Source organism: Streptopelia decaocto, assembly GCF_964273445.1.
Source record: "Streptopelia decaocto genome assembly, chromosome: 2".
NCBI classification, from domain to species: domain Eukaryota; kingdom Metazoa; phylum Chordata; class Aves; order Columbiformes; family Columbidae; genus Streptopelia; species Streptopelia decaocto.
In genome coordinates, this window is record NC_138655.1 from 162,302,016 (window position 1) to 162,374,104 (window position 72,089).

Here is a 72,089-nt window from a genome sequence, read left to right on the forward strand (position 1 = left end):
ACCTTGATATTTCATAAATTCACCAGCTTGATCTTTAACCTAGGTTTTATTAACGCTACATCTCTCAAAGCGGGCTTATAGTAGGAGAGCTTTGATCAGGCAGCTTCACCACGGTGCACAGACTACACCAATTAAGAATAAGCAATCTTGCTGGTGTAATTATCCTCAAGCCTTCTGAGGCAGAGCTGCATCAGACAGCGCTCACACCTTTTCATGCTATCGAAAAACACATATAAAGGGAAAAACAAGCATAAACACAGCTCACTGCATCAACTTGTGTTTTGAACCAGTTCCCTTTAGACCGGTGGTCACACTTATTCTGGAGGGTAAAATTATCATTATATCACCTGTAGCAAGTGCAGAAATCAATCCCACCGCTGTCTGCAGGGTACTCAAACCCAACTGTTTCTGGTCCCTAAGGGACAGCATTCCTAAGGGATGGGATCAGAGAGCTTTAGAGCAGGGCAGTTGTCCTCTGGGAATGCCTATAAACAGGGACTTTGAGCATGTAGTTGGAGATGATGCAGTTTCCAGCCTTTTGTGGCAAAGTTAGACACACACAAGTCGATAGGACTGGATGGGATCTACTCAAGACTACTGAGGGAGGTGGCAGAGGCGCTCACCAAGCAACTGTCAGTTATTTATCAGCAGTCCAGGCTAACTGGGGAGGTCCTAGTTGAGTGGAAGCTGGCAAATTTCCCGAATCCTCTTTCTGGCGCTTCTTGCAGATGGGTATCTATAGGTCTGATAGTCTGACCTCGGTGCCAGGGAAGATCGTGGAAGAGATCATCTTGAGTGCCATCACATGGCATATAGAGGAGAGAAAAGTGATCAGGCCCATTCAGCACGGGGTTATGAAAGGCAGGTCCTGTTTGACCAACCTGATCACCTTCCATGACAAGGTTTGCCCAGGAGAAACTGGCGGCTCATGGCTTAGATAGGCGTACTCTGCTGGGTAAAAAACTGATTGGATGGCCAGAACCAAAGAGTTGTGGTGAATGGAGTCAAACCTAGTTGAAGGCTAATCATGAGTGGTGTTCCACATAGCTAAGCATTTGGGCCAGTTCTCTTTAATATCTATCAGTGATCTGGACAAGGGGATCAAGTTTGCAGATGACGCTGAGTTGGGTTGCAGTGTTGATCTGCTGGAGGGTGGGAAGCTCTACAGACAGATCTGGAGAGGCTGGATCCATGGGCTGAGGCCAATTGTATGAGGTTCAACAAGGTCCTGCACTTTCATCACAACCACCCCATGTAACACTACAGGCTCGGGGAAGAGTGGCTGGAAAGCTGCCTGGCAGAGAGCATCTGGGGGTGTTAGTGACAGCGGCTGAACGCGGACCAGTGTGTGCCCGGGTTACCAAAAAGGCCACCAGCATCCTGGATTGTACCAGCACTGGTGTGGCCAGCAGGCCCCAGGCACTGACCGTCCCTGTGCTGGGACCTGGGGAGGCCAAACCTCAAATCCTGGGGTCAGTTTTGGGCCAATTCAAGACAAGAAAGGCCTTGAGGTGCTGGTGCCTGTTCAGAGAAGGGAACGGAGCTGGTGAGGGGCTGGAGCACAAGTGTGATGGGAGCGGCTGAGGGACCTGGGGGGTTCAGCTGGAGAACAGGAGCTGAGGGGAGACAGGAACACAAAGAAACGGCTTCAAGTTGCACCAAGGGAGGTTGAGGTTGGATGTGGGGAACAATTTCTTCCCCAAAGGGCTGTGGGGCATTGGAACAGGCTGCCCAGGGCAGTGCTGGAGTCACTGTCCCTGAAGATATTTAAAAGATGTGTACATAAGGTTCTTAGGCATGTGGTTTAGAGGTGGACATGGCAATGTGAGGTTAACAGTTGGACTTGATGATCTTAAAGATTTTTTCCTACCCAAATAATTCTATGATTCTGTGATCTTCAGGTGATGAAATACTCACACAGCCAACAGGCCTACACTTTGCTGCCGAGCGTGACGTAACAATGTGAGTCAGTTGTTATGTGAGTGCAGGAGAGGTGCAAAGAAAAGTGTCAGAAAGAAAAACTCCAGCTTGTGGGGGTGTTGACAACTTTTCTCAGACTAGAATTAATCCTCATTCTCCCAAACAGAAATATGAAATTAGTCTGCTACTTTTCATTTATAGTTTCACCCCAGAAAGTCGTGAAAATTCTGGCTTTGCTTTGAAGAATTTTCTTCTGTCATTTTTCATCCAGTGCCTGCACATTTTAATGTTGCTTAAAAGTGTGGTTTTTTTCAGTTGCTCCTTTCCTGTTTGATGAATCACTATTCAATCATCATAAATATGCATTTTTATGAAAACAATGGTTTTAAAAGAAACTAGACTGTAGATGGCACAGCAAAGCAATTGTCTCTTTGTTCTGTTTTGCTCTAGCATCAAGCACAGCACAGTCCCAGTCAATGGCTGTAATTCTTGGCAAGATAAACGATTAGTAGCGATTTAGAAAATAATAGCAATTAATGATGAGTAGTGGTTTCTAATAATTCCTCTCTTCATTCAGGGCTCATCGTGCTGGTGATACTGGAATGTACTAATATTTTGCACTGGCCAGCTGCCTCCCACATCCATGCATCAGCCTTCTCTCTCCGCTTTCTTTTTTTTTCAAAATGTGTGAGAGTTCATTTCTTGGACAGTAAAAGAGGGTCCCTCCTGGAACCTGCTGGGGAAATCTTTCGTTGCTGACCCAGACAAAAGAAATTAATATTTTAAGATGCTGAAGGGAGTGGAGCATCTCCCGTGTGAGGAAAGGCTGAGGGAGCTGGGGCTCTGGAGCTGGAGAAGAGGAGACTGAGGGGTGACCTCATTAATGTTTACAGATATATAAAGGGTGAGTGTCGGGAGGATGGAGCCAGGCTCTTCTCGGTGACAACCAATGATAGAACAAGGGGTAATGGGTACAAACTGGACCATGAAAGGTTCCACTTAAATTTGAGAAGAAACTTCTTCTCAGTGAGGGTGACAGAACACTGAAACAGGCTGCCCAGGGAGGTTATGGAGTCTCCTTCTCTGCAGACATTCAAACCCGCCTGGACACCTTCCTGTGTAACCTCATCCGGGTGTTCCTGCTCCAGCAGGGGGTTTGGACTAGATGATCTTTCGAGGTCCCTTCCAATCCCTGACATTCTGTGATTCTGTGATTCTAAGAGGACTTAGCTGAAGCAGAGATCTCTGCAGTCCACTGACAGTGGTGTTTCTGCTACCTCATGTCTTTCCATTCTAATCTGCAGCCTTTGGTATAGGTTTTGGCATGAGTGTCCCAAATGACACAAACTGAAGGAAATGTTGAGAACATCCATAGTCCAGGATTACAGTGGCTTCAGTGAGATAGGGACTTGCAGACAAATTAACCTGCAGGTGGTCAGATGGTTTATTAATATGGTATTATTACTATGGACGCTTCGGAAATACCCACAAGCAACAAGTACAATTCAATCCCATGGAGTTGTCCCATGGTCTACTCAGTTTATCCAAAGATACACTTTTACGTAAATAATTACATCACTATTGTAAAATTTGCCTTTTAAAATCTGGGACATGTGCAACCTCCACAAGGTCCGGTCTCCACTCTGCAGAAAACACCTCACCGGACTCGACCCTTGCATATCAAACAAGCATGTATTCTATTCAAAATGCAAAAAAAAATCAGCAGAACCTCTTAAAAAGCTCCAGAAGGTTGAGGCTTTTTTGTTTTGCTTGGTGGTTTTTGAGTGTTTGTTTGTTTTTTAGTAAAGATGTTATGTGTCTGTAACCTTGGAGAGGTTCTTCATAAAATTTACGGCAGGTCTGCCTCTGGGCAGAAGTTTGCTTTGGATTGCTCCACTATCAAGACAATAAATCAGTTGTACAGAATAAACCTGCATTTGGCTTCCAAATATAGTTACTTGGAATTCCTCTCCGTCCATTTTCATTTATTGTACTACAGGGTTGGAGAAATGTAAGTCAGAGCAAACACTTATCCCAGGCAGCTTCAGATATGACATGAAGCTTCAGGTATTCAGCTCAGCAAAACAAAACAAAAACAGTATGGTGAACACATACCATGTTTTCAAGGACCTGTCCTTTCGGATCAAGGTAGCAGAGTGAAAACCCCATCAAACACAGGCATCTAGAGAAGAGTTGCCCACCCAAGCTTTCCTCATTGGTAGTTTAAATACAGATAATATATTCAATGGAGTTCTGAACATGAGATGTTTTATTCTAATGTTTAAAATGGAAGAGCTGAATCATGACACAGAACTGAATATTTGTCAACTATGGTGGGTGCACCGATCTGCATATCTGTACTGTAGATATTTAAATTATGTGAGATTTCTGTCTGATTTGCAAACTGATGCTGTAACTGTCTTGAGGGGGATTTAGCATCCAAAGTTATTTTGTGCTTTAGAAACATAATTTTACATATTTCCCCAGGAGAAGAGAGAGAACTGACTCCACTACTATTAAAATCATCAGTGATATTTCAGGCTTGGGTACCCTGTGAGAATAAATAAATGCTACTAACAGCACAGAGACATGAGATGGACTGAGACAACTGCAAATATATTGTTTTCTGCACACTAAAAGCACTTCAAAAACATTTGCCTTCAATAAATACTTGATTCTCGAAGACAGGCTTTGCATGGATTTATTCTGTGACTGTTTATGGTTTCTTGAAACATCCTGGCACATTCCAAACATCTTTGTTCCCATTGTTTACCAACTTCAAGGATTTAAAAACTGCAATAGAGAGGTATTAGTCATGGGTTCAGCACCTTCTGGAAGGACTTTTTTCTGCAGTTCCATTGACTGGGATAAAGGTCTTTTTTTTTTTCTCCTTTGTTTTTTTAAAGATTTATTTAGTGGGTGATGTGCTAAAATACAGGCAGGCTGGCAGGAGTAAGACATGACTAAGTATCACCAGACAATGAGCTCCTCAAAACTAAGACAATCAGCAGAAGCATCACTCTCTAAGCTTTCAGGTTGCTCAGATCAGCTGAGGTAAAACCTTTTCTCTACCACAGCTGTGATTTTTCATGCTCTGGTGGGAGCAGGGATGAATTGAGGATGAGTCTGCCTAGATCAGGACAGAAATCCCCAAAGATGTTTGTTTACTTCAGCCAGAAAAGCACTGCATGGCAGGTTTATGTCCTCTTCTTCTGGACTTGCAGCACATACATTTTTCACTTTTTCTACAATGGGAATCTTTTTTGCTCCTGCCTGGTGCTCCAGTGATAGCTGATCTGCCACCATTAAAACAGAATTGGGTCCATTCTGTGGAAAAGTGCATACTCATGCAGCTAGAAAGTTTGAAATACGGGACAAATGGGAAGTGACAACTCACATAAAAGGTGCCTTCTGGAATGGCAGTTGCCAAAGGATTTTCACGTAATGTCTTTCATATGTCTGTGCATTTAAGTTTGTCTGTGAGTACATCTGGAAGGGGCTGAATTTCTGCAGAAATTTGTTCAGATTTGACCAGCCCTGAATGTGTGACTGTGATATTGTCTGGTGTAAACAATACAGAGCATGTGCTGAATTTCTACTTCTTTACAGAAGCTACAGGAAGATGCTACTGAGGTTTTATTTCTGTCAAGCCAGGATGAAGTTAAAGTAGCAGATGAAGGTAATGCCACATAAGCCTACCCAAACCAAGTGAAGTTCTTCAGAAGTTTTGAGCTGGTTTGAAAACACACACCAAGTTTAAACTGGAGAAGTACTTCAGCTTCAAATGCTAGTGCTGTCCCAATGACACACAGTTGCTTTGGTTCTGTATAGGTCTGCCTACACACATATATACCCTTCTTTCTTCATTTCTCCTGTCTTTTATCTTTGGCATACATCATAACTCTCCCGTGGCACTTTTATTACAGAAAAGTGAAGGAATCCACAGAACAGATAAGTCAGAAATGCAGGCACTTCTGGATTTATAAATGAAAACATTCATTTTGCTGTTCTGTTGGGCTTCTGACATATTTAGGCAACTTCACCAGGTAAATGGGAGAAGAAGAATAGATGGACATAAGCTACATAGGAAACTTTAGGGAATTCAAAGAATATTCTATGTTAAATAAAACTGGGAAAAAATAACCCCACTGTATAACAAGGCATTTGCTGAATTCATAGCTCATGTTGTCTACACGGTGCAGTGGGGTTATATCTCTGAATAAACACTCATATATATATTTAAGATCAGTATCTGCAACCAGATATTAATTATACCAGTACATGTAGATTCATAGGTATTTTCACATCATTATTCCTCCAAAACACTGCTGCTACAATCAGACAAAAACAACCTCTCTTACCTTGAAGAGGGCATTATCTTGGTGGGGAAAGGAGAGGGTAAAATAGTATGTAGCAAGGTCCATGAAGCAACAGTCTCTGTGAGCAGTTTGGTCAAGCTTATGAGTTGAATAGGATGAGGCTTATCCATAAAAACTCAAAACAGGACTTGCAGCAGACTTGCCACCAAACTGAGTTCAAAAAGCCTATTTCTGAAACATTTCTTCAGGGTCATTATATTCTCAGTGGAGGGAGAACAAAAGTGTTTCTAAGGGCAAATTAATCTCATCATAAGAGCAAAAGTTATGAAAAATCAGAAGGATCGGCTGAGAAAAATTAATCTTAAAACCAGTTCTGAGAAAAAAAATACAGATTCTCTGGTGAATGACATTATAGAGGAAATTCATGCTTAAAACCAGGCGCAATTTTGAGAACAGGTCTGATTGAATAAAAATTCTGGTCATATAGGAAAATGTTGAAAACTTAAAAATGTTTCATTTCAAAATAATGCAGATGGATACATTTTTATTTTTCACTCCAAATAGTAATTAATTATGCCAGGTTAAAAAATAGCTTTTAGAGTGATTAATAATTTAAAAAATGAGCTGAACATATCACTAGGGGGGAAAGTATTTTTAATTGACCCCCCCAGATTAAATTATTGCTGTATTTATTTCCCTGTGGACATTACTGAAAAATTATTACAGTATTCACTTTCCCTCTGGCTTCCGGACCAAAAAGCCCCACATTTACCCCCTGCATTAATCCAGGCTTGGGTGTGTTTAAGGAGAGGGCAATGAAACACCAGCCAATATCCTTGCTCTGTCTGAAACCCCTTCTGCATGACTGGGTGTCGCAATGCAAGTTACTGCTGGAATGTACTATGTAATTCTGGCAAGAAGTCAATAGGCTCGAACTCCTCAAATAACCAAAGCGTGGTACTAAGAAATCAGCGGAGCAGGCAGCAGCCCAGACAGCCAGTCCATTAGCAGCTTAACCACAGCAGATGTCAAGTCACCAACAAAACTCCCTACGGAGTCTCCCAAAGAGCCAGATGCTACTGCTATAAAAAGATCTTCTAGAAACTTGGCATGGCTCCTGCCCACATTCTTTTTTAAAGAAACATTCTCTAGATAGGAGGTTATTTTTTAAAAATAATTGGGGTAAGGGGTAAGGGAGAAAAGGAGGGGGAAGGAAGGGGGAGATATTGCTTATTTATTCCGGTTTGCTTGCATGTGAATCTTGTGGTCATGAAAATAAAATTCAGCGATAGCACGTCCTGAGACATGGAAGGCAATAGGCACATTTCCAGCCTTCTCCCACACAGAGCTTTGCTTATGCACCTTGGACTGACCTGGGGATCCTTCCTCAAAAAGCCCTGCCAATGTGTTTGGGGTGAAACACCAGCTGTTATTTTACTCTGTTCTGCTTCACTGGGTGACCAGTAACTCCAGTTTGCCCCATGTGCTGTACTTGCACTCTTAGCTGGTCCACATCAACTCGAGTGGTTGTGCTTGGCCTGTTGGTCTTTGCCTCTTATGCTGCTCCATCAAAGGACTTCCTCGCTCACTTGCAGCACTCCTTGAAATGTTCTTGAAATAGCTATGAGTCTCATGTAAGTCCCAGATGCTGGACTCACGGGATAATGGTGTTTCAACTGTGATTTTAGTAACAACAGAAACAGTAAAAATAACCCTAACAATGTGTAATTCTATGGTACAGATGCCAACTGTACCAATAAGACAAGCATTGAAGCCTAGGAGAGGTGGAGACTCCAGCTCTCCAGATATCTGTACCTAGATGGGTGAATGCCACTCGTATGTCCAGATGAGAGGCTCACCTGCATCTGTGGATGAGGACAGATGTTGTTCGGGGAACATATGGTGAAATATTCTGCAAGATTTAGGAGTCTGAGTAGCAGCAGGGTGGTGGCTTTATGTTTGGCAGTTGAGGAAGAATGTAGCTGGTGGCCCAGTGGAGGAGAGATTAAGATTTCTCTACCACCTGAGATGCACCTTATGTTATAATTAAAGCTCTCTGAAAAGAATCATAGAATAGTTTAGATTGGAAGGGACTATCAAAGCTCATCTAGTCCAACCCCCTGCCATGAACAGGGACATCTTCACCAGCTCAGGTTGCTCAGAACCCCATCAAGCCTGGCCTGGGATGTCTCCAGGCATGGGGCATCCACCACCTCTTTGGGAAACCTGAGCCAGTGTTTTACTACCCTTATTTTACTAAGTCAGAACAAATAACCATGCTTTGATTTTCATGGAGATTTTGATAGATCTGACCCTAGGCTAGGCCATGTAGGGCTCATTGTGTGATGGTAATAGCTGAAGTTCAAGATTAGTTTTAGTGACAGAGTAACACGGGATGGAGGACAAAGAGAAGATAGTTAGATGGTTGCTGCTGGCAGAATGTTTCTGTACTCAGCCTTCACAGTGTCCCTCAGCTGTATGAGTCCTAGAGCTCAAGGAGACTTTAAACTAGAGATACCCTTGTAAGAGTATCACAGAAGATAGGAGACATTCCCAAGTGACTGATTGCACCATCAGGAAAGGGAGAAAAAGCTGCATTTTCCAACTACAGTACACCTTTGATTCAAAACAATATTAAGTTATCATTAGAGTCTAAATATGGATTTACAAGACAGTGAAGGCAAGATACCTATGAAATGTTGCTTGGCCAAGACAAAGTAGGCCCTAGAAAACCACAGGAGCCAATGCTGCAAATGGAAATGGATGACCACAAAGAGAGCTGTGAGGAGGAGATGGACCACTGGTCACTATCTCTCGTGTCCAACTCTGAAGCACTAGAGCAGACCTAGTTGTTAATCTCATGGCCTTATCAATGGCCTCTTTAACACGCAGCTCTGTTCAGGACCGCTGCTTCAGATGGTGGTTTCTTCAAAACCAGTGATTCATGATGATGATATTTTTTTGCTTCTTACTTGCATCTTTGTGTAAAGTTGACCCAGGCTGGATATAAGACATTCTTGTAATTATTAGCATGTTTCTACTCCTCCTTTTGCACTAGCTTTTTGAATTTCCTTTAGCATTTTATTGTTATTGCCATCAGCTTGATACTTCATTAGCTCTCTAGCTGCTGATTTTCTATTATGGCTGTTCAATGGTTCATTCTGTTATGGCTCATATATTCATGTAATTTGATAGTTTGTGTTCTCTTGTTCACAGCAAATCTTCTCTGTGGGGAAGACCTATTCAGTCATTGCTGTGCAGTTTGTAACCCAGCATTCCAATGTTCCACTGATTATCTTTCCTCTACTGAGTTTCCGAGTTGTTTGTTTTAATAATGCCTCTTGCTTAAATGGAGTGTTACATATTCAGATTTTTGGTATTGCCTAATAAAGTGTACCAGCCTCTAACTTCTCCCTTTTCCACCTCCAAAAGATTTTTTTTTCTCTTTTCTTTACTTTTAAAATTATTATTCCCCAGAAAATAAGCCAACTTACCCCATGTGCTTTTTCATGCTTCTCAGCTTTCCTTTGCCTCTACTGAGGTTTTTCCCATCATTTATTTCTCATTTCCCCTTCCCTCACACAGACACAGAAACAATGATACAACCAGGTGACAAAGAATCCCATGTTTTACTGCAAAAAGCTACAGGACCAAGATACATATATCAGAACAATTTCCAGTTTGCATTGGGAAAGACTTTTTACTTGTTTCATAGTTCAAACTGTTGGAGTGGGAAGTAATCCTTGTGGAGAAGAGAGGCATTTTGGCAAACATTGTGTACACTTCTGTTTTGCCTTGTTTTTTTCTTTTTCATCTTCAATGTTAGGGGTTGTATCTTCCAAAGCTGAGAAACATGTGAACAAGGTTGTGTTTGTTGCTGATTGCCAGGCATTTTACTTTTACTGTTTTCCTCTAAAGACTAAGAGTATTCCTTGCATACGTGAGATTTATACAACTTATTTGGTTTCTTTTCTCCCTTACTCTCTTATAGCTATTTTTTTACAAATTTAATAAACACAAAGAGAAAGGTCCAGTTGTTTTGGAAGGAAGAAGGGAGAGAAGGATACAGCTAAATGACAAATACATTTTTGATTGAATTAGTCATGAAAAAAATTACTTCCTTTTTCTCCCCTCTCTCTTAATAATTTCATATTGCTTGTTTACATTCTGTATGAAAAAGGAAAAAAAGGCAATGCCCAGGTATTCATAGTTCAGATTCCAGTTTCTTCAGTTTCCTGTGTGTATTGAATCTCCACAGAGGCCACCCTCTTCTCATGAAGGAACAAGACAAAACAAACAAAAAACCATTTCTCCAAATAACTTCAGGGACAGCACATTTTGTAGCTCTGTAATGGGAATCTGGGCTGAAAAATGAGAAGACATTCCATTACAGTGAAATCCAAGGCCAGCATCTGGGGTTCTCTATCTTGTCCTGAAAAATAAAGTTATTTTTAATCATTAGAGGAAGAAAGAAAAAACAAACAATGCCACCAGGAATCAGCCTCAGTTGTCCTAATGTATCTGTAAGCAGCTTATTGGCAGCGAGGGCCGCAGCTGAGTGTCTCTGTACTATGTAGATGCCAACTGACATCAAAGAGCAATCGCACAACACAACAAAATATCCTTAGTCAGTCCCAGTCCCACAATCTTACACTCAAAGTGTAAATGATGGACAAAACATGGGAAGCAGTGATATGGAGAGGCATCATAGCCATGACAGATGAAAAGCCAGGGTAAAGACTCAGCTTTTCAGAAAAACAGACTAGTTCCTTGCCAGTAGACAGTTTCTCCTACTTCTGTTATTTTCTGCAGTCAGTCTCCCATCAGCAACATGTGAGCACAGGGAATTCTCTCTAGCTAATGTCTAGATTTCAAGCAGGATTCAGTTCCCAACCCATAAACATCTGATGCAATTTGAGATCCCCCAGGTGTTCAGAACATTCCCACACAGATGTCAAATATGACATAGTGTACACGGGAGATTTGTCCTTCTCAACACTGGCAGCTGGACTCCCTGCATCTGTGTCCCTTCTTCAGATGAAGTAAATCACTCTTCATGTTCCTTCTAACTGGACCTCCTTTAGGTTTGGAAACAGAGATACCCCACTTTCATGTAGACACCTACCTGTAGTCACTTTGATATAATGTGAGCCAAGGATGACTATGTCATCTGGTCAAATACTGATGGCATATTCTAGGATTTCACTTCAAGATAAAGGGCTGAATTCACTTCCCCATACCTCAACACCTAGAGCCCGCTTGGCTGCCAGCTGCCACAAGTCTACCATGGGCTCTGCAAACCATCTGTGAGTCCATGAATATCTGACACATGTGGAGCATCTCAAACAACACCAAGAACCTACATGTGGAACACTGAATCAAGCCTCATGTACACACTATGGACAACCCCTCCAGCTGTACTGCTCTACTACTTGAGCTTACAGGATTAAATAGGGTAGTTTTGTAACACGAGATTTATAGTGAAGAAATAGGTATCTGAACAATTCAGACAACATTCAGCTTGATCCCAAAAGTGTTCCATCCCGGCATTTTGGGCTGTTTGATGAGCTCCCATGAATGGATATGCATCCAAGAGATAGGCCATGAGATAATGTTGACCACAAGTAAGGTACAGTGCTTTCTAGCTATGTGAGAAAGCTTAATGTCTCCTGATGCCCATGTGTTTCCCAGTGAATAGTGCAAGTAGTAGATGTGTAGCCAAACTGGAAGTGTTTTCTACAGCAATGTCTACTGTGAAGGAAGAATAGTTGGTTATAATTCTGCAGAGCACTTGACCTGGGGGGCAGCGGAGGCAAAAAAAAATCACCTGGAAGAGTCACTAATTGAAGATGTAATTGATTATTTTGTGTTATAAATAGTACACAACACCGGGGGACAAGCTAGTGGAGAGGCTATATATAAGAAAAGTCAATACAGAGTAGTCACAACAACTATACTCAGAAAATAAAGGAAGGGAAAGTGAAAGGGAAAGACACAGTTCAGTTCTTATGTTGGGATACAACTCTAGCTTTCCTCCAGCATACAGGAATGGCCAAGAAACATGAGCCATTGCTTTATTTTTTGATTCAAATCCAGATTCCCACTGAGTTCAAATCCAATGTTTTGGGATTCTTTTGTTATATCCTCTATGGCAAAGGGCCATCACCCTTTAAAGGGCAATGACCACAATTGTCTTTCCCTAAAGGTGCCAACAGCAACACAGCAGGGAGTGGAAGATGCCACCCCCAAATTATGACCATCATGGCTCATTGGCAAATCAGTGGCACATTGGTTCTCTGTGAGTCAGGAGCAATCAGCTCCCTTTCCAAACCCACATCATAAGCAAAGATACACTTGCTGGCCCCTATGCTACATCTCCCAGCCCTGTGCCAGCTTTACCAATGCTTGTTTGTCTTCCTTGGTGGCTGGCATTTCGTTAGGTAACTAGAAAGACCTTTGGCATTAGAATAGGAATTTCCCATGACAGTGGGTTTAAGATGGGATTAAGGATTGAAAACATCTCTAAACAACATGTAAGGATCACCCTAACTGCTGGATTACCCACTATAGCTGTGGGCCAGTCCAGATCTTTGAAACTAAAAACTGAGAGCTGGTGCTGAAAAACTGAGTGCATGTTCAGAGAAGATAAATGCCTTTAAGAAAGAAATCTGGACCGCAATAAGAAAAAAGCAGTCATCTTTTTTAGCTTGTTTACATTCTGGTCAGTTATGTCTTGGGACAGAAGTCCCAAAGACCTGGATGTGACTCCTGCTTAATTCTCTCCCTGGGGTGCCAGTGAACACAATCAAAAGTCACCACACAGCAGACAGGTCCTGGTGGGCTGGGATAATGTCAACTCCAAAACCAAAACAAAGCCAGACCTGGTCAGGACAGAGTAGAAAAATAAACCAAAGGAGAAGAAAGAAAACCCAAACAAATTAAAAGCAAAAAAATCAGAACCGATCTGAAGGAAGCCACTCTGTTTCCCAGTCTATCAGATACTTTGCAGAATAGATGGAGTTGGTTAACTCTCAGATCAGATCTTCCTCAAGACTTGAATGGAGATAAATGATGGTGAACGCCAGTTGAAAACAGTGGCTGCCTTTTCCAGGAATACAAACATAAATGATGACCAGGAAATACTGGAAATGGAGTTCAGCTCATTTGCAATGGTGGGACAGAGATACCCTTAATGGTGCTGTGGTTTGGACAACACTACTGAATAAAGCCAGAAGTTGCGCTGGACAAAGCTCTTGTGTTTTTCTGGAAAACCAACCCATTTGCAGGAGATTTTAGGAGCCAGATTTATGGAAGGCAAATAATAACCATCCAAGTGTAGGTTCAGTGACATAGGCGTTCATTACTCCTTCTTATCTACTTTTCCATGTACTTTTAGCCCCGTTTTTCTCTAGTCATCTCATTTCTATCTCCTCACATTTTTAAGAGAAGTCTAGGAGCAGAGACTTGTAAGTGGACATGAAAAATGTGCATCCTTTGAAGTTTCCACTCAATCATAAAGGAATGACCTCTTCCTCTTTGGAAATCAAATCCTTTTAGGATATATTACATTGGACTTCTAAAATAAATATGTCCAGATTTACCAGACAATTGCAGAAAGGTCATTGATTTTCTGTGCACTTGAAAGGATGAAGAAAACATTTTACTCCTCCTTGTTCTACCTGCTTGTACAGCATCCTGAAAATATTCAGTCTCTTTGATTAGTCACTTATAGATTGTTCAAGCCTATCTCAGATGCCAAAAGCACAACAATAGGATATGCAAGGAGGACAGAAGAGACTCACCTGGTGTTCAGTTAGCCATGATATGTTTCACAAAAGCTGGAAACAAGAGAAAGAGAAGGGTCATTTATCAACATCCTTTCATTGAACTCAATAACGGCCTGGGTATCTCAGCCTGTTCTTTATTTAAATTCACTCTTCTTCCTTCCTCTGATGCAATGAAGACTACGCCATTTTGTAAATAAGACTCAAGATACGGGGTGTTAAACTCTTTGTAAGTCCTTATGATAACATATACATACAGTGCAGTGTAGCCAGCAGTCTAGGTAGCCAGTGGAAATGAAAGCTTACATCAGTCAATCTATAGTTTTCTTAATTCCTTACCCCTGGCAGCCATATGGAACTGGCTTTCCTAAGTATACAGCCATGAGAAACTATGGGTCCTCATCTCGCAAGGCTTTCAAGAATTCATCACATTTGTACTAAGGCAGGGGACACTGAAGATGCCTTGAGTTAACCTCCAGATTCCACAGCAGGTCACTAGGTCCAGTATGGTGACCTTATCTCTCCAGTGAACCCAGGTTTAGTAAAAAAACAAGGTATTTTAAAGTCAAATTAAGCATCTGTTTCAAAAAATTTAGAGTTCATTTTTTCTCCATTAAAAAAAACCAAAACCAAATAAAACACCCCACACACTCATTTTGTACAATTTTGAAATTCAAATGGAAAAGGAAAAATACGTTTTGAAGTTAGGAAATATTTTTTTCCTTCCCAGTTATCTCCCCATGCTCTGAATTTCTCTGAATTCAGCATAAGTTCATGAGTCATTTAGATAGGCTAAATCTACAGATTTCTAGCAACAAAATACTCATAAGAAATGTTTCCCTGAGCTCAGACCACTGGTATTTTTAAATAGAAGGAGATTACCAACCCAAATACTCATAAAAGGCTCAGATAATACGACAGATGAGCTAAATCACCAAGATGATCAATGGTCAGCCACCAGTCAACCTGAAGGACTCAGCTGTGTACAAAAAAACATGTTCATGATCCCTACTAAAATATTGTTGCTTTATTGAATGGTTTGAAGCACGTAGGCTTGCAAGACACAGAAGAAAACCATGATCCACATGTTCATGAGCAATGAAATTAAATGGGAGGTCTTTGGAAGGTCTTGTAGGAGTCTTAAGACACCAAACAGGATGCTAAGGATACCATTTTTTACTGGGCTTTTGAAGGAAAACTTAGCAACTTTTTTTTAAAGAAGTCTCAAAAGGAATGTGTATCGCTTTTTAAAAGGACAAGGAACTGTGGGAGCAGGTAGAAAAAATAATGCAATTTTTTTTTTTTTTAAAGGTAAAGAAAATAATAATATATAGTCCCTCGTCCTGAGAGGGCCACAGCCATTCAGCTATAGAAAATACAAGTAAGCTTCAATAGATAGAGTGCATCAGGTGAATTATAGAAACTGAATTGTTCTAAAATTTGGAAAAGCACACATCCTGATCTTTGGAAGTCAGATCTTCCACAGGTTTGAAATTTCTCAGGATAATTGCAACAAAGCCTTCAAGCACATGGCCACGGCTCAGACCAGAGTGATCATACCTACCCTCATAGTTGATACAGCCATTGGCATCTTCTTGACCAGCCATTAGCTTGTCAACTTCCTCTTCAGTCAACCTCTCACCTGGGTGGAAAGTAAAATGCCTGTTCAGTACCGTGGCCCTTTTTAAAGAATTTACAGAGCACAGTTCAAAGAATAAAGAAGAAAGTGAGAGAGAAGGGGTGGAGGTTTTCTCTTCACTTTAATTTGTGGTGCTGACTGCTAGGAAAGCTAATTTTGTACTTACAAGCTGAGCAAATTTGATCTGGAAACCAAAAAGACAGAATAAATAAGGAAACCCACATGACATCATGTTCACATACTCATTCTTCTAAGAATAAACTTTCTCTAAGTGCCAAATTCTGAAGGTTTCAGTCACTTTTTAACCAAGCCCTCACTAAACAAACTCTCCGTAGAGTCACCATCTAATTTGCCTCTGAGTTTGAGGTTCAGCAAGATTCCAAGGTCAAACATAGGATCTCTGATTTGGATCAGTGATTCACTCAATTTCATTTTCTAAATATTAGGTGCCTATTTGCCTGCAAGGCTTCATTCTGGTTCAGCAGAGATCAGCCTGATCCCTTCCCTTATTCTAATATTAGGTACTGATTTTAGGATAAGGTCAAATGAGTCCCTGAAAAGTAAATGAGAAATTTGAGGTTGATTTCAGCTGAAATAATAGAAAATATAAACCAAACCAAAATAAAATAAAATAAAATAAAATAAAATAAAATAAAATAAAATAAAATAAAATAAAATAAAATAAAATAAAATAAAATAAAATAAAATAATAAAATAAAAATAAAGTGCATTGGGTGTGCCCTGCTACTCATATTGTTCTGGTTTTCCATCCCTGAGTCCTGGTACATGAAAACAAGACTTCAGTTGATGTGAACATGTGAAAATTCAACCAATTTATTGAAAATGGAACAGAAAAGCATGCTAATTTAAAGAATATTTGGATGTGACCAATATTTAGCGATGCCAATCTAAACAGGATGGTTAATTCTGAAGATTAAAATGCTTCCTATCAGTGCTTGAAAATTAGAAATTTCCATGTTGTTGTGAGTCACTGGAAATAGAAGGGTAAGTACAGAAGTATTTCTTGTAGTACTGAAAAACTCACAAAACTGCCCAGAGTGGTTTCTTTGTCCCAGGTAAGTTTAGATGGGGCATCAGTCCTGACTGTGGGGTTTTTTGTCATCACTGAATTTGATAAAAAAAGAAAGTAGCATGCTTTCTTTTCTTATTCCCTGTGTCATTACCAGAGATGGATATGTCATGGAATGAAAACTCCTGGGCATAAAAGGGTTGGCTTTTTGAATTGACAGCCCAGGTCAAACCCCATCCTTGGAATCCTTTCTCCAAATCAAAGCTCTTTTGTAAAGGCTCATCCTTTCTGAAAATAGTACAAAAACACTAGTAGAAAAGGGTGATCTTGAGAAATGCTTACTGGATTCAGCTGACAACATGTCAGTGCCTTCTAATCCAAATTGGAAACCTGTCATTAAGTTACAGCCAAATTTTCTGTCCTTCACTCATTCTGTTGTCATCACTCTCTGTGAAAAACTAAACTTCTGAAGTCAAAATTTGACAGGACAGAGAAATATTGATCCCTATTTTAAAAACAGGAGCTTTCCACTTCAGAGACACTTCTGTTAAACATGACACCTGATAAAAAAATGCTTAATCTTAAAACTCTTCTTGAAAGTGCAGAAAAAAATGAGGAAAATATTGAAGAAATAGATGGGGTTTCCAATGTTTGAATAATTTTATTATGATAGAAATGTAATATTTTTTTTGAAAAATGAAATACTAGAGGAAGGAAGGAAGTTGGGAGGGAGGAAAGAAGGAGGAAGGAAGGAAGGAAGGAAGGAAGGAAGGAAGGAAGGAAGGAAGGAAGGAAGGAAGGAAGGAAGGAAGGAAGGAAGGAAGGAAGGAAGGAAGGAAGGAAGGAAGGAAGGAAGGAAGGAAGGAAGGAAGGAAGGAAGGAAGGAAGGAAGGAGTTCATCCAACTAAAATCATCTGCATACACAGGCACATATATGGATGAACACGTATATACACATATGTATGTAGGTACATATTTCTGAGAATCTAAGGACATATGCTGGTCCCCTTGCAGACACATAATCTCTATTTATCTGTCTATATATGTATACAACCTTATTTGTCTACAGATACACACATAGATTTATTATTATTTTCTTCCTATGGAAATAAAAAGAATTGATTTTAAAAAGGTTCAGTAGTATAACATAACCGAAATTTTTAATGATAAAATTGTGCTTTTCATGAAATTTTCCTATAACACAATTTCCTGCCCTCATTCAGTTATAGTTATTAAAAAAAATAAATTGAACTTTAATTCTTATATTTCTGATGTTTTCACAAAGCTGACAATGTAAACATCTCTTACTCATAGTCAAATCTGCCTTATATCTCTCATGCGCTGAGTGGATTTTAATGGATGTTTCAGTTACTAGAATCACAAGTGACATAAGGTGCCTCGGAATAAACTTATTGCTTCCAGTTGCAAGGAAGGAAGGGAGGAAGGGAGGGAGGGAGGGAGGGAGGGAAGGAAGGAAGGAAGGAAGGAAGGAAGGAAGGAAGGAAGGAAGGAAGGAAGGAAGGAAGGAAGGAAGGAAGGAAGGAAGGAAGGAAGGAAGGAAGGAAGGAAGGAAGGAAGGAAGGAAGGAAGGACAAATATTTGAGATATAGGTCCATGATTTTCAGCTTCATTATTAAAGAACTATTTTTGGTCATTATAACTGAGGACAATGTGATGGCTGAAGTCTTGCCCAGTCATTTTCTCCATAAAGGTTACCCAGTATTGTACAAGTTATATAGGAAAGATCTCAGTGATGAAACTGCATGAAGAAAGGTTCACCTTACCCAGCGTAGCCAAAACATGACGGAGTTCAGCCCCCATCACTGTTCCATTTCCCTCCTTGTCAAACACACGCAGACCCTCCACAAAGTCCTCGTAGGTGCCTGTGTCTTTCGTCTTGGCAATATGCTGGAGCATGGGTAGGAAGGTCTCAAAGTCAATCATCTTGGAGTTCATGTCTACAATAACACAGATGGAAATGAAAGGTTTGGTGGATTCTGGGAGAGCTGAGGACTAATCATGGGGCATCCACCATGGGTAGGTTGTATGGGTAGAAAAACTGTGGCAATAAATGCCAGCTAAATGGAAGAAAAGTGTGTAGGAATATCATAAGTACAATTGGACAAATGGATAGTGTAGGAAGGAGGTCTGGCAAAGAGAGGAATATGAGTTTTAGATAGATAGATAGATAGATAGAAAGACAGACAGACAGACAGATGTGTCCAAGTATCTGACATATGCAAACATCAAGGAAAGAAAATCCTCCCAAGAAAAGTCTCCCAAGACTGTTTCACGCAGCATAAAAGTATGAAACTAAACAGAAGAGAGTAAGAGAAGCTCATTCCCAACCCAAAATCAGCTTTGTTTTGCAGCCCTGTAACACAGCTGTATAAAATCATACTGGGAGAGAAGATTCAAAGCAAATAGGCAGGACCAGGACTGTGTATCTCATTTTCCTGATTCTCTGCCTTTCAAGAACATCAGGGGACATTTTGTTTCCATACAACTCCTTGTATGACCTGCCACTGTGTCACTGCTATATCGTGACATACTATAGCTGTTGGGTGAGGACCTAATTGTCTGTTCCACCTCAGCAGAAGGAAAGGACAGAGAACTCATCTAGAAAATGCCTGAATGTGGATATGGTCTGAGGGAGATTTCCTTTGTTCTGAAGAGTTATCTAGACTATGGTGGATGTTGAAGGGAGATATTACTGGAATCATTACAGACCTTCTGACACATACTTTTGTGGAACAAGTTGTGTCCTCACAATCAGTCTATCCCTTTGCTTCTTTGGATGTCTTCAAAATGTCTGTGTTTTTAGTAAACACAAGTGAGTGTCTGTCATCAACGCAATTTATACAGACAAAACTTGTCATCGTAAAACACACTGACGCACAAGGACATTAAATTAATACATTGTCCTAAATTTGTGACAATTATATTGACTGCAAGATAATTTTTCCCTGTTTACTTTTCTGCTAGTGATTTGCAGAGGCTGTTCCATATATTTTGTTATTTCAAAATTAATCTTTCCATCAGAAAACGGAGACCTCGTCTGCTTCGCAACTAATTCTTGGAGTGATCTTTTTCAAAACAAACACAGAGGAGGACACCAACCTTCTGGTTTGGGTCTGCCAAGAACTTTCATGACCTCAGCCTGGGTTGGATTTTGCCCCAAAGCTCTCAAGACATCTCCACATTGTGCATATGTGATTTTCATCTCAGATTTAGGAGTCCGGTCGAAGAGTGAGAACGCTTCCTTAAATTCTGGAAGACAAAAAGATAAAAAGAAATGCATGCCATGCTCCTTCAGATAAAGTCAAAGGAAGACTAATCCTTCCCCCTAACTAACTCTTCCTGACCCTTTTATTTTGCAGTTTAGGAACAAGTCTGATGAGCTTTATTGTTGTTCTTATCTGCAATGTTTGTGTTCCTCCTCCCCTGCATTTTCCATTTCAATCAGGGAATGGAATCAGAGAGGTCAAAATGCTCTTCTCATGGTATTTCCGTCTCAGCTAACATTGGGAAGTGCAGAAAACCTTATAGAAATGGTTGGCCTTGAAAGCTTTCCAGCTCATCAGGAGCACTCAGGATGACACAGAATTCAATAGCAATTCTGCTCATTAGCTAACTGGATATCGTATTCAGCGTTATACACTTAGAGAGCACTGATGCAGCCCACTGAGCTAAAGCAGCACTTCTATTAGCAGGTAACAAGATATAACATGATAAGCGACTGGAATTATCACACAACAGTCTATTGGTGAGGGAGGGTGAAGGTAAATGGAAAACCCTATAATTGATCAGTTGTTGTATTTAACAGGAACAGAACTAGAAGAATCCTCTGATTTTTCTTTTTTCTACCACCTAGTCCAATTGCATTGTAAGAAGTAAGGTTTGGTATGCCATCATCTACCGATGCCAGGCCAGATCCAATGTATGGAGATGCAGTCGTTCCCTCCAGTGGTTTCACATCTGCCTGCTCTCCCCTGTGCACCCATGCAGAGTCACCTCCCTTGCAAGACAACCAGCTCTCCTCCACTACATCCTCTTGAACATATCCTCACATCTTCTCTTTACTTCTGGCCAAATAGGGAGTCGCTTACCACTGCAAGCAGTATTTTGACATTCCCATGGAAGAAGGTCCCTGTTCTACCACAAATTAATGGAGTCAGTGCAGGATCCAAGGGGAGACTTCCCAGATGGTAGTTACTCAGGTTACATCTCTATCCTTGGGTTGCAGAGACAGAGGAGCATCTCTGGACACAAGTAACCGTAATAGGTTGTTATCCTTTACTGAACACACTACACAGAGCAATGTCTATAAGTGATCACAAATATGCCTTTGTCTGTAAAGCTGTGAATCCGTGAATCTGCCCCTTGCCCTGCTGTTACTCTTCTGTACGTGTTTCTCTCCTGCTCTCCAAACACAGAAAGGCTATATCTTTTTGCCTAGATCCTGACTCATTCAACCATTCAGCCATGCATTCTGCATGCCAGATTTTCTCCATCTTTCCCTTCTCAGTTCCTTGTCCTCTTCATTATTCCCCCTCCATCTTTATTCTTTTTCTCCTTTGTTTATTTTCCTCTCTCCTTCCTTCTTCCCATGTTGTTGTGTTTGCCTGTCCTTCTTTCTCCCTCCCTTTTAATTTTTATCATTCCACTTTTATCTTACTCATTTCCTTCCTCATCTAACACTTTCAAACAGTGATGTAGTTTCTCATTTTGGACTAATTAACTCTCCTCTTGTTTTCTTCTTTGCATTCTCCTCTTTGTTTCTTCTTTCTTTCTCTCCCTCCATTTTTCTCTTGTATGTTTGTCACCAGCCAGAGCCCAGGTCTCATTGGCCGCCCTCACTCCAGCAGAGGGCAATAGTGGATTTTCACGGATCCTTGCTGAGAGTGGAAGGGGGTCAGAGCTCTACTCCCAGCTCTGTCCTTCCATGGGGGTCTCAGCAGCTAAAGTAGATGAGAAGTATTATACACACACCTCCCTGAGCTCATCTGCCTGCAGCTTACCTACTCCCTAAGGCCAATTGCTTGAGCACCCTTTGCTTTGGATCCTAAAGCTTCACAATTTATCATAGTTACTGTCAGTGCTCATTTGTCTTTTTTTTTTTTTTTTTTTTTAAATATATATAAAATTAAAGTCAGATGTAACCGCCTCTCACCAGCGCATTGCCCTGTGGGTTTGGAAACCCCATTTTGTCAATATACAGAAGCAGTCTTTTTTTCATTTGTATTTGCATATTCTGGCTTAATGTAAGTTTCCATCAAAGCAATGAAATCAGCATGGCTATGGTCTCCTTTGTCCTCCAGCTAGCCATTAAACCACTGGCAGGAGCACTCTATATTTTCATATGCCTAATTGCTGCCTATCTTCTCATCTTGAATATCTCATATTATTCCCTTTTCAGCAATTTAGGGGGTTCAAGATACCAGGAATCCAGTTTTATAAATACACATTGCCACAACCAATGAATTTCTCTCACAGTTGAGGCAGGAGGACATGTGAAGATGGAGTGTTACACACAGGTCCACCCACAAACCACTCTTTTTCTGAGAGGAACATTTTGGGGATTAACATAATAATGAATCCTTGCAGGGAAGTAAGACTGGTGCAACAAAGTCATTGCATTAGCAAAAGGAAGAGGTTTAGAGTATCCTAGAAGATAGGACTGGAAAAGCCCTTGAGCTGCTGTACTGCCTCTTCCTCCTCCACCACCTCAATTCAGAATCAGCTGCCAAAGAAAATCAGTTGGGTCAATGTTGAGAGACTAACACTGTATAACATCAAACACATAGGATGGACTTGTTATTGATCTAGTTTCTGTTGACATATGGGAAAGCATCGTCTCACTGAGACACCTATGTCCTCATCTGGTCAGTAGAAAGAGATATTATTATTATATATTAAAGCTATAGTTTAAAAAAAAACCCACATACAAAGGTATGACAGGTGACCTTGACAACCTGATGACTCCCTGAAAGAGGAAATTTGACAAAATTAACAGCACAGCACAGAGCTGAAAATGATCCCAGAACAAAACAAGTGCAACTGAAATCCAGAAGAAAGGGAGAGCTGGCAATCTGGAAAGCCTGAGAGAGTGAGGAGGTAATGGGAAAGGGAAAACAAAACAAAATTAACGTATTAATCTAGAGCTCCTGTGAGTCCCAACTCACAAGTCATGCCAACAGTCAGTATAACAAGTGGTGTTTGCTTCCTAACCTGTGCTTTTAATACAAAATAAAACAGTCTCAGGCACTGGAATACTGATTGTCCACTTTCTTAAACTGGTGACAGATTTCTTGGCAAGGTTTTGACATGTGCAAACTAGTACAGAGGACAGGCCAGGAACAATCCAGGGACAACAGTGGACTGTGCTGTAGACATAATTCTATATCTGCAATATCTAATGAGGGAAGGGAAGGGAAGGGAAGGGAAGGGAAGGGAAGGGAAGGGAAGGGAAGGGAAGGGAAGGGAAGGGAAGGGAAGGGAAGGGAAGGGAAGGGAAGGGAAGGGAAGGGAAGGGAAGGGAAGGGAAGGGAAGGGAAGGGAAGGGAAGGGAAGGGAAGGGAAGGGAAGGGAAGGGAAGGGAAGGGAAGGGAAGGGAAGGGAAGGGAAGGGAAAAAATAGAGGAGGAGAGGAGAGGAGAGGAGAGGAGAGGAGAGGAGAGGAGAGGAGAGGAGAGGAGAGGAGAGGAGAGGAGAGGAGAGGAGAGGAGAGGAGAGGAGAGGAGAGGAGAGGAGAGGAGAGGAGAGGAGAGGAGAGGAGAACAAAAAAAAATGAAAAAAAAAACGAAAAAAAATAAAACAGAAGAGGGCAGGAGGAAAGGAACGGAGGAGCTGACTGATGAGCAGTACTTTTCTGCTTAGTCCCCGGGTGATGTTCAGGCCTTTAGGGACTCCTTCCAACAACCTGTGACTCAAGTGTGAGTTTAACCTTGAGTGGATTTAGCATTTCTCCCAGAGCTATCACATAGTATAACTGTCATGCTGTTGTAGCTGACGTGGAGTTCTCATAGCCTTTCTCACAGAGATGATATCTGCTTCCTGCCCCATTGCTTTCCCTTGGATATTTCAAGGACAGCCTATTTCACTAGTCTTGGATTCCCAGCTTTGTGTGTGTGGTGAGTGCAGCTAGACCAGAAGGCAGCCGTAAGGAGAAAAGAAAGAAGATGCAACTTCTCTTTCTGGAGACTGCCAACAACTCCTCTTGACCTTTTATGGCAGGACTAGGATTGCTCCCATGTTTGCCATTTCCTAACCATTCCAATGGGCTTATGGACAGACAAGCATCCTTTTTTTGTTTGTTTGTTTGTTTATTTGTTTGTTTTCTGAACAGGTCTTTTATTTTTCCATTCTCTGACATAGTCTCTAGAGCTAGTTCTACTCATGGAGAGAGAAAACTAGGCATGGAAACTAGGTGGGTCCTAACCAATCCACAAAACATTAGCTGATGAAACACCCAGCTGCTGTGTGCTGCTGGGATAGTTCAAAGGTTTATGGCTCAGCATTTTGCCTCTCCTAAGGTTTCTGGGACTGGAAAAGGGGCAGGTTCCCAGAAATTAACAGTTGTCTCCAATCATGAGTTACTTTTGACCTGTTGTTAGAAAATAGAAACTAAAGCCAGTAAGGGGGGCTTGAAAATGCCAAGGTAATGCTGGAAGTCTGTGGCAGAGCTTTGGTCTCTAAGATAGTGTGGGACTTGATTCCAGTTCAGAAAATTCTTCTTTCTGTATCTCTCCTCTCTGAATCAGCCTGACTGGATAGCCTGTGATTTTGTTTTCCATCTGTTCTAATTAACCCATTTTCTGATACCCTATTTCATAGGCTCTACCAAGTTTTCTAAAGTGTTTAAAAGACCAAAGCATAATTCTGCCAGATGTTTGACTCAATCTATCAATTATCCCTTTAAGTAAAAAGCAGGCTAGTAGTTGAGGAAAAAGGGGACAGCTGCAGAGGTAGTGTTCCCAGGACTTCAGGCATGAGATTTCAGTATCAGTTTCTTGGGCTGAAATAAGGGGTTCAGAAACTAATCATGATGTTTTGCTTTGAAACAAACAAAAAAAAAAGCCATTGCTGTCACTATTTGCTGATTTCTGTAGATCTGTGACAAAACTGTAACACATTGAATTCTGATCGAATACAGGGAAAAGTTATCAAAAGCAGAGCTGTGAGACTTTCTCTTGAAAGTCTGATATTTTGTTAATGGGTTTTCTTCAAGAAAGATCGTATATTTGGACTGAGGTTTTCAGGGGGTTGGGTTTTCTTCTTTTTTTGTTTTTTGCCTCACTGGTAGTGGAGCTGATGTTTTCTTTAATGAAGTAAGTACCTAATCTGCATGGTGCATGACTTTCCCCCTTTTCTCTTGACCAACTCAACAGAAGATTTGGAGGAGGGACAGAGCAGGAGTAAAGCCATGAATTAATGCATGGGAGCCAACACCCTTCCCAAGGGAGATCTAATACCACACCTGTGTCTACCCCAGCCCTCGCCTATACTTCCCAGTGATGATATTTACTGTGCACAGAAGAGAAACACATCTTGCTTACCTTCAATCTGATCAGGGGTAAATTCAACCTAGAAGAGAAAAAGAATAGAAGTCAGATAAAAACAGAGAACTGAAGCAAATAAGAAGAGCTTTAGGTTCCTCCCTGTGTTATGGTTCTGTGTGCTCGTGAGGTCCATGACAAATACTGACTCATAAATCCATGAAAATAATTTTATAGATCTGGTATATTGTTCTTTTTTCATCCTGCACATTCCGCACGCAACAGCCTCATCTTTAGGACCTCTGTCCCCAACATAAGGCTGCAGATTCCCTTCTGCTGCTCCTGTGTTCCTGCTGTAGTTCTCTTTCACCTACCCCAAGTGTCTCCCCACCACTGATGCCCTCTCCAGAGATGATTATGGTAACAACATGGTAAGTCCTAAGCTACTTCACTGAAAAAGTTTTATTGGTTGACATATGGGGATCTGCTATCCATAGTCTTTTCCAGCAGAAGAACTGGGGGGTATCAAGTGAAGCTGTCATGAATCAGGCTCAAAGGAAAGTGAAGAAACTGGTTCTTTGCTCTTAGAGCTGAACTGGGGAAAGCTGGTCATGGGATACTGTGGATGTTCACAGCCTACATGTGTGTAAAAGCTCACAGAACCACTTCCTGGAAAAGAATTCTATTTCTGTACATTACCAAATGTATAAAAATATTACCTTAGGAAGTCTCTGCTTGATGTTTAAGAGAGTGTTTTGGAGGTTTTTTGCTGTTCTTGTACCTTTTCCCTAAGCATCCTCTAACCACCACTTCTGCACTCTATTGGACTACTCTCTGGACCTTGCTCTGATTCTGCCACCTGTCTCTTGTTTACTCATCACTTCATATTTCCTTCCATTTCCTAAGTTTTAAGGTTGTTCCACTCCCTATTTTTACACAGCACTGCACTCTTACAGCTCTACACTTCAAAAGTGCTCTGAGATGCCAACAGGCTGCTGCTGAGCTCAAATGGAAAAGAAGGAAACACAATGTCAGAACATGAGGCCCAAGCCTCTGAATGAACAGGCGCAGGTCAGCAATGTGAATTTACACCAGAATTTACATCTGCCTCCAGCAAAAACCAACAGGGTGGGTATCTCTTCTGACAGGAGCTTTCCTACACTGCAAGAAGACTGGCAGATTGCTCTTACATGCAAACGTATATATGCAAAGCAGGCACTTAGGACAGACCTAACTGTACATGAATATACACCCTTGAACACATTATTTTGTGGACATACATGGCCTTTCATCGTTCCCCAACATATATGCAACCCCACATATTTTGGGTCAGATTTTCCTCATGAAGCTGGCCACCTCTCATTGCTTAACATCTTATCTCATTCCTCAGTAGCAAAACAGTCAAGTGGAACAGAGGCATAGGGAGAACCCTAATTTCCTTGATTCAAGGTGAAATGCAACATGAAACGTCCCTTCATCATCTACTTGGGGTTTTCATAATATTAAAGGGTAGACCTGTTGTAACTCCCCAGCTCTCCAGCCAGGATGGCTGTGACATGTCAGAGCATGACACCACCAACCTCTATTCCACCCAGGGCTCAGTGGTCAGTTCCCAGATGCTTTCATATCTCCAGGTACCTTGAGCAGCACAAGGAGCTCCACCATTCACAGGACACGATGAGGACCTACAGGGCAGATACAGACAGTCCAAACCTCATATTTCCTACCACTGCTCTGCCTGTCTCTCCCTCTTACAGTGTTTTTGAGCATCTTCTGGCTTGGAAGGAAGAACCAGAAAATATCTGGTGTACTTGGAAGGCAAGACTCAACACTAGTCCTGCAATTGCTGAAAATCAGGGCACTATTTTTGTGTCTGCCCTGTTCAGTCCTTATCTGAACTTGTTCATTCATGGAATTACCACTTTGTTTACAATTCTCAGTCATGATTTACCTTGAATGAAGACCAGTTAATAAAATAGCTTTATAAGTGGTAGCCAGGAGGCTGTGTGGAAGGAAGTATTTAAAGAATGCAAGAAAGGAGTCCCCAAAAGAACAGCAATGCTCTTCCCTTTCCTAACATATGGAGGGATCCAAATACATCTTTCTCATTAAGAGTAAATCATCTACATTGCGCCTTATTCCAAATCCACATACCTTTGTTGAAATAGAAATAAATACACACAGGGAACACATTTATGTAGGTGCATTGTCAGCAGCAACCTTATGCCCAGTGTCTCTAATTATCTCAAGCTTTGAGAATTTGACTGAAGCTAATTGCATATTGAGTTTATGCAGTCATCAATAACTCGTGTGGGTAAAATAAGAGCAGAGCTGCCAGCAAATTGTATTTGAATCACTGTGATGGGTGGCTCTTGAGAAATAATTAATCTTGGCTACACTTTGATGTAGATATCCACATGTGTCAGCAACCCCACATTTGCTTTATACCAGCAGAAGGGAATGGGCACTTCTAGGCTGTGATTTGATTTGTTTTAAGTCTGTACTTGAGGAGAAGATGAATTATGCTCTACTTTTCATGGAGTGCATAAATCATTTCTACAAGGATGATAAAAAGAGTGTGGGCGACTAGGACAGATGTAGATGTCCTTTTCTGGTGAGACCCACCCAGAAAGCATGTGCTGGCCCTTTTGCAGACTGCAGGCCAGAAGAAACTGTAAGAAACTGTGGCAAAACAAAAAAGGATGACTGCAGATTCCCACGGTTGGATCAAAAGGAAGATTTGAGCTGAAGGGCTGACCGTGCCCCAACTCCAATCATGGCCCCCATAAAAACACCACCCAGAGGTGGAGGACCACGTGTGACAGCTTGCAAGGCAGAGACAGATGGTTTGACCAGATCTACCACCCAGGCATGGCTTCCTCTTAGGAAAGCTACAGAGACGTGTGGGTGGTGGCTGCTGCAATTTTCTCCCCTCTCAGCACATACCACCATGGAGTTGTAGGGAAAGGCAAGTCATCACTTACCCAGCCACAAGGTATCATTGAAGATGGATGGAATGAACTTGAAGCTATGTTTAGACAGAAGATGGCTGAGGTTTTGTTCTCCCGCCACTCTCCCACAGGATGGTGTGGAGGACACAAAACGAAAACCATTTCCATGGAGCAAGAGCAAGGGTGGAGCTACCTTGGAGACACCGTGCAGGAGGGATCCAGAGGACAGGCTCTAAAAATGGGGTCAAGCTAAGGCAAAAAGTGGGTCCAAAGCTGGAGGCTGCAAAACTTACTCACAGGTTTAATGCAGTTCTGCTTTCTCAAGTACAGCTTTACATTCTCCAGTTCCTTGCAAATAGACTGGGATGATTTCCCTTGGGGTTTTGATTATTTGTTTGGGGTTTGGTTTTGGTTTTGTTTGTTTGTTTGTTTTTGTTTTTGTTTTAAATAGACTGTCACTTCAGAAGATTTTATTTTCCTCCAGTATTTTTTCTATTGGCAAATGAGGTTTTAAAACAAGGGCATTCCTATAAGTGCCAGGCATCCACAACACCGAGGCTCACAGTGGTGATATTTGGTACAAATCCATATGAAAGACAGAGCTGCTGAATGTTCATCTCTTTCCACTCATCTCCTGCCCTGATGTGCTGTGCTACATGTTCTTTAAAGACACCAAATGTCTGAATTAAATCCTTTCCACTGCAAATGGAAAATGTTATGCTAGCTTTCCTGCTGTTTTAGCAATCTTGGCTTCAGGGGTTCATCCCCTGGTCACTGGTGGCATCAGCTACTGTCCTCTCTGCCTAAACAAGGGAATTAAGTTGGTTTTGTCCCAGAGACTCCAGGAGGGATGCATGCACCCCTTGGTGCTGTTAACGTCATTCACAGCTTCATATGTCAGGGATTTTTTTTTTTTACAAATGTATTTAACTCCGTGCATGATAAGTCAGACATAACTAAGTCTGAAATATAAGTTATATAAATAAAACTCTTGCTATCCATCAGTCAAAAGGTTATCCAGGGGGATATAGTTAGACGATGCAAGCAAGGAGCTCCTCCAGAAAAGAAACAATATTCTTCTTATTTCATAGTATTCTGAGGAATCCTAATAGAAACAGCAAGGTTTGCACTTAGCCATGGCAGGGCTGGTTTTGGGGAAGGAGAGCTTGCTTTATTATTATTATTATTAATATTGTGCTTTTGGGAGACTGATTTAGGAGGTAGGAATGCAGCAGACAGAAAGAGGCCCAGAAGGCTATCGAGATCAGTGTCTTTGTGTTGAGGTTACATTTATATTTCACAAGCACGTGGTTTTTTTCCACTAAGACCTTTTAAAACCTATTAATACACATCATCCCCTTTCTCACCACTTTCTGTGCAGAGCAATTATGATGTCCATAAGCCCCTCCACTGCCCATGGAGAAAACTTGACACATAGTCAAGTCTTATACAGTTCCTTTCCTTACTGTTCTTCGATCTGTCATCTCCTCTGATCTTCCAGCCACTCCTGATCTCTCATCTCCTCTACATTCTGAAGTCTTTCAGTGCATCTACATTTAGATCCTGGGATGATCTCAAGGATTTTCCTCATTATTTCTATTCTGCTTGTGGTCTGACAGGAAGGAAGATACAGTACAGCATACAGACACTTGACTAATATGTGAACTGTGACACATGGGGAGGAGTTAAAATATGCTGAACATTTTGCAGAATGGAAACCAAACCGTAAAACTCTACTGATACTCTGAGTTTTCAGTTTTATGTTTGGTCCCCAGTGTTTTCAGAAGAAAAATCTTTTCAAGTTGAATCGAAATGACAAGTCATTTTGGGATGGCAGAAAATATGTTGTTTGGGAGTCAAATAGAGAACTGAATTGTTGACCTTTTACTGATAATGAATATGAAGTCAAAATAGAAATCAACCATTATTGTCTTCTGAATTGGTAAAGCCTTTCGTTAGAAAGATATGCATTTCAAGATCAGAAAGACAAGGCAAAGTCTTTGTCAAGGTCTTGGAGAACTTGCTGCTACATAAGGAAATACACAAGCACTTTTTCTCCAGCCTGCACTCTTTTCCACCAGAAAACGGTCACCTTGCATCTTTCTTTTTTTCTGGGTTTCCTGAGGGCTGAAAAATCACAGTAGTATATCACTACTGCTCCTACTATAACTTCTAGCAGACTTTATAGCCTCCAGGTCCCTGCTTTATTTTGGAATAAACCTGGATGAGGTCTGCTACATTGTGGATTTTGATTCACCAGGTCCCTCAAGGAATGTATGCGAGAGGCTTGTGTGAAGAAGCAGTGTCTGGTTTGGGATTAGGAAGCACTAGTTTGGGTCTCAGAGTCACCCCATGGGATGTTCCCAGATGGAGATAGAGGTGGAGAGCTAAAGTAGATCAAGGTGATGGGGAATGAAGGACTGTGGAGAGACTGAGAAATGAATTTGGGGCACCCATGAGGTTCCTACCTCAAGGAAACAAACACAACACAATCCTGAACCTCAATATCTCAGACTAAATCTGCTCAGCCATACTGTTGTGCTCTGAATTACTACTGGGTGAGGAACCGCAGCCCTTATCCACAGGGCACAGGTTTGGCTTTGTACATGGTAGGAAGCCCTTCTGGGGCTGAAGGAGCAGTGTGATTTTGAACCACTGCTTTTCCAGCTCTGGTAAGTCGCCTAGAAGTTGATAGTTCCCATTCTTGGATGGGGAACGTGTTGCCACAGCGTTCCGGAGTGGAAAGGGAAATTTCAGAGCCTCAACAGGAGAATGACAGAGCTGCTTTGGAGAACTGAGACAGCTTCTGGCAATGGCCAGCACCAGAAATATAAAACACTTCGTAGACTGACTGTTCTCCTTGTAGCAACATGGTTTTGGATTCTCCAACCGTTTGTTGATGGCTGGCTTCCCGCCTTCTCTGCAACTCCCCCCCTTCACCAGCCTCACCAGCAGATGTTTGTTCAGATGTTTGCAACCATGGAAGAAATTATAAAACTTAAAAAATACCCTCTGTTAAATCCTGGTGGGGAGCCTGGGGTGTAGGAGAGGTCAGACATTGCCTGTGCTGTCTGCTTGAATCAGACAATAGCACACGGGTTGGGTCTCTGTTGGAGAAGAATCCCAAGAATACAGCTTGTGGACCACATTTCAACATTTTCTGGGGGCTTCAGGCCCTCAAACATCCTGGTAAGTGGGTGCTAAGAAGGAAAAAAAGCTCATCTCCCAGTCCACACGCACAGGGACAGGTAGGCTTCACCATTCCATGTGTATTTACAGTCCAGCATTGGACTCGTGCCCTTGCAATAAGATCATCTTAAGGTGGAAGTTCTCAAACAGGACATGAAAAATTAGTCACTAGATAATACAATTGGTGAATAGGATATGTTGGAAAGTGTGCAGGAAAAGTGAAATGTTTCTTTATTTAATTTGGTAAACAGCTTAAAGTAAAAAGAAAAAAAAAGCAGCATTATTATGATTACACTCATTATTTTGACATAAATGCCCTTCTCTTTGTCATTCATTTCCAAATTAAAATTTGTGTTGTAAAGACTGGCAGCTTTTTCTTTTTCCTTTCCTTTCCTTTCCTTTCCTTTCCTTTCCTTTCCTTTCCTTTCCTTTCCTTTCCTTTCCTTTCCTTTCCTTTCCTTTCCTTTCCTTTCCTTTCCTTTCCTTTCCTTTCCTTTCCTTTCCTTTCCTTTCCTTTCCTGCTTTTTATTTGTCTTTTCTTTTTATTTTTCTTTTTCCTTTCCTTTTTCTTTTTCTTTAATCTTAAATTCTAATATTTTCACATTGAAATGGCATATTTCATGAAAAACTGACTTAAAGAATACCACTCCCCCACATTAGATCACTCCAAACCGTACCAAAACAACCCTTTTTGGGCTGAAAAAAATCCATTTCAAGCTGCCAAAGTAGAATTTTTGTGGGTATTTTTGTGTGTTGCTGAAGCCTCCTCCTGAAAATTCAAGCTGGTTTCTTCTAATATTTTAATTCCTCCACCAAGCTTAAAAACAACAACCCTTTGCTGAACTAATTTTGTTCTCAGATGACACGGTTGTGTAACTCTTCTGGGTTGCTGATTGACATGCCAGTCATGCTCGTAGCGAATGAGAGCATGTGAGGTATTGAGTTGGTCTAAGTGAAATTAGTTTGATGGGTGTCAGGCAAGACATAGCAGAAAGGTGTCTGTAAATGAAAAATCTAAGCAAAAGAAGTCATTTCTGGCTGTGGCAACTGAAGCTCCCGCTCATACACAGCGAGGTACCCCAAGGAACAAAACACCTTGGCAAAGTACTTCCACCAGTAACACCAGCCACCACAACCATCTACCATGTCTTTCTTCCCCTGAGGTCTACTGTGATGATCTTTCACAGCCCAGCAAACATCACTCTCTCCTAATTCTGTCCCAAAACTGTTATTTTCCTCCACCATTGCCACTGCAGCCATCACCACCCCAATTTTTCTCTACCATTGGCATTGTAGCCATCACCACCTCAAGCCTTCCCAGGGATGGGATGATGCCAATCAGTCCCCAGCAAATCAGTCCCTCCTCGTGCACTTGCAGCTCCTACAAAATCAAACAGTAGCCAAACCCCTTTAAAATGTCACACCCCTTGCCCTGCAACTGTCTTAAAACAAAAAAAAGCGCGATTAAACTGCCAAACAATCACCACGATAACAAACTCGCAACACGAGATCTCTGCTTTTGTTTCACGATGCTGGCAGGCGCAGCACACATGCCGCTCCCAAAATAATCACTCTGTAACCCAGTCGCAGTTTCAAATGGGCCAAAACTTCTCTATAGAAAACCCACGAGCACAAACTAATATCTGCCGTACTTCATACTGTGGGGGTTGGTTTTATTTGTCTTTTATTATTATTATTATTATTGTTTTCCAAAGCAGGACGTTGCTCATTGTGAGCTGGAAAACAGCGTGCTCTGATCTCACTATGTAACCGCAGCCGTACTGGATGTTCCTGCCCATCCCCACCATCACCAGGGAGCTCCAGTATGAAAAGCTGAGCCCAAGCTGGGAGGTTGTTCGAGATGACAGAAATTTTAAATCCTGCCCTTTTACGCAAATTTCAGATTCCAATGGAAAAAAAAGAAGGAAGGAGAAACTCTTTGCCTTTTCCTGCCACCACCACGAGTTTTCCCTTTCAGTTCAGCCTGCCGGGGTCCTTTGCTTTATTTAGAGGCTTATTTATTTATGTAGAAAGAAGCCAAATCTTCTACAACCACAACTGGAGCTGACATTTCCGAGTTTTTGTTTTGTTTTCATTCCTCATACAACAATGTCAAAGTCCAAAACCCGATCACATTAACAAGTGCTCTGACCCATCACAGTTTTCTCCAGGCTTTGACACAGAAAAAAAACCAAGTTTCTCCCAAAAACCACAGGGTCTGTGCATGTCCCGCTGACTCAGTCCCCAGCGCCTTTTCCCGCTCCTTACAGCATCTCCTGCCTCTTGCTCCCCATGCACAAGGTTGCTGGAGGCAGACGCAGTTGCCGTATTTACGAAGTGCTGTCAGCAAGCAGCACGGCATTGCAATGACATTTTATTTCTGGACAGAGAGGGATGCAGTTTGGGTGTGGACGTTATCTTTTCACAAGCATTAAATTAAAGAAAGAACATTTTTACCCTCTGCCAGGCTGTGACTTTTACCTACTAGTCAACACTAACCACAAGCACTGAAAAGTTTGAGCTATATTCCTTAAAACATTTTTTGATTATATTTTATTTTATTTTATTTTATTTTATTTTATTTTATTTTATTTTATTTTATTTTATTTTATTTCATTTCATTTCATTTCATTTCATTTCATTTTATTTTATTTTATTTTATTTTATCCAAGTCCTCAGCAGTTATTGTCAGCCTGCACTTAACCATAACTGGGTTCACAATGACACCTTTTGTTTATTTCCTTCTTCCCCAGTGCTGTTTTTCTAAGGCTGCGTGGGTTCGTGGGTTATAAACCAGTTTGTTTTTCTAAGATCATTCACAGAAGCAGACTTCTCGCAGGAGATTTTTCAACCGCCTCTGCCCAGTGGCTGCAATGTTCCACTGCTTCCCAGAAAACACAGTCAATGGATTGTCATCGTTTCTATTATGGGTTTTGGATGTGTAAGTTTGCTGTAGCAGAGCGGTTTTTGCAAGCTGGAGGCTGGGTTGGCTCCAGCCGGGTCATGGGCTGAGTGTCACCTTCCTTCTCAGATTGATCCCAGCAGGATGAGCTGTGGGGTCTGGCTCTCCTACACCTGTTGGACAGCTGAGAAGGTGACACTGGTCCCCAAATCGGCCATCCAGGCACATTGCATGGGTGTTTGGGAAAAAAATCAAGCTACGCAAGGGTGTATGCATGGGTACAAATATTTGCTCATCCATATATATGTCTGTATATATGTGTGTATTGATTTGTATTTACATATGAATATACATAAATGCACACTCACTTTTCTTTCCTACACACATCTACAAGCACATGCACATACCATATATATTTATATATCTATACTTACTACAGATACATATACACAGAATGATTTGGGTTGGAAGGGACCTTAAAGATCATCTCATCCAACTCCCCCACCATGGGCAACATCACACTCCACCAAGTCAGGTTGCTCAAAGTCCCATCCAGCCTGGCCTTGAATGTCTCCAAGGATGGGCATTCACAGCTCCCCTGAGCAGCCTGTCCCAGTGCCTCACCACTCTCATCAGGAAGAATTTCTTCCTAATACGTATATTGTACGCACAACTCACATTCACAACCATACACACACATTAAACCCCAAGCTAGCCAGAAAAAAACAAAAATTAGAGATTCTACACCAATCCTTTTAAATCTAGAGGCTGAGATCTTTTGGATCTAGAGCACAGATGTTTGGAAAAGTAGGATGTAGGTATTCACCCTGGATAAATCAGCATGGGAGTATGTGTGACTGGAGGGGGCTGCGCTGATTGATGTGGAGAACATTTCATGAGCAAAAGCTGCTAAATCTCTCCTGATCCCTGTTATTAGTGGCAGTAACACCCAGTTCTCTGGCTGTGGCTGGGATTCTGGGAAGCAGCTATCTCATCAAAGAGAGCTGGGCTGCAAGCTGAGAGCATACCCTGAGCATAGCACAATGATTTCAGTCTAAATTTAAGTGACTCCCTCTCTGCCTATCTGCTTTTTTAGGATTCAGGTTGCAGCTACAACAGGGGAGGGAACAATGCCATGTCAGACACATATATAAAATAAGACATGAACTTAAACCCCAGCATTCTGGAGATAATATTGGCATTGCCCCTCTGCTAATATTACATCAATTTCCTTTCACATATTGGTTTCTGCTTCTTTACACTGACCAGCATATGATAATTTTACACACACGCACACACATATATATACATAATATTGTTAGAAAATATGCATTGACATTGTTTTGTTGTTGCTGTTTTAAATAATACCTGGGCTTTAATCAATCCTTTTGCCACTAGAAAACTTTACAACAAAGTCCAAGCAAACAGATCAGTCCCTGAGCTGGGGGAGGAAAGAAGATGGAAGTGGAGGAGCTTGTTATCAGTCTAATGTGAGAAAGCTCTATATTTTGAGACTATTATGAGCCACTACATCTTTAGGAGAGACTGAGATTATTTCAGACCCAATGTCCCAGAGCCTGTGAAGCCAGGTGAGCAGTTCTTATCGGCTAGAGCCGTGTAGGTAGAGAGGCAGCAGGAAGGTGGTAAAATATTGGCCCAGGTTGGCCAGAGAGGTGGTGGATGCCCCATCCCTGGATACATCCCAGGCCAGGCTGGACGGGGCTCTGAGTAACCTGAGCTGGTGAAGATGTCCCTGCTCATGGCAGGGGGGGCGCTGGGGGAGCTTTGAAGGTACCTTCAACCCAAACTATTCTTCCCCCAGACAATGGGGAAAGGTGCACCCAGACATCTCTGCCTAAACACTAATGTCTTTGCAAAAGTTAGGGGAAACCGAAAGTTTCTGTTTCTGTTAAGAGCCCCTGTTTCTCCCCACTCCCAACCCTCCTTTAGCTGCTCTCAACATTTTTTTCCCCTTCTCCAAGTTAAGATTTAACTGGTTTATGAGAGAAGTAAAATTTCTGTCTCCACAGTCCAGCTTTCCAGCAACTTGGGAAAAGTTAGCACTTTGGTCAGGGCCTTCTGCATGCTCCGAGCTGTGCATTTAATTTAAATGTAATAGTTATTGCACGTTACACAAATGGCGATTAAAACCATATTGATTGAGGTTTAGCAGCTATGTGAGAAATGCAGATCTTATTACAGAGTTGCTCCGTATGTAGAGTGTGCTTTTAATAACTTGCTGCTCATCAAGGGGCAGATTGGAGAGAGGAAAAGGAAAAGGCAAGGCTGTGAGGCACCGGCTGGAGGGACGGTGGTAAGGCTGTGGTTTGGGCAGCTCTCGCTCGCTTTCCACCTCAGATACACACACGCATAGCACTAGATCTCCACATCGATATGTTGCATACTTGTTCATCTACAAATCAAAGAAAACCCACCTTACACACAACTGCAAGCATGCAAACAAGCCTACAGAGGCCACATCCACACCACGTGCTAGATAAGCAGGCAAACATGTTGGCTCAGATCTCAGAAGATGAATGTCCATGGCAGGATGCACTCTAAGGGCCTTATAAGTCAGGATCTGCTGCAGAGTCACTTAAAAACCCCAGAAACTGTTAAAACCAAGCTTATTTGCTATTCTCTCATGGCCTCCGTTCTCAAAAAGCTGCCAAGTTGGTTGGGTGGCAAAGCAGAAACAAATAAGCCCTTGTGTCCTAGTTTGTCTGACATAATGGCTGAAAAGAGAAAATGAACCTGGAAAATAATAATCGCGTTTAAATCACCCTGCTGAGAGCAGTGCAAACCCTCTCAAAACGAACTTTTGCTTTTGCACAATTCTTAGCTTTGCACAATTTGTATGATTTCTGTTCTTTACACAGAAGTGAAAAGCATGCTGGAAAATGATGCAGAGATAAGGGGGGTATAAATACCAAGGGAGACAGATAAAGATGTGAAACATGCAAGGGTACGAGGGGAAACGTAGAGGGAGATGAAAAGAAAAAACCCTAGACACATTTGCAGAAAATCTTACTTTCAGTTGTTTTAAATGACTCAGTAAAGCTGGGCTGCACTTGGGCAGGGTTTACTCAGTGCCACGGACTTTTCTTCGTTATTAGGCAAAGAAAGTTACTGGCGTTTAAGACCCTCTACAGAAATTATCTCCTTTCCATGACAGACTAAGGAAAGTCACGTACAGAAAATCCCTGTTGCCTCTCAGCAATCCAGACACAGACACAGAAAGTTGCATATTTTGCTTTAAGTGCTCCAAGGCCTGAGGATTCAGTAATGCTGCAACTCCAAGTTACTTCAAATAAAAAAAAGAACATGTGAAACTTGACATATTTTCATCTCTACGTCCTTCAGACCAAGCTGAGCTGTTTACAGGCTTGGTTTTGTACATCCCGGTGCCACAGACATCAGACATTGCAGAAAAGTTATTTCTTGGCAGCTCCGTAACAAAGACTTGGAAGAGGAAACTACCCTGAAAAATTATTTAAAAAAGAAATCATACTACTATGTATTTTAGGTTGCCACTGAGTAATTTCCAATTTTTTTTTTTTTTTTAAAGTCATTTTGATTAAGAATGAAAACAGATTTGGGTTTTGTGTTCTACTTGATGACAGTTTTAGTTGGAAATGAGGGAGAAAAATTGTTCCAAATTGGTCAAAATGTTCTCTTCTGTCCAAATTGAAGTAATTTCAACCATTTAAAATTTCTGGGTATTTTTTTATATAAAAAGGAAAGAACCCTGCAAAATTAATAGCTGCTTTAGATCAAAAATATCTAAACAAGGAATTAACTTAAAAAAGCTGAAACTGGCAATTTTCTTTATTCTTTTCAGATTTTTTTGAAGAGTCTTTGCAAAATAGCTGTGTATTCACAAAATATTCTGCTACCACCAAACTGCACTTTCCAAGTCTCCCCAAAAACTATTTTTACGAGAAACGTCACCCAGCTCTGTGAACAAGAGGCATATACAAAGATAGCCAGATTTTCGTTAGCCCCTAAAATTAATCTGGAAAGCTCCTTTGATTTCCAGTGCTGTTTGGTTTTGGCCCTAAGAATGTGGAATATACCACAGAAAAAAAAAACCCTTTTGGTGTGTTTCAATGCATGCCTGTTCAAAATATTACTATTTCTTTGCCATTCTGCATCATGGCCTGCATCTCTTGGGCACCATCTGCCCTTGGGACCACCTCCAACCTTGGGGTCTTGAGTCCTCCCACGTCCCTTCCTCTGATGAAACATTTCACTGGGTTAAGGCTACAGGTTGTTTCCTAATACTGAAATACCCATTATACTTTCAGGCACTGATTCATTTCTGTCAAGCAAGCTGCTAAATTCATCTCAACCTGGGGCCAGCTACTCAAAAGGGTGGGACGGGAGGAAGAAACTTGCTCTCTCCACTATTAAAAGTTGCCCCACAATGGCCAGCTGGTCTGGGAACTTCCTGTGCATCCAGAGCAGCATAGAGTGTGATAGATAAAGGAGAGAATAAAAGAGCAGAGCTGCCTTTAGAAGCCTGCTATGGCAGCGTGGCATTTCAGTTATGTTCATCTCTGAGGTCCATCCAGAAGCACTGAAGAAAATTGCTAATGGGGTATAATAAGCACAACCATCACCTGATTTTAATGTGTAAGGTAGTGTGTCTCAACCACCAACTATGGAAAAATACCTGTGGCAGCTGCATACAACAATCTCTCAACAGACAGGCAGGCTTTAGGGAAGGAACAGAAAATGTGATGACAGCCCTGACAGCATCCTTGACTTTTTAGTAGGTCCTGTTGCAACAAGACAAGGGCTGATGGTTTAAAACTAAAGGAGAGGAGATTCAGGCCAGACATGAGGAAGAATTTTTTTACAGTGAGGGTGATAAAATACTGGAGGAAGTTTCCCAGAGAGGTGGTGGATGAACCATCCCTGGAGACATCCCAGGCCAGGCTGGACGGGGCTCTGAGCAACCTGAGCTGGTGAAGATGTCCCTGCTCATGGCAGGGGTTGGACTGGATGGGCTTTGAAGGTTCCTTCCAACCCAAACCATGCTGTTCATTGGTTCTGTGATTTTAGCTGTCTTGAACTGGGAAGGGAATCCTTTCAGGAAGATGATCATCTTCCTGTTCCCACCCAAAACAATTGCTGCCCACTACAACCTGAAATCCTCAGGGTAGATTCTTCCTAGGCAGGATCACAGGTTATTGAAGTTGGATTCCCCCCAGCTTTGGGGGGATGATGGATGGGAAGGATATGGGATTTTCTTTCAGACGTAGTAGAGATTGTTCAGGTTCAGTATCCTGCAGATCTTCTCTCCTCCATGGTCAGTCCAGAGCCAGGATTTTGAAATAGGTCCATCATTTCTTTAAGAGTTGGGCCTTGGGCAGAACTTGAGATAGCAACTTGAACTGGGACAGACAAAGGTTTCAGGGTGGAGCTGCTTTTTCTTTCCTATAATCAGCTGAGATAGACATCTCATTTAAGTTAAATATTCCTTACATGGAAGCCAGGCTGGGCTTTTTCCATTTTCAAATTTCAAATTTCAAGGAAGATATCTGTTATTTGAAATAGATGGCATCTGAAATCTTCCTCTGGAGTTACAGGAGTTCATATCATTATTAGGCTGAAAAAGCAGATGTCTCTGTGCACCTGAAGATATTTTCCAGATCAATGAAATTTTTGAACACATACCTAAGGGCCATTCGTTGCTTGCAAAATTAAAAATAAATCACAACAAGCTTACCAAAGTTCTCACACCTCACCATAGCAAGAACAGTGAGTCAGAGGCAAATCCCATAAAATGCAAAAGGAAAAATTTCCTACTGACTCCCAGGAGCTTGCAGTGGGGTCTCTTGTCTTGGCTAAACTTTTAGTCGTTTTTGCATGGGGCCTCCTCAAGACTCGCTACTCAAATTTCTCTGTGCTTGAAAGGCTCAGGAAGAAACCACTGAGAGCAAGAGGCCCGGCATGGGCTCAGTTTAGGCTGGCAGGTGTCTGCCCACTTCAGAAACCTTCAAATATGTGAGCACGGAAGGGAAATTGCTCTCTAAAAGTATTTCTGCCAAGCTGCACTGCAGGCCAATAATAATAATGGTGATGACAATGGGAATATGTAGCACCTGGAAGGAATGAAACCAAGGGTAAAAATAGGTTGGAGAGCGAAAGATGAGAGGGTGTTGGGAGGATGAAGGCATTCGGTGGCCGCCTTCAAGTGTCTTGGTGACTGGTCTTGGAGGTACAGGTACACACATGTAAAGAATTCCCATGTCATTCTCAAGGAAGACTTGGCCAAACTCTCAATGTGATATAACAACCTGGCAGGTTTCAAAGTAGGCAAAGACTGGCATTGCCCTCACATCTTACTAAAACATAACATGATTCCATCTTCCAAGCTAGATCTGATACATGTACACTGCATGGGATATCCAGACAGTCTTTCTTCTGAATCAGACAAGCCCTTAATAGTCTGGATGCCTTCAGGATGTCTCAGATCATCATCTACTAAGAGACTCAATTAAATGGTTCTCACTTTGTCCCAGCAAATGCTTTTTCTGTCAAGAAAAGCTCCCTGTCTTTCCAAAGAAACTTCTGTTGTATTATGTTTTCCATGGGTCTGTGTCATAAAGGACGTTACAATATTGTCACCAGCCAGCTACAAAGTTACCTGCTGCTGAGCCTCACACACCAGAAGAGATGTGCCCCATGAACTCATCCCCTTTCCCTCACACATCCAGCAAAAATACCTCTTTTTCACACTTAAAATCTCTCTCAAGTGGGCCAACACTTCAGCTTTCTCATTTACAAAGAAGCCTTTTTGTGTAAAAACCCCTGCTCCCATACACACCCCCTCCCCTTCATACAGAAGTCAGGGATGTAGATAAATTCCTCTCTCTGAATAACAGCTACATTCAAAACCTCTCATGCAGCTACAAAACTTCAAGAAATGGGGGCAGATGCCCTATGGCTACTGATGACATGCACAAACTCCTCAAAAAATGGGAATACAAAACCTCCCAGTCTAAGCCCTTCTCACAAGTATGTCCAATGTCCACTCATATACATTTCTACCACATTCAAGCTCACTCTGAAATAACCATTTCAGTCACCTCAGCACAGAATAAATTCTTCACTAAGTACCAAAACTGCTCTGAGAAGAAACCAACACTCTTCATGCTACAACCTCCTTTCAGGCAGTTGTAGGCAGTGAGAAGGTCTCCCCTCGGCTCCTATTCTCCTGACTAAACAGCCCCAGCTCCCTCAACCACTCCTCATCATACTTGTGCTTCAGGCCCCTCACCAGCTTCTGCACTCTCTCTAGCACTTCAATGTCTTTCTTACGATGAGGCACCTAAAACTGAACACAGGATTCAAGGTTTGATCTCACCAGTGCCGAATACAGTGGCAGAATCACTTCTTTAGTCCTGCTGGCCACACTATTCCTGGTACAATACATCTGGAGGGTCTCTTCAAACCAGAATGATTCTGTTTCCTTCCCTTTCCCCAGACTGTGGCCGCCTTGAGGTCTCCTCAGCCCTGTTTCATGCTGCAGTGGATGCTCAGACTTGCACCCCTGCACATCTGCTTGGCTGCATTCCTGCCATTGCACCACAGCAAGCATGATGCTTTGGAGCTGATCACACAAGTCTGATGGGATCTCATCTTTACTGGTGCTGCATGATCACAGAATCCCAGAATGTCAGGAGTTGGAAGGGACCTCAAAAGCTCATCCAGTGCAATCCCCCCATGGAGCAGGAACACCCAGATGAGGTTACACAGGAAGGTGTCCAGGCGGGTTGGAATGTCTGCAGAGAAGGAGACTCCACAACCTCCCTGGGCAGCCTGGGCCAGGCTCTGCCACCCTCACTGAGAAGAAGTTTCTTCTCAAATTTAAGTGGAACCTCTTGTGTTCCAGTTTCAACTCATTACCCCTTGTCCTACCATTGGTTGTCACCGAGAAGAGCCTGGCTCCATCCTCCTGACACTCCCCCTTTCCATATTTATAACCATTAAAGAGGTCACCCCTCAGTCTCCTCCAAACTAAAGAGATTCAGCTCTCTCGGCCTTTCTTCATACAGGAGATGCTCCACTCCATCATCTTTGTGGCTCTGAGCTGGACTGTCTCCAGCAGTTTCTTGTCCTTCTGGAACTGAGGGGACACAGTATTCCAGATATGGTCTCACCAGGGCAGAGTAGAGGGGAAAGAGAACCTTGTATTTCCCTCCTGACTGTTCCCATCCCAGATGCTCTTTCATTTTTTCTTGCAGAAAAAGGGAAGAAACTTTCCTTATCATGCCTGCAGCTGTTCAGAAGCCCACAGGGCCTTTCGGGGAGAACAGGTTTCACATGGTTTCAAGATCACAGCACTGCACAAAAATAAACGATGACTGGTTTTTCCCCCAGCACCTGTATTACTGCATGCTGCTACAATAAGCATATCAAGTGATGATAAAGGAAAATGTGGTTATTAAGGATAACTCTATATGGTAAGCTGTGTCCCTTCCAGGTCCTCACATACACCAGCTGTCTCTCCGTGGCCTTTTTGTACCCAGGACTCACCGGACTTCAAGCACACATCATCTCAGCTAATTTTAGCTGCCGAAATATTGGCACCCAAATACCTGTCTCATATCCCCCTAACAACAGCTTCTCCAGAGGGTGATGCAGTCCGTCCCAATATAGGCAGTTAACACTACTGCAAGGAACAAAACTCTGGAGAGTTTCTCTCTGCTAATTATAGATGATCTGCTTAAAATCGATGATCAGTTTTCCTATGGTTAAAGCTACGTGAGTCAGTCCCACTTTCTGTGTCCATAACAGATGAATCCTGTTTTGCATCAGCCTTATTGCTTTTCAGGACAGCAGAATATATTTCTGGCAAAATATGCCCCTCTGCTAAAAGACAGCATTTAGGTAGAAATTAATTAGATATATGGTATAGAAAATCTTCTTGCTACAAAATCTCTTCAGGACAATCTTGTCCCCAAATTAACAAGGTTTCCCCAAAAAGAAGGCTTCCTCGTGCATTCAGTCAAACTCTTATAGAAAATAAAGTCACAAAAAAAACCCAAAAACTCTTTTATTTGAGTTGAAAACACCATTCAATCACACCCAATCTACTTTGAAAATTTCTAAGAACTGGATCAAATACTATGGGAATGCTTATGTGAGCAACATTAAAACTGTAGATTTTTTTAGTTTACATTTACTTAAGTGGATGTATCTCACACTTAGTCTACTATAACTGACATCCTGATATAGACCCATTACAGAGTGAGACCATGAAGTGCAAGAGAAAGACAATGGGCAAATCTAACATGATGTTGGAGTGCAACATAAGGCCCTTAGACCATTATCATGACAGTACTGTAACAATCAAGAAAAATGAAAGAAGCAGCACTTTTCCTTTCTGCAGAACTATTTTGTTTTTGAGACTTTTAAGTATCTAAACAAAAATTTTTAAAATTCCAAATACAAAATTGTGCAATAAAGTCTGCGAAGAAGTATTGATAATTTGAGACATTTCCATCAAAAGATGCATTTTGATAATTTTTAGCATTTTGGTTTGGTACACTTTTTTTCTTTTTTAATACACTATGGATTATCTTCTGCATGAAAACAAGAACCAGTTTCACCCTGGAATGCAGAAATGGGATGTTTGGAGAATTTCAAAACTCATTAAAGCATTTTTTTCAAATGTTGTACAATGATCTAGGGAGGTATTCTGATCTATACCAGATGGCCTGAGCTCCATCAGAGCTAGGTTTATGAAACAGGGAAAAATATACTTGCCAGACCCATCACTTGCGCACAAATAGCTTTAGTTTTGACAAAAGCATTTTTGATTAAAAACATTTAATTGAAAAATTCCTAGGAAAATGTCTCTAGAGAATATAATCTCCCCTTGCTAAAAGTTTTGAAAAAAAAATACTCCAGACCCAAACCATGCATTTACCAATGCTTTCCCTAATACAATTTGTTATAGAGCAGATAATGGAATATTCTCTGCAAAGATTAAGAGATGTTGTCATGGGAGTATTGGATTTACTTTTTTTCTTAGGAACTCAAAACATATTTTTTAGCATTGTTTTAAAAAACAAAATATTCCATAATTGCAAATCGTGATGGAGAGAAAAATAAGAATTTGCATTAATAAGTGTGCCAAGTTTGCGTTTTTTTTTGTTGTTGTTTTGTTTTGTTTTGTTTTTAAAGGTAGAAATTAGTTGCTTTCATATCCTATTTGGATAAAAATGTATTTTTTTTTTTAATTACAACTCATCTCTCTGCTGGACTGAGCTGCCCTTCATACCACAATGTCACAGGATCCCAGCTGAATATTACCACAATGTCCTGGCACCCAGCCTGAAGGTATCTGTGCCCTCTAAGAGAAGCTATTGCAATTGTCCCTTCTTCCTTTCACAGTGCAGGAATGTTAAGTACAGAGACATTAGCAGAGAGCTGGATCCCAGCACCACCACTTGCCCAAGGTCATGGTGCAAGTCCTTCTCAGAGCATAGTGCTAACCCTTATCTCATTAGTCTAAAAACTAACGCAAAATCAAATTTCTTGTAGTCTGATTTTTTTCTTGATATAGCAACAAATTACTGCTCATTTTCTTTTTCTGTTTTTCCCCACCAGTACTTAAACTGAAAGGTTTGCAAGCTCTTTACGATTCCAGGGAGGACAAACCCACTTTCAGTGCTTCCTCTGTCAGAAATCTCCAGCTGCAAGAGCCAGAATAATGTTGAAGAAGTAAATGGTTTCAACAGCCTGGGATTTACGAGCCACCCATGAGACCTGCTGCAGTGTGCTCAGGAGACATGCAGAAGAGACAGAGTAACATATCCTCTTTTTCACATAGCTTCTGAGGGGGAAACTTTACTTTTTTAGCTAAAAAGAGAGGGTGTCAGAGACATTAATCCCACATCTAAGCTCCAAGGATCTGGTCCCGTGGATGCCAGTGAAGCTCTATCTGTTTTCCTCTTAGACATTATCTAGTCTTGTCTCATGTCCTCTGACTCACTAGAAGCACAGGTGACCACCAGTACTCCCCTGCTGATTTCCAAGTTTCTTGGGAAAAACAAATAAACAAACAAACAACAAGAAGGAAAAAGAAAGCCCCATGAGAAAGAAACCTGTGAGATGCTGCAAAGCTCCTCTTCTTTTCACCAAGGGCAATGCCTCTTCCCAGAGGACAATTCCCAAAGGACAATGCCTTGCAAATAAATCCTGCAATGTCTTGCAACATCTATCCGTCGTGTGTGCAAACAGTATGTCAAAGCTGTTCCTAAAGATGTATGCGGGGGTCTCTGACATCGCCTGCCAATGTGTGTGGTGCAGAAGGAGGAAAAGGGAACTAGTCATTTTTAGATCTTTGCATGCTTATTACGTTTTTATAAGTCAAGAAGTCACTCTTTGACAGTCCATTTCACGGTCGTTTCCTGATGAATATATTATTTATTTCTCCTCATCATTCTCTGAGATATTTTTTTTTTCAAATAAAAAGTCACTCAGATATCTGCTGAAGAGTCAATTCCTATTGAAAATTGTGTTTCAAAGGGAAACAGATCTTCAGCATAATTTCACTGGAATTACCTATTTCTTGGCTTTAAAACCCTGGGTGTTTCCTAAACATTGGCAGTTGCCTGAAAATGGGGTGGCTCATTAAAAGGAAAACATAATGTCAGTTAGGCAGTGCAGGATTACAGTAGTAACCCCAAATTTTCCCAAAACCTATTTCTTAAATGGCTTTGGAAACCTAATCTTGTCCTTACACATTTGGAGCAAGACTTTAGCAAACCCTGCTGAGATCAGCACTGACTCTTTCCAGCAGAGACTTATTTAAAGGAGAAAGAGTAGGAGAAGGCTCATGCCCTTTGAAGGAATACTTGGGGCAGAACCTGAAAGTAGCAGGTCATTCAGGAAATATGGATTTTCCCCCCAGTTTATCTCTGTCTTCCAAAACACACACACACAGTTCCTTTGCAGTTCAGTTGGGTTTTTCTGGAAAATCATAGATGTCACTGGCTCACTTTAAGGAAGTCCCCGGCTGGTGATGTCTACCAAAGTGATGCATCACGGGCAGAGACAAATGAATTCAACCCACGCTCCAAGCCTACTCCAAGCCTACCAGACGGCCTTGGCCATTGGTTAGTCTGTGGTCACTCCTGAGTACATGCGAACCTTACTGGCATCTACCTGCAATATTCCCTGCATAGGACCAATAAGTTTCCCACCGAAGTCAATGAAGTTTGCATGCAATTAAATGTGCTGCTTAGGGATAAGACAAACAGGTCTGCACACCCTCAGATAAAACAAGATTCATCTTTTAGCTTCTCTGTTTAGCAGAGCCGACGGTGACTTTGCTCCCACTCTTACTTTACCTGCGGCAATTGCGTTTGCTTCTCGCTTTCTGCTGAAAACCAAGAGCTAATTTTGGCAAATGTCATCTCACAGCTGTAAATACACAACAATCAGAACCACCGCCAACACAAGCTCCACCACCCCGCTTCTTCCCACACCAGGTTAAAAGATACGTACTTTGATAGAAGCTGGGTTAAATTCAACTTCTTTTTTGGGTTCTGGCTCTGCTGGTTTAGGTGCTGGTTTGGGTTCTTCCTTCTTGGGTTCAGCCTTCTTAGGCTCGGGCTTCTTTGGAGGCATGTTGGTTTGCTGGTGGGCTGCTTTAGAAAGGGAGAGAAGGAGACAGACAGACAGACAGGAGAGAAGCGGCTGCTGCAGGATAAATCACCAGCACACACAGGTCTTTATCCCTGTCCGGTCTCTTGAAGTCACACATGGTGTCAATCTCAGACCTGTCACATGCCAGAGCTTACAATAGGGCCACTGCTATAAAAGGACAAGACATCTACCCAGCTATTTTAGAGCCATCCGATATGGCATTGTTACAAGTTGGCACTTAAATGGAAAGACAGTTTGGGGATTTTAGCGCTGAGGCTGGGTCAAACATTTTTGGTGTGCGTGTGCATGTGTGTACATGTACAAGGGGGAGGTTGGGTTATGATTCGGGTCCCATCAATGGGTTTTATCCTCCCCAAGGCCATGCTGACACTTCCCAGCTCACTTGCTGCAGAGCATCTCTCTTCCAGGGGCACCCCTGGCCTTTGTTGTGTGGCAGTTCCTTAAAAGAGAAGAACAGATTTATATTTAGATGCGAGGATGGAGCTATATAGGAGGTTGACCATCAAAATGTCAGCTGGCACGGGGAGTATTAGTGCCTCAGATCACACACTGGTTTTCTCTTGGGAAGGTGAAAAGAACCAGTATCGCTTATAGTAGAATGGATCTAAGGAGCAGGTAAACACACACAGACACGCATGCACACACAGGATTTGTGACAGCACTGGGTGTCTGTCAGTACGTCCTCATGGCTGAGATTTTCCAGACCATTTTAGGGACTTGAATGCCAAATTCCTATTAAAATAACTAAGATAAGGGTATCCATTTGGAGCTTTTCTAATCCCAGACTTACTTTGATTTAAACAACCCTCCTTCAAAGCAAAATTGGAGTTAACAATTTTCAGATCTACATTTGCTTAAGTAATTTTTCTAAATCAAGAGGTGACTCTCTGAGACACAGTCGCTTCCACATTGCCTAGTTTTTTTTAATTATTATTATTTAAAACAAAAAATCATCCACAGTAATAAGACAACTACCCACCAAATAACAATATATTTGAAAAGGGGATCTGTGTTGGCATTTCAAATAAATATCAGTTGAATCATGAATCCATTTTGCTTACTATGTTGTCCTGATAATCTGCCATTCAAACCTCTTTGCGACCTGCTTTTCCCAACACCGTTGTCAGCCTGACCCCCGCAGCGTCTTCCTCTCTGCTCTCCTCCGTTCTCTGGGTGGCTTTGCTGGAAAAGGGTTCGTACTTTATCCTGCTCAGCTGCTCCTAAATTGAGGCACATCCATTAGCGGCAGTACAACAAGCTTTTAAGCGCAACATGAATATTCCGCAGAAAGCTGTCCACCCCCATTAAACTGCTGTCTCCACCGTGGCTTCAACAAGTGAAACTGGTTGAATATCCTGGAGGGGGAGTGGGGAAGGGCTGAGTTTTCAGCATCCAGGTCCATATCCTACCTGATCCGAGGCAATGCCACAGTATTAGTGATAAATTCATCATTCCAATAGCATGAATACCACAGTAATGGTGATTTGTGCTTTTAGGGTAATGGGAAGCAAATCTCACTCCTCTAATCAAAGAGGACACTTTGGGAACATTGTCTATAACAGGAGCCATGAGCTGCTCCTGACCAAGGTGTTTTAGTGTTTCAGGGGCTGCCTGTAGAATCACATTTTTCCCAGTAGCCCATCATCTTCCAGGAAACTCAGCTCTGGTCCCCTCCATGGATCTGGTAGTAGAGAAGGGATGTGTCTCCATGAAAAATGGTGCAGAGATCTGTCTGCTCACTGTGGCCAGACCAGACTCTCATCCTCTTCAGTTCACCACAGCCACAGATCCACTCTGATGGAGCCCACCAGTCCCAGTCTATGTGTGGTCACCTGGGGAAGAACTTTCTGACAGCAGCTCACCAACATATTGACCCACTCACTATAACCAGTGCAGCCAGGGGAGCAGTCCAGCTCCCCTACAGTAAAACTTACATTTGGTCCCTGGGTTATAGAGTGGTATTTGTTTGCATTGGAGATGCACCAGAGATGCACTAAATGATCCCACCTGGCCTTCAAATGGCTCTGTAGAAGGTCCTCAGTCTCCCATAGTGTCTGTGCCATAACTACATACCTGCCAGTCCCATACACAACTCAGCGTATCAGAAATGGCTCCAAAAACTCTTACGTAGGCAAATGAATTCCATCCCCTGATTAAACTACAGGACACCCACACAGATCTGGAGAGGCCACTGTAGCCAGAGGCTTCGTAGACACCAGATCCTTGCATTTGAGCAACTGAGTGAAACCATAGATACCTAAGGTTGAAAGAGATGGATCAGCATCACTCTGTGTGTATGGACTAGATGCCTGTTGACTGTGGTGGGAGCAGAGCCACAAAGTTCACATAAAGTTATTTACATTGTAGACACCTAAATTAAATGAGATGAACCTTACCTGGGCTGAATTCCATCTGTTGAGATTTCCTTCATATTACAAAGCCCCTGAGTAGAGGTTTTTCTGCAGGTTTTTATTTCCCATTTTCCCATTTTCTCTCCAGAATAAACTGGATAAAGTATGTAAAGTACCTGATATACTCTGCTGATCAGAACAAGCAATCTGCAAACTTTGTAAGTTGTAGATATTTCTGCAAAGACAAAACTGAAATCACGTGTTGTTTTCATGCACTGTAAAAAGTTTTGCTGCATAGATTTCTGCACTGAAATGAGTCATGGATGGAGAATTACAAGAGCATTCTACTGACCTGAAAAAACACCAGGGAGTAATTTCACCACATTCCCTTACTATAGACTTCTCAATTGACATTACAGGAGCCAGCAGAGACCCAGCAAGTTCTGGGTTCTGCTAATTCAAAGCAGCAGAACTGCAGTGCAAATTAGTGTGTGCTCTGAGAGTAGCCATAATAACAAGGACAGCACCTGAGAAGACACCAGCCTAAGACATAAGCATGTTTTGGACAATATTTGAAAAATAAACCCAGCGGATCTTACTCCTGAACTGAAAGCAGCACTGGAAAATATCAGGCGATTAAGATGCCAGCAGCAGCTCAAGAGCAGCTTGGGATCTTGTCACCTCCACCTCTGTGAGATAAGAAGAGACCATAATAAAGAGGAGAGTCATATTGCACTTTCCCTTCCAAACTCCACAAATCAAGCAGCATTGTAGGGATTGTTGTTGGGGTTTTATGACCCTCTGCTGCTCTCTAATAAAAAGACATTAGAGAAATAATAGCAAAGATGATACAGAAAGGTGGCTGAAAGCTCACCTCAGTCTGATTCTCAGTCAAAATTCAGTAGTCATACTGTCAAAGATTATCTCAATATTTTTTTTGGTATATTCATGATAACATATATACGCAATACACCTGGCTCGGCACGGTTCACAAAAAAGATCTTTTGTACTTCTGTCAAAATCAAAATGGTTGCATTGTCCTACTACTTTTTGTAAATTGTCAGTTCTGCTTGGAGGGGAGGCTTCTGGCAATGCCAAAAAATCCCAGTTAAATACTTCAGGATTTTATTCAGTCTCCTACCTGCCTGTTCCTTTTCTAGACCCATGGCACATTCCTTCCTGGCTTCTGTTTAGTTTATTTGTGTAGACCTGTTAGAGAATCACAGAGTCACAGAATCACAGAATCACAGAATCGACTGGGTTGGAAAAGACCTCAGAGATCAACAAGTCCAACCCTTGGTCCAACTCCAGTCCATTGACTAGATCATGGCACTAAGTGCCATGTCCAATCTCAGTTTAAAAACCTCCAGGACGGTGAGTCCAGCACCTCCCTGGGCAGCCATTCCAAAGCCTGACCACTCTCTCTGCACAGAATTGCTTTCTAATCTCCAGCCTCAGTTTCCCCTGGCAGAGTTGAAGCCCATGCCCCCTTGTCCCATTGCTGACTGCCTGGGAGAAGAGACCAATCCCCACCTGGCTTGATGTTGATGACCAATATACCCGAACAGAACAACCCTCTCTCACAGCTTCAGGTAGTTCTTCACTTTGCTTTTTCATCACAATGTAGCGTAGATGGCAGGGAATAGCCCCTTCTTTGTGATTACTGCATATATGTATGCTTATCTTTATTTAAATATACAATGTCATGGCAAAACAGGGAGCTACATAGTGAGTTTTAAGTACACGCAGGGCTGGCTAACTACTGCTGGGTGGATGTCTTGGAGCAATTCCATGGATTAAAGATACTCCAATGCCCTGTAAATCCTTCTGCGAACAGCCAAATCAGTGCAGCTAATCTTGCCCTAAATCCCCCATTTGCCTTTTCCATGAGGATCCCTGGTGTCCCAGCAGCTGCCAAAAAAAAAGCAACCCAACAAACTAACCCTGACCAAAAATCCCTCTCTCTATTAATAGTTTTTGAAGGGCAGGGGTGGGGGGAAGAGCTCTTCACTTTTTCAGTTGTGCTCACAACAGATGTTAGCAGTAGATCTCTGTGCCAAAAAGCTGTTCCAGTGTCAGCCTAGAGTCCTACATGAGAGGCTGGGCTAGCTGTGAATTTTCTAAAATTCTCTTGATCATCAGGGTATGATAAGTTTCTCCTGAGAGATAGACAGGGATCGTCTTCAAAGAGAACAGAGCTCATCAAGACATTTCCCAGAGGAAAAAAAAAAAGGCATTTAAGAACAAGGAAAATACAATATCAGTGAAAACAAAATATTCTGTCTAAAATTGGAGTCATTTAAATTTAGGAATATTGCCACAGTGCTTTATGATTCTCTCGTCCTTGATAAGTCTGTTCGATTTTACTGGAATCATAGAAGAGCCCAGGTTGGAAGTGACCTCAAAAGATCATCTGGTCCAACCTTCCATAGGAAAGGGAGCCTAGATGAGATTATCTAGCAATCTTACTCCATTTACTGCAATTTGCCACACTCCTCATCAGATCAAACAGATGAGATTTTGTAGAGAATGTGAATCGCCTCTTTCTGAGGAAAATGAAGACCTGGGAAGAGTTAACAATTTTCATGAAATATTGCTGTGGGATATTTGAATTGGACTATTTGGGATCAAAATGTATCAGTTTTCAGATACCTGATTTCTCAACAAAATAGCATCACCCCCTTGCCTCCCCAAGTAGGTTGTTCATTTATTTTTTCCTGTGAAAAATAAAAAATAAAATTAACCTTTGAGTTTAAACTTCAATGCTCTCTTTGAAAACAACCATTGATGGAAACTCTCCAGACATCTTTAAATGAGGGGCTGAGAGCACGTCAAAGATGTTCTCTCTCCAACCAAAAGTAGTTGTGCAGCTTTTCCCAATAAGGAACATTGTCCTAAGAGTTGTAAGATGGCCACAGCTTGAGTGTCTTCCCAAGAGAACAGAGAAAAAGTGGTTTTAGAAGATTCGCAAGCAGAAGACAATTTATTTTTCTGAATTTTCAGTCCCCAGCACAGCAGATGTCTTGTCAGCTGTTAGATGAAGAAAGCAAGCTCCAAACCACATCTGCTCATATGCTACTCAACCTCTGTACTTTAATAGACCCAAGTTATAAACAGAAAGTCAGATATTTTCAAATGGCAACGGCATTTCAAAAGTATTTATGAAAAGAAAAAAAAATAGAAAACCAGATGGGGAATGTCCAAGAAATCTCTATTGCTCTCCCTATTTTTTGTCAACCGTAGAGCTCATCACATTTTCCATCCATGACTTAACACCTGAGTGGTTAAAACAAGACAAGATGATACTGGAAGGAAGAATAGAAGGGGTTGTATCCACATGGAGAGAGAGGGAAATATGATGGTCCCACTGAGAGAGTGTTTGTCTGATGGGAAGCTGCCATGAACAAAGGTGGAGAAAGGCAGAAATAAAGGTAAAAATTAGATTTTTCTCTGAGATTACTGTTGCCGCTCCCAGTTTCCATAGGGTGAATTCTCTGACCAATATTATGACTGTTCCCTATAGAAACATCAGCTCAAAAGCAGAGCAAACGCCTGCCTTTGGACCAACGCTTCAGCTGCTATAAATCAGTGAGTTCCACTAACTTCAAGGGAACTATGCTGATTTATACCAGCTGTGGATATGGACCAGAATAGTAGATTGTCTGGCAATAACCATCATTTACTTTCTGACTATTGGGATCAGGAGAACATATGTTTGCTGTTCATCAGGGTGGGGGGAGGTGTGGATAAAAGAAGGAGGAGAAAAAAAATGTATCTTTTATATAGCAAACATAAAATTAAATATACCAAGCAGCAAAGCAGTGCTGGTGACACAAAACTCGATGGAAATGTGCTCTTGCTCATGAAGACATATGGGACTTAGTAGAAAATCAGTATATAATGGATCCTGAGACTATGTAGGTACTATGGGACAAGGAACAGAAATTAAATATTTGTTTTCTGCATTACAACCTAAGCAAACTTCTGAAGTGTTGCTGCAAAGTCAGTAAAAGCCTGGAAAATACAGGATCCTTCAGTGGTTCGTTGAAAGGAAAGAGTGTTATATGTTAATTAAAAGGACTAATTAACAGCTATTTTGTGGACTTTGGTAGCCTACTTCTTTTAGGTATAGACTTATATTTACTTCAGAAAATCATCTCATTCCTATCAGAAATGTTAGGGGACGGTGACATCACTTACCTTTAGCATCAATGAAATGTATAGTTTTTAGATAAGTGATCAGCTATGCCTTTTCTTTGTCAAAATGAAGAAACACTCCCAGATGGTGATTCTCTCCAACTTTTGGTCTTTATAACAAGTAGGATGAATATTTTTCTAGACTTTTCTTTCTCTGTCTATATATATATATTGGCCTTTCACATTGAAGGCTTAACTTTCAGATGCTTAAAGTGAGGAAATTCCACATTTTCATAGCTGTACAGCCCATTTCATCCCCACTAGGATATTTCAATTCTCTTTTCAGGAAAGGAATAAAGTAACGCATTCCTTTATTTCCAAAAGGAGCATATCTACCCCCAGCCTCCATCCATCACAGGTTTTTATGCCTTTGTCTCTGGACTAAACAGTCTGAGAACACTTCTTTTTATACTTATGGGCTACAAGCAAATCAGCTCATTATTTTCTCAGGGACAAAGTAAAATGATCAACCTCAGTGACTGACAGGTTGACAAGAAGTTACTACCCATACCCTGATCACTGGTTATTTAGCAAGCAATTAAATACTTACTTTCAGGGTGACTTTGCAGATCCTGGAGTAGATGCTGAAGGCAAAAGTGGTAGATGCGTGTTGATTTATCCACAAGTCCCCTCTACCATCACCATTTTGTCATTACCTGGTGTTTTCAACTTTATAAACACCATTAATAACAAAATGAGATACACATGGCTGATTTCAGTGGTGCTGTGGGATTTTGCTTTCATACCTTTACTGTATTTCTCTATTTTTTGGTACTGGATGAGACCAGCAGCTCATATGGCACCGCAACTATTTTTATAGCCTTTGACTCTCCCCACTTGTACTGCAATGTGGCTGCTGAGCATTTTATGTTGTTACTAAACCACTGCCAGAGGCAGCTGCAGTTCAATGGGGTGGAGGGGGACAAAGGTGGATTTCTTCCTTTCTTCCAAGCTGTGTTGTTTTCAGCGGCATTAACTGAAAAACAATCCCAAGGACCGCATGCAACAGCTGCCTTCTTCTAGAAACCTGGAGTCACAAACGTCTAGCTCTATACTAAGAAAATGACCCAAAAGAGGACAGTGGTGGTCGTAAGAAAAATAAAAATAAAATAATAATAATTTAAAAAAATAAAAGTCAATTTATCTGGATTCACAGCAAAACCTGAGAAGAGGACATCTCAGGAGACTTCTCTGACCTGGTACTGGACACAGGAGATAATTAATCATACAGCGTCCTTAATGGAATTATCTATAAGAAGGTGAATATCTCACCCCACACTGTCTGTTCACATGCAAGCAAATCTGTAGCATAAATTCATGTCACTTAAATTAAACCAATGTATCACACACTGGAGGGAATGTGGTAGGTATTTGGGGAAGCTTCTTCACCCAGACCCATCATCAAACATGGATTTTTTTTTGTCCTGACTTAGAAATATTACAGTGGCAGTTCAGACCTCCTAAAAGCAAAGTTTTTTTCTGAACTTCTCCAGAAACTGAAGTCTACCAGTCACCTCAAGAGTCTTAGCACTGGACACTGTTCAATATCTCATGTAATTAAGACTCTTGTTTTTAACCTCAAAAAAAAAATCTCTAGTCAGGGCCAGCAATTGAGTTTTTCTTTATTTGAAGACACCAAAAGGCAGCACATTCATGTGAGAACCAGTTTTGCTTCTACACTGGATCTACAAGTCATTCTTTCCCTCTTTCCTCCACCCCTCTAAATACAAATATTATTTTGTGTTATTGTCCATGCAGGTTCCCTTCTAGGAACTAATAGAAAAACTTCCATGGAAAAAGAGCAATTTATCACATTCTCTTGGCAATCTGTCTCACTTGCATTTCAAAGGCATATGTATCACTCCACTTACCAGACAAGAAGCCTGGAAGACTAATTGGGATAGTTAGTTATATGAAATGAGCTCCAGCTGAATAAAACTGTATTTCAAGCTGTAAAGTTGTGTTAACTGCTGCAGAATTGCAACTTTGGGGTTAGCAAAGGTCCCAGACTGAGTCTGAGACTCCCATTTTCCAGTGGTCTCAGAGCGATGTGAAAGAGGGACTAATGAGTCTTCTGGGAGCTGTCTCTCCTCACTCCTTAGCAAAACCCAAGCCCAGAGTCCATCAGAGGAGGTTCCCAGGACATACATGACTATAGCATTAATCTTGGAGCTTGTACTACCTCCTGATGGATGGGAGATGAAGGCCGAATAAACAGCTTCCAACAAGTCGTGCCTCTGTTGGAACTTTCTGTTCAACAACAAAAATAGTTTTACCCAGCTTTTCTCATTTCTGATTTCTGTAGGACAAATCCTACTTGGAGATGAGCACTAATACCTTCAAATGAACCATAAAGACTCATGATATGGCCCTGCTATTTTTTTTTTTTTTTTTTTAATTACCAGAGATATTTAAAATTCTGCACCATAACCATAAAGGCAATTTTGCAGTGATGGTCAAAATAATTTACACCTTGTTCTGTTTTATCATTATCATTTGAGTCACAGGCCTATCTTGACATACCAGCAGAAAACCCCAGTTCCAGCTTGCTACTTACAGAGGTAAAGGAAAAAAAAAAGTGAAATATAGAAATAAAAATATAAAAATATGGAATATACAAGAGTGACAAGAGGATAAAAAACGAGTAAGGAGTGTTATCCTGTACCTTTATTTTTTTTAGTGGGAGAATAGATTATTTGACCAAGGTCAAATAGAGAGTCTGTGAGAGAATTATGAAATAAATACATTTCTCGTTATGTTTCCACACTGCACTATGCATTCTGGGGCCTGTATACAATTCCTGCAGAAGAGACACTGTGTGTGTGATGGGAACATACTTACTAAACTTTACATGGCAATGTTCCAGAGTAAATAATTTACTTGGTATTGATGCTCTTTTTTTTTCATTTGTTTTAATCAGTAGACGGGATATTAAAAGGGAACATGGAGTCAGTCTTTTCTTGTGATGTCACAGGTGTAACGTTAATGTCACTTCCCAAAATACTCATCTTCCTTTTTCATGAGGTGGAATTCCGGCCTGGTTGTGAAATTCAACCCCCCCTGTCAAGCGCTGTAACCCAATCTGAAGCAACAACTTGGGAACAATAGTCACATAGAGTTGCCTGGCAGAGGAATGACAGGAATGTCCTGGGCTGAAGGACTCAAGGGTTAGCTCCACTCCATGGTCTTGAAACCCTGGGGACCTTCCAGCAGGCACTGCTTGGCTGAAGAAACCACGGAGGTGTGAAAAGAGGGACGAGCTCTGGCAGACGAGTTAGTATTCAGATATGTGCAAAGTACATGGAGATCCAGATCTGCCCGTGGATCAGTTTGGGATATACAGACACAATTCAGCCCCAGTTCCCATGCAAACCTTCCATGACTTGTCCTTGGGTGTATTTCTAGTTACATTTCTTGCTCTGCTTTGGTTATCATCTTATTTATTAATTATAATTTATTTATTATATTTTATTTATTATTTATTTATCCAATATTTATGTATTAATTATTTATTGTTTTATTTAGTAATTATTATCTTAGTTATCATCTTATCCTCTTTTTATTATATTATCAACCGGGGGTCAGGACAGCTCCCAGTATCAATCCAGGCTGGGAGCTGAAGAAGTTCTGAACAGCCTTGAGGAGAGGACTGGGGGATATTGGTGAATGAAAGACTGGACATGAGCTGGCAATATGCACTTGCAACCTTGAAGGCCAATTGTATCTTGGGCTGCATCACCAGCTGTGTGGGCAGCAAGTCAAGGGAGGGGATTCTGCCCCTCTGCTTCACACTGGTGATACCCCCCTGCAGTGCTGGTCCAGCTCTGGTGTCCCCAGACAGGACACATATGGACCTGCTGGAGAGGGGCCAGAGAAGCCACAGAAATGATCTGAGGCTGGAACAGCTCTGCTGGGAGGACAGGCTGAGAGAGGTGGGCTGCTCAGCTGGAGAGGAGAAGCTCCGGGGAGACTGAATCTCCATTGAGATAAGAAAGGCACAGATTTGGGAACCTGGAAAGTTGTTTGTTATGATTCACTTCTATTTAATATGCTTTTTTTCCTGGGTAGGCCAGTACATATCATTGACCTCTCGTTACTTTAGGCGGAAGTTTTTTCCTTTGACATTGTGCTCTGCTGATCACAGAAAGGGCTAATGATGGTGGATACCCTTCCGCATGGAGAATACATCTGAAGAACTGGTCTTTTCTCTCTGGAGATGAATGATAGGACCCAAGGGTATGGCAGGAAGATGTGCTAGGGGAGGGTCAGGTTGTACATTAGGAAAATGTTCTTCACTTGGAGGGTGATAGAGCACTGGAACAGGCTCCCCAGGGAGTTGTCATGGCCCCAACCTGACAGTGTTCAAGAAGCATTTGGAAAATGCCCTCAGACAATTAATCTGAATTTTTGGGTTGTCCTATGCAGGGACAGGAGTTGGACTTGGTGATCCTATGGGTGCCTTCCAACTCAGGACATTCTATGATTCTATAAACTCTTTTCCCCATTCACTGTAATCCTCATATGCTTGTCCAAAATGCCTTTAGTATGCTGACCTACGAGGCATCTGCCAAGCCTATCCATCTGACTTTGCCAAAGAGATCAAAATTATGCTATTTGGCAGTGGGAAGACAAGTGAAGGTGGATTTTATGTTGCAACGGTCCTATGGTTGTGTTATGAGAAGACACAAGGGAAAGAAAATTGAGGTTCTGGTCTTAGGATTTCTTGCTCCTTCAGTTTTCTATTTAAAGACATGCCAAGGGTGTCCTTACGGGTTGTGCTTTTTTTTGTGAGATACATTAAGTTGTCAAACTCTCCTACTAAGATACAGCCTACTCCAAGAATATCTAGTGAACAGCTGTCCAAATTAAAACAAACAAGCCCATCCTCACAGACAACATCTATATCTCTGTACAAACATTGATAGAAATTAAAAAAAAAAACAAAACATAAAGTAGATAATAGCCTGGTCCTGCCCAGTTTCAGATACAGGAGTTTCTGCAGACATGATATTGTACAGAAGAAGGCCAAAAGGTGTTTTGGGGTAAGGACATGGGAAACACGACATTGAACCTGCACTCTGCCAAGTGTCCTCTATACTGTGGTGCCCACAGGGGATATCAACCTGCTACAGAAGCAACTAAGACTTGAGTGGTGTCTGCAGGATATCCTTCACACAGAAAGATGATCCTTTCTGCCCCCAAAATAACAATTTATTACCAGTGGTTGGCACCCGACAGCAGTTGAAGACGTGTTGGCTATGCCTTTCACAATCCCAAAGTGATGTCTGAGAGCACATCAAAGCTTAACCTACACTGGGACTAAGCTCACAAGTGGACCTTGGACTTCAGCTCGTAGGATAAGAGACACGTAATCCCCAGTAGCTCAAGCCAGTCACATCTTGGTTTTGCAGCGCACCACAGGATGTAATAGAAGAGGATAGTTCCCGTAAAGAATTATTCCAATTCATACTTGTTGACGTCAACAAACCAGAGATATGCTTGACCATTTTAAATTATTTCCCAAAACCCAAAAGTGGTTCTGTAAAAATGTTCAGAGGTACTGATGTCAAACCAGATGTGCTGGCTGGCTAGCTTGTTACACTGGCTTATCTGGAGCAGAAGTACAGATTTATTTTTGTGCTTGCCTTGCCATATGCATGCCGATGAATATGTGTAGCTTACTGTGTACAGACATAAATACAGAGCAGGAAGTGAAAACTACAATGCATTTCAATGAATCTGTCAAGGAAATTTTGCATTTATGAAGATACATATATATGAATTTGTGTATATCACAATTATAGAATATATCACAAATATATAAAGATGTACTTGATGAGCAAGCCTCAGTCCCACAGGCATGAGTGAAAAGGCAGATGCTGTGATTGGTTCAGATCTCCTCTGGTGGAAGTGCAATCATGATCAATTGTTCAGTTTATCGTCAGAAGATGTGCAACTAGGATTATTTTCTGGGATTCACCTGATTGAGGGAGGCGATTCTCCCTCTCTACTCTGCCCTGGTGAGGCTGCATCTGGGGTCTTTCATCCAGTTCTGGGCTCCCCAGTTTAAGAAGAAAAAGGAATTACTGCAGAGAGTCCAGTGAAAGAACACAAAGATGCTGAGGGGTCTGGAGCATCTTTCTTATAAGGAAAGGCTGAGAGAGCTGAGGCTGTTCAGCCTAGAGAAGAGAAGCTGAGAGGGATCTTATCAATGTTGATAAATATCTCAGGGTGAGTGTCAAGAGGATGGACGAAATCCTTTGAATATATGAGGAAAAACTTCTTTACTTTGAGGGTGCCAGAGCCCTGGACCAGGCTGCCCAGAGCAGGGGTCGAGTCTCTTTCTCTGAATGCATTCAAACGCACCTGGATGTGATCCTGTGTGACCTCCTCTGGTGACCCTGCTTTAGCAGGTGGGTTGGACTAGATGATCTCCAGAGGTCACTTCCAAACCCAAACATTCTATAATTCTGTAACTGTGCAAAGTAAACCGAATGAAATTAATGCAGAGTATACATGGTAATGGACACTGTTACATCTCATTTCCCATCCTCGGCTGGCCAAAACTTCTGTAAAGAAAGAGAACTGCCCACAGCTGCTTATGGATACGAATTTTCTGAAAATTTTTCAGTCATTGTCAGCCTGCTGGGCATCCTTCCCTGTACACAGCCACTCAGCATAGCAAAACCACGGAAAAAGAGAGTTTTAAGAAGAATAAACAGGTCAGATAGAGGACCCACCAGGTGGGTTTTCCAAGTTTTGTAGAGTTGGATTTTGTCCCTTTCTGTGTCACACTGAGTGACAGCTGTAGAGAGAACAGTCATATTCACAACTGCACTGCACGGCCTGAAACAAAACAGCATGTCAACCTTGTTTACATCTGGACAGCCAAGAGGGAAAGATTAAGTGCAATCTGATGACAGCATTGTTCTCCCCACTCTCGTAAAACATGGGGTCTACCAGATTTTCCCTTCTGGTTCATCAGCTGTGAAATGCATGGTTTCACAGAATATCAGATCCCTGGCCACCACTCACAAGGTGTTGGGTGAAATTATGGGAGTTGCTCGGATCTCAAGGAAATAGGAGCCATATGACCATCTGACTTGTTACAACACTAGCTCAGAAGTTGATTTAAAGGGTGGGAGGAAGGGAAGTGGCTTCCAGTTATGTAAATCCTTGTCCGATGAGTGCTGGTTGGTAAGGGGTGATTGGAGACGGCCATGTGCTATGCAGCCCACCCATCTCACCCAAATGACAACCCATCAAATCCTGTAGACAGAGACACAGAAGTAGTTTTGTTATTTGGGGACTTCTCACAGATCCTGCCTCACAACAGAGACCCAGATAATATGAACTGTGAAGACAGGCTGGATGATCTGAGGGTTGTTTGAGCTAAAGAGAAATCAGATGGGAGAGAGAGGAAGAGAAGGCAAAAAATTGATAACCTTCAAAAACATGAAAAAAAGTCTCAGAACATACAAAACCTCTCTCTTCCTGATGTCTGTAATAATCAAGAGCTTAACTGCAGGATAGTTAATCTTTCTGCTAGGAGAAACTCTGCGTTAGGAGGAACACTGTGTGCTGGAATCCATCTGGTGGAAAACTTCTGCCTGCTGGAAAGCTTTCAGGTGAGTTTAAACAAACTGCTGTCAGGAAGAGCATAGATGTAATTGTTCCTGCCTTGGGACTAGATGGTCTTCCAGGGTCTGTCAGGATGTTGGGATTCCCACTAGGAATCAGAACTAATCCCATCCTCTTGATCACACAGGGATGACAATCAGCTGTTTTAGTTTCCAGTCACGACCCTACAACAAATAAAAGTCAACATCTCCCTTGCCTATGGCCAGTTCATTGGTATATCATGCCCTTCAGTTGGGTTTGACATCCCCTTTTATCCAGTTCTTGTTCTCATTAGCTGATCAACAACATGCTTGTTCCTTCTTATTCAGAAAGTTTTTACAGCCATATAGATTAAACAGAAGAAAAAAAGAAGCATCAAAACCCAAATAAATATCACTAAATGTAGTTAAGACCAGTTGGTTTTAATTAGAATTGTCTCAAGGCTTCGATGCCAAAAGAAATCTGAGCAGAGTCTTATGGCATGATCTGTTGATCAGCCAACATCTTTTGGGGGTTTACTGTAACCTCTGCAGTGAAATTGCACCCCTGTGTAACACAATGACAGTGCATTCCAGACATATTTTTCTACTGAGAGACAGTGTTTTGGATGCAGTGGAAGCAATTGCTGTCATCTGATCTAAGGGGTCTGCTTTGTGTTTAAAGCATCACATTGAAACCTAGATGGGTTCCATAACCAAGGTGACCTCATGGGAAGGAGCCACCACCATGGAGGGTCCTCCAGTGTGTTGGTGGGGATTATGTGTGTGGAGGTCAACCAATCTTGGGACATGTCTTGAGGGTCTTCCATTTTCTAACCACCTCAGTAGTCCTGTAGACCCCTGGGCCTGGTGTGTCAGTGAATGGTACTGTTATGCTGTCAGGTGGGCTGACAGTGGTCCAGGTTCCCTAGGAAGTTTTCATACAGGTGGGATCAGTTCTTCTTGTTGAAGACCCCTGACCACAGGCTATAAAAATCTGACAAGGTCTGCGAACCAGAAAGACCTGCATGTCTTCTCTGTCCTAGCAGGGACAAAGGGAACTGGAAGGAGACAGATGAGTCTAGAATAGATTTTTTTTTCACTAATCCCTTGGGAAGGCAATGGAGGAAGAAAAGGAGACTGAATCATTACTGGCCAGCCAGTCAGATGTTAGGGCTTTAAACATTTTGTTACTGGGCCTAGGAATATTCAGTCTCAGTTTATTCCACCAACAGAGAAAGATGGTAGATGTTGAAATAGTCTGCCATATCCTTCACTGATCCGTTATCTCAGAAGACTGCCTTAGATCCAGTCCCATTCCTCCTCGAGTTAAGCATATTGGTTTGATTAATCCTCAAGATTTCTCCCAGCTCTAATTTGATGTGGGTTTCTTGGTCATTTCTCAGATGGGCCAGTCCAAGATCTGCTGAAGCTGAAGGAGCTTTTCTCTATAAAGCCTGGCACGGAAAGTAGATAGCTGTTATATTTAGGTCACATAGCTCTCCCTTTCTGAAAGGGATTTGAGACATCTCCATGTACAAAGGGCTGCAGTCATCGGTCAGATCACATTTCCTCATGGTGCTTCCTATACTGAACAATTGTTTCATGCACACATCTCAGTTCTTATATTTAATCACACAAAGAGCCAGAGAATATTCACCAGGCATAGAGAAAAAGAGCACTAGATAGCCATCACATCCTGGGGACAGAGCAGAGGCACAGCTGTTGGTGGACAGAGGACCTCTTCCAGACCTAGTTCTTCTGGATAAAAATGTTAATGCATTCAGCTGTCTGTTTCTATTCACAGGTTTGATATTTCTGCAGCCTACTAGTGCACAGGACAGACACATGGTGTGAATTTTGGGGTCATCCTGTGCAGGGACAGGAGTTGGACTTGATTCTATGATTCTGTGACATTCATTATGTACTCCAGGTGAAGTCATCAAGGTTTGCTGATGAAGGCTTGGGTTTATATATAGCTGGTGTGGTTTCAGCCTCCCCACAATGTATGTTCTTCTTTGTTCTCCAGCCCTTGCAACCATCAGAATTGGAGAAGGTGGAACACTCTTTAATCTACTTCCGCACAAAGACAGGTGGCCTTGTGATGAAAGGTGACACCCATGTGAACCACTCCATAAGCAAACAGTGAAGCCAGTTAACCTCAAAGAAGGATCTGGAGCAAAAAGGCAGCAGGGGATAGGAGGTGGGAGCATGTAAAGAGCAGGAAATTTTTTGGTCTTTATGGTGGATGATCAAAGAGAGATGAATCAGTCTCTGATTCCATCTGTCCTGTCTCCTTGCTCCCATGGAAGCACCTCCAGCACTGCCCAATTTGTTACAGGAATTATGCGCTTACTTGCAAAAGGCACTTTCCGCCACCTTTGAGTATCATTTCAGTTTGTGTTACATCAGGTAAAAGGCAGATCATTGCACATATATGAGCACAGAATGAAAAGTGATCATGTGTAAATAAAATGTGTTTATAAGACTTAATCTTTCCCCCAAGGAATGACAAAATCAATTTATTCTGTTTAGGTTTATTTCAAGCAGTACTTCCTGAGAGTGTTCTTCCAACAGGAAACTCTTTGTTAGCATTACTTGACATATGGGAGAAAACTGGATGGGATCTGTCAAATAGCAAAGCTACTAGAGCCCCCTTTTGCTCCATTAGGCCTGATACTAATCTTATTTATAAATCTTTGTCCTAACAAGGCTTTATTTTCTTGCCTATGCCAAGAAAAGCAAATGCAGAGTTAACCAAGTATTTGCAAAACTAACCCTTTCTCTGCAATTGCGGAGTTGGTTGATATCTCAGAAAATCATCTCATTCACATCTCTTCTACCAAGACAAGACTGTGTCTACCTGTCATCCCCAACAGGGATATGCCTAAATCTGCAGGGATGGGAAATTCTCTGTCTTCTCAAGCAATGCATAGAAGGTTTCCTTCCCCAGGCCATTACACAAATTTTGGTGGATTTGTTTGTTTGTTTTGGTGTAGAAGCCTAAACGGATTCAACCTTGTTGCAACTTAACTCTCTGACTATTTGGTCTATCTGGATTGCATGCTGAGAACCTGAAAATAAATTTTCAGCCCCTTCTTCAGTATGTTGATTTTACACTGCAGATTCTCTTCATTTTTCTTGGGAACTTTCAACTATTTCAAGATTATATAGTACTGAGCCATGCAGAGAACCATTTCCATTTGTGTAGTACTGTAACACTACGAAATACTAATAATTTTTTTCACCTACAGATTTTTTAAACACTAGTTTGAAATTGAAAATGAAAGTGAGGAAATGACTGCATTTTCCTGTGCTCCAAGAAGTGCTATGTAAAGCAGAGTTCCTTTGCTCGGTGCACTATGATTTGCATTTGAAATAAATCAATGAGTTCTGTCACAGGTAACTCATTAAGCTGAGATAATCAGACCATTTATAATTGTCCAATCTGATCTTGGAATCACACCTATCAATCTCAATGTCACCAAAGTAGAGGGAGAAAGAAGTGAGCTAAAAGGAATTTATGCTAGCAAAATATATTCCTCTCTTCCTCCTGCAACTCCACCCCATGCATTGCAAATCTCAGTTGTGTGTCAAATGTTAATTTTACAAATGCCATAGTGACAGGGAGACTCTTCATCTGGTACACATGAGCAGAGTCAGAAATGGATGTTTGCCATGTAGCCAGAGAGACAAATTTTGCCCATCAGTTTGTGCATATGTTTCATAAACAAAAAGGAAGTCTATGTGAGGGTGTGGGGGGAGATGCTATAAAGTTTTTATTGCGACTTGTTTTTGTAAGTCTTGTCTAGCAAGTCCATGTGGTTTCCCTCAAATTTTCAGTAATAAACATTTAACAGCATGTTCCACCATCCCACTTATATAGCAGATTTTGTTGGGTAAGTGAAAGAAACTGGTCAGAAGGAACAAGGATTGCTGTGTTACAGTGTGACATCTACATACTGCAGAGAGCCTGAGAGTCTCACATTTGTTGCCTCTCGATGTGACATTTTTGCCCTGAGACTGTAAGAGATCTTGGGTTTTTTTATATAAAGCAATAGGTACTTCTGATCAAAAAAAATAGCAAAAAGTCATGAGCAGAACTGATTTCCTATGAGTATAAACCCATGGATCTGTGGTTTAGTGGTTAAACAGAAAATCCAGAAAAATAGTGTGTTTTGGCCTCCTTGACTCAAGCAAAGTCTTGAAGGAAGCAGGAAGACCTTTCAGAGGTCATCACTGTCACCTGCAAGACCTACTTAATAAAATTTCACCTTCCTACTCAATGTGATTACCACCCCATTAAACAGTGTTTTCTCTACTGCGTACCTACTCTTGCTCCAAGAGGTAAAAAAGACATCAAAGATAAATGCCAAGGAAACCATGTTATGCCCTTCTGTATATGATGGAGACACTCAAAGAGCATCACATGGGACCACTGCACTGGGTATGAGGACCAAATTACCAAAAGCAAACCACACGTACTCTAGAAAACACAAATGGTTCTTTCTGTAAGAAAAATAAGCATGAAACAGGCTAGTTATATCTGGAACAAGGACATGAAAGGCGACATCCACAACAATTATCTTCAGCTGTGGAAACGTATAGAGTAGGAATTCATCTCACTTACTGTTGGTTGTGTACCCAAGATGTCTGGGAAAGAAACAGAAGAGAAACAGAAACTTTAAGGTGTACCTGATCTGTAGAAGAGACAGAAGTCAGGATGAAGTGTGTTGTCCTCTGAAAAAAATGTAGGAGAGAAATAGGAACTTTGTGAGTAAAATGATTCTGGTCTGTAGAAGAGACAGATTTCAGCATCAGATGTATTGCTCTCTAAAAATGACCTTCTTTCCACAATGACTGGAGGGAGCTGTGAGTGTCTAACTCCAGTGTAGATGTCTTCATGATAGTTGTCTCACACTAGGTAAGAGCCACATCCCTCATGAGCAGGAACAGCTGATCCAGGCTCTTTGTAGCAAAAAACAGATGCTTCCAGAGAATAATTCATTCAATTTGAAGAAAACACAAATGCAAGAAGAACCACAGTGGGTCAGACCTCTGGAACATCTAACACAGTCTTTCTTGGAAACTAGTCAACACTAAGCGCCTAGGAAGAATATAAGATCAAAATAAATATACGTCCTCAATATACCTTCCAGAAATTTCTACTTCACGGACTTTCTGAACTGGAGTGAGCATCTTCATGCTGTAAACTTCAGGTTTTTTATCTGTCATTAACTTGTTCATATTTTGAATGCATGTAAATATTTAGCATCAGTAAACATGTGTTGCCTCGAGTGTCTGATCTGGGTGATTCATTCCCCAAGAGTACTCTGCCTCTCTAAGCAGCCTAGACATCTTGCACAGACTAAACGCTTAATTTTCAAGTGAGATGAATCCTACCCCCAGCAATGAGGAAAATAGCATATATAACTACGTTTTGCATCTGGCTGCATTCATTTACCCATCTCATAGGGGCTTACAGAGATCCCCAGTGCCTCGAATGCTAGACAAGCTGTGGCAGAGTCACTCAGATTGCTAACTCCAAAATACCACATTCCCGGAAAAGAAATCCCAGGTCCTTGACATTGAGAACCTGGCACCAAAGGCTACAAAAGAAAAGGAAGAATATGAGGAGGCAGCATAGTCCGTAGGCACACAGAGTCAGCAGACAGCTGGAGAGAGGTAGAGTCCTCTAAGGAGTAAGATAGAAATATGTGCAGAAAAATTCATTGTGAAATTCTATCTGTTGATCTGGATAGTCAGGTCTCTTAGAGAAGTGATTAATTAACACCTCAAATCAGATGGATGTCTTGCGTCGCTGTCCTAACAGTTTGGTGTTAAGATGGGGCGAATCACTTTTTAGAGGTACCTATTTTGCAGACCAGAAAATCTGGGGTATATTGAAAGCCTGTTCCCTCCCCTCTGCAGACACTTAGTGTTTGGGGGTATTGCCCTCATTTGTTCTGCTTTCTACTGTTAACAGCTGCATATGAAATGTCCCTGGGCTATTATTACATAGTATATTCTTCTTTCTTTCAGCTTATGCTTGTCATCCCAAATAGTCCGAAGCATTGAGAAACACACATTAGCACATAGAAGAATTTCAGATGTTCTAGGCACATTGCACACTCAAAAGAAAATCACTAAGTTTGCATGCTCACCATAACTTTGTTCCGATAGCCAAGGCATGTTTGCAAAACATGCCTCCACCAGGATTCCTCTTTTCCATAACAAGTAAGCACTTAGCATAGTATAAATTCCCCAGAATCCAATGGAAAGAAATCCTAGAAATGAAAAATGGTGAGGTAAGATGCAAACCCAATTAGCCAATGCAATTTCATCTGTGTAATATCCTCAACTATTAATTCAGTAGAAAAATAAACTGTGGAAGTATTTATCTCAAGGTGATTTTTCCAGTATGTTCACTGCTCTGTTGTTCTTCAACGTTTTCTTTAGCAGTTTTGGGGAATGAGCCTCTGATGGGAGCTACTGTAATCTAACCAGTGTTTATTTAAAAGGCAGTTAGCTTTTATAAGGTACATTATTTCCATTGCAGGCAGCATCAGTTGTGCTCAGAGAAGATGATAAGCCCCTTTTTAACAGAGTAGGGACGTTCTGCACCATAAAAATGAATGCTGGAAAACCCTAGGAAGCTCTAGCAGGATCGCCACTGTCACAAAGCACAAACCTCCCAGCCTTGATGTAAAACCAGACAGATGCAACAGTGCCTGGAAACTGCTATCTGCCTGATTACCCATCTCCCAGAGGAGAACAGCAACAGCTGATAGTTGATGCACACACACAAAGTTGTCAGTGGCATCAATGTTTCTGTTTGGGGATACCATCTTTTCTCTTGTAAGAGTATTTGGATACTATTGATTTTTGTCCTGATAAGATCTCCAATCCTAGATGTGTTTCCCATTGTGATTTGGGCCATACAAAATCTGAAGTGGTTTGGTTTATTTTTATTTCAGGCAAATGGCAATGCAGGAATCAATAAACAGATAGTATTATCAGTAATTGCAGAAGATTGCTGGAAAAATTGACAAAAAATTGCTGAGCTTTACTGCATCCTTAATTTACCACCTCACTTAAAAGTTGTGATAAAGATGTTTAGAAGATATTTGATCTGTGGTTAGGATGCACAGATATGCTTATGTTGAGAACTTTGCTAGAATGGAATTTGGATGAAAATTTAATATTCATTCTGGAAAGACTTGAACAAATACCTTGGAAGGAGAGAGAGAGGAATGGGCAGCATTTGAGTGTTTCTAGATGAAGGGCTAGAATGTTTGTGTTGCAAGGTATCCTAAGCAGGAGTGCTTCAGAGAGCAAAGAATAGGAAAGGTGAATTCATGATCATTTTCTTGGGCAACAGGGAGAATGTGAAAGTGTGAGAGGGCACATCATGCTTCTGTTTAAGAATCAAAGCAGAGTTTATGTCTGGAGATAGGACATTCCTGCTGTCCTGTCATAATATGCATCTGAGCCAGACTAGTAACAGAGGTAGAAGAATATGCATAAGAGAAAGAGAAGGCCAGAAATGTGGTTTCTTTCTCTACATAGAAATGAATTTTTTTCCTCAAGGTGAGCCAGAGCCTCTCTTAAGTTTCATCAGGCAGTTGTTATGTCCTATTCATAAAATCATAGAATCATGGAATCACAGCATGGTTTGGGTATGAAGGGACTTTCAAAGCTCATCCAGTGCCACCCTGCCATGAGCAGGGACATCTTCACCAGCTCAGGTTGCTCAGAGCCCCATCCAGCCTGGCCTGGGATGTCTCCAGGGATGGTTCATCCACCACCTCTCTGGGCAACCTGGAATAGTGTCTCACCACCCTCATCATAACGCATTTGTTGCTTATATCTAGTTCTGAATCTGCCCTCTTTTAGTTTAAAACTGTTACCCCTTGTTCCTTCTCTTCTTTTTCTCACCGCTCATCCCAGGCTGGATTCATTCCCTGCAGCTCCAGAGTTTTTTCATGACCATCCACTCCCTTACTACTTGACCTATCCCACATCTCCCATCGCTCTAGACTCATCTTCACTAGGTTACTTCATCCCTTTTCCTGCTTCTTCCTGCCTCCCAGCCGCAGGTTATGCAAAGTTACGAAGGCCAAGCGTAAGCCAGCCTGAATCTTAAAATGGCATGTCAGCTGCGAAGGCTTAAAATTGACAACTGCAACGTCTTGGCTGCATAGTTAGTCTGTGATAAAAGTAATTAGCTAGTCTGGGAGTGTAGGAGGAAGAAGCCAGCAGGAAAACAACAACAACAACAACCGGACATGCAAAGAACATAATGAACTGTTTACAAGGGTCGGCTGGCTTCATGTCCTTCATTTTAGGCTGCTGAATGGCTGATACCCCTATGTCAATCATGTGGTGGTGCTCCTGTTGCTATTCACAGAGCTGTTTGACCCTTGGGGATTAGCCACTCCTTAATCGAGTCAAGAAACAAAGCTTAGTGGAGTCTCAGGTCAAGGAGAGAAGCAGATGGTTGTTCACTAAGGTTGGCTTCTGATGAACGACACACTTTAGGTAAAGTCTCTCATGTGGGAAATAAACCTGTAAAGATGGGGGAGCCAGCCTTTGCTTTCACCTTGAACCTACCACATCTTCTCATCCTCGGGGTCCCTTAGTCACCCACCTACTCAGATGCCTACACTTTGGATTAGTAGTGTCAGATGGCATCCACACACATAGGGATGCTACCTTGTTCATTATGCTACTTATACATTTAAAGTAAACTCCAAAAGGAATAGGTGGGGAGGAGAAGGTTGAGGGTGGAAACAGAACTCAGGTCGGTAAAAAAATGTTGCTCAGGCTCTGAGAGTTCATGTTAATTTGCAAGTTGACTACACTGTTCATAAGGAAATGAGAGAGAGGAAAACTTGTACATTTCATTAAGATTACCCAGAATTCATTATGGGTGGGTGAAGAACTCCCTCTAACTGCATTTCCTGTAAACAAAGCAAACTAATGGGCAGGGGACTTAATTTTCTTATCTGTCGAGAAGCAGCAACAGCTGTTTTAATTAAAAGTTGTGAGGTTCTTCTTTTATATTATCAGGATGAAAGAACATAGATAATATTGGAATAAGATTTTTTTTTTTTTTCCCATAAGAACAGAGAGGAAGTGAGAAAGTTTTGTTTATTGGTAACTCTTCCACATGATAATACAAAGTTCCCAGAACTGGGGTTGCATTGATATAAGTGGAAGTCAAAGGGTAAAACGTGAACATTTCAGGTGTTGTCTGGTAAGACAGTATTTATGGGGAGATCACTGTGACTGTCACACTGCCACTTTAGTGATCCTTCTCACTTCATGTGGCACAAAATGCTTCCATAGAGTGAGACAGATGTTAGACCTGAATCCCAAACACCAATGCTTGAGCACTTTCTTGACTGGGTATGAAGTCTTGATATGAAAAGTTTGGAGAATCTTCCCAGTCATTGGTTCACCCTTAGAGATATTTGCATGGGACAGTGAAAGTTCAGAGTTTTCCAGGTTCAGCATTGGACCAGCAATACACTTTAGAGTGTAGAATTGCAACGAAAATAGATCCTTGTTAATTCACTGTCACTAACAATACAGACTTTGCAGTTTGATTAGACACTGATGAAATTCCCAGCTGAAGCTGTTGGTTTCTGACCCACTCTGACAGATGTCAGCCAATTTTTTTTGCATAACTTCAATTCCTCAACTTCTCTGGATTTTGATCAATTGACTTCCTTTTCTGTGGAAAGCGGAGTGAGTTTTGTTCATTTGCCCACTTATTCCTTTGGCAGATTTGGTGTGAAAAAAGTCAAATCTTTTTTGTTTCCCTGGCCGGCAGTGAGGGTGGGAAATGAGACCAATACTTTTGCCTTTGATGTGATGAAACAAACTCCTTTTCTAGATCATTAGATGATTTGTATCCAGTGCTAAGAAACTTTCTGCCATACAGAGCGAATTCCTTCCTTTCCCTATCCTGAACTGAAGTTTGAACTTTCAGATCCTACTTTATGATTAAGAATAATCTTGGGAAATTTTTCTTATCTAAAGCATCTATCACGTAAAATTCATCTAGGCTAATCCCTCAAATAGCTGAGATTCCAGCTGTCTAACATTTTTGTGGCTAAATTTAGATAAGATAAATACTGTCCTGTGTGTCTCAACAGCTGTAAAGCAATAAATATAGCAGGGCACATACTTTCTAGTGACAGATAGAAAACCTTTTTTTTTCAAACTGGTTCCCCTCTGCTACACTTCACTCATTTTTTTTTACAAGATTTGTCTGAATGCGCACATCTACACATTTTTTTTTAAATGTCAAAGGATTATTACGTTGTACTTGGCCAAGCAGTTCACTGATATCTTCTTAATGGAAGTGAAATACATTTGCCTGTTAAAATGTCAGGACTTAGAAAACTACTGTACCTGCTTTCCATAGCATTGGAGATGAGACATTTTGACAAATCAAATCTCGACTTTTTGAATCACCTAATACTCCCTGGTTTTGCTCCTCTCTGTAATATAAAGTTTATAGTTTAAGGTTAATTTTGGGAAATAAAGTGTTTGTTTCATTATACAGAGAAATCAGGGCACAATGGATCTAGAGGAGACACAAATTAAAGTACTGGCAGGTACATTACTGAAGTTCTGTGGCTGGAAAGCTCAACATTTCCATTTTATATAAAATTAACATTAACAAATATGTTCTTTGTTCCAAATGGAACCAAGCTTTTGAAGTTTCCCACAAATGAGGAAAGTGCCGTACTACCCCATTTCAACACAGACAGAAGACACTTTGATCCAGAAAATATAAAAATTTTTAGTGAGTACTTAGAAGCAGATGTCCTTGATTTTTTTAAACAACAAATACTGTATTTCAATCAGCAATAGTGAGGTAGTTTTAATGACACGTCATTAAATATTTCAAAATTCAAGAAAAAACTAACGAGTTCTACACAAATTTTGCAAAACTTTCATTCCTCTTGTAATAGCTCAACAAAAGTGAAGTTTCTGCAAAGTATTTTG

The 72,089-nt window shown here is 41.4% G+C and overlaps 1 protein-coding gene across 2 annotated transcripts; it reads right to left on the bottom strand.

Moving 5' to 3' along the window:
• Window positions 1–14,040: 14,040 nt before the first annotated feature.
• On the bottom strand, window positions 14,041–46,944 carry MYL3 (myosin light chain 3; the record flags this gene model as incomplete). 2 transcript variants are annotated; one of them, XM_082045567.1, is made up of 6 exons in its annotated part: window positions 46,760–46,944; window positions 25,250–25,277; window positions 19,813–19,962; window positions 18,477–18,650; window positions 15,588–15,665; window positions 14,041–14,077 (listed from the first exon to the last, which is right to left on the bottom strand). In XM_082045567.1, the coding sequence occupies exons 1-6, from the start codon at window positions 46,880–46,882 to the stop codon at window positions 14,049–14,051; spliced, it is 582 nt and encodes a 193-aa protein (XP_081901693.1). In that variant the 5' UTR covers window positions 46,883–46,944. The 2 variants fall into 2 exon arrangements, with proteins under 2 accessions (XP_081901693.1, XP_081901692.1); XM_082045566.1 differs by lacking the exon at window positions 14,041–14,077 and having other exon boundaries at window positions 15,457–15,665.
• Between the last annotated feature and the right edge of the window lie 25,145 nt (window positions 46,945–72,089).